We start from the raw sequence: 72,089 nt of genomic DNA, 5'->3' as shown, positions 1-72,089 counted from the left end.
AAAAGATGGATAGATATATAAACAAAAAATATATAGAGAGCCTCCACACTGATAAGAAAGGAAAATCTAACTTCCTATCCTTATATCTTTGTTTTTTTAAAAAAAATTGCAGATCGTGTATGTATCATTCTGCTCCAATAGCGTTTCACTTGAAGATTGCATGGGCTCATCCTTCAGAGCCTACAATATTCAATTTAACTAAAACTCCTTAAACTTGTAAGGCAGAGGATATAGAAGAAATTCAGAATAAAGAAATAATTTAAGTCCTTTTTCTATATTTCCTTCTCTCTTTAAACTCTTATTTTCTGAATTTTTGTTAGGGCTGACAAACAAATGAAGTTGGGTTGAATTCATGTTCGTGTTCGGGTTGATGATAACTAAATGAAAATCCTTTTACCCAACCTAACCCGCTAAAAAATCGGTTGAAAAAAATCAAACCTAATACGACCTAGTTATTAAAAATGCTACCTATATAACCCATTTAAACGTCATTATTATCATTATTTATAGAAAATTTGTTCTTTAGAAGACTAAATGTACAAATTCACTAAAAAAACCAAGGATGCTTTTTTAAAGTTTATTAATTGTTATGATTTATCGTTAGAGATTTCTGATTTTTGATCAAACATCAAATTTATCCAATACAATGTTTTCAGATAATCTATATAAAGTGAGTTAAATAAGTGAGATCAACTTCGTTATTTGTTGGAGACATCAACACTTACCATAGTCGTTTCATTAAATAAAAAATGGGGTCAGCCCGTGTAATTAAATGGGTTGAAAATCCCGACTCTAACCTCTATTTTTAGGCTAAATTTGGCTTGGGAGTTGGGTCTGCATTTGCCGGCCCTAGTCTTGGTGGGAAGGGGGTGGAATGGGGATCAATTCAATCTAACACAAAGTTTCAACCTTGCGTGATATGGACCAAATATAAATTGCTCAAGAATTATCCATGTTTTTTTTTTTGAAAATTGAGATGCCAAAGGTATGTTCTCTTCAACTTAGTTTACTTATTTTCAAAAAAAGTGAGAAAAGTTGAACTTCATAAAGTTCACAAAAGTCCAAACTACTTTAGAAAAGATAACTACAAGTTAGGAAAAAATAATAAATACTTCTGAGAAGTTCAGAAAAATTAAGAAAAGTTCATAAAGTTACAAAAAAATTAAGAGAAGCTTAGAAAAGTACAGATGAAATGAGATAGGTTGAGGAATAAGTTGAAGAGATCAGACCTAAGTCCCTCTTTTACCTTCTGAATCAAGGGTCTACAAAGACTCTATCTTTGCAACCGAGGGATAAGGTTTGACAAGCTATTTTGTTATTGTAGGGGAAAGGCTACAATTGAATCCCCATCCCCCACCATGCCCCAGGAAGGAATTTCGTTAAAAGTCATTAGGGTAGTGATATTGGACTATTGGTATGCAATGCTATGTAAAATTCTAAGAGTTCCCGTCAAGGTAAATTATACCCAATCAAGTGCAATCTACTGCAGTGTACAAGAAAATTAGTAACATCAGGTGAATGATACCTGTAAGTTGTCATTACATAGACCCCTGTCAGCATCCTCTTTTCTCCAATCAGGGGAAAATAAAGTCGTATCAGCTTGCACATGATGATTTTTCAACATATGCATATGTTCCTCCAAGGAAGGTACTTGATGTTTAAGGAATTGGTCCCCACATTTGATTGAAGCCGGAGATCGCAAAACAACAGGGTTGACAGATTCTGTATCGTCCATGGAACTGTGGGATGTACGAGATACAAAGGCACTTCCGGTGACTGGTGTAGAAACAAATTTGTTCTCTGATCTGCAAGTATCAGAAGAGTGCAAGCCTTGATTCAGGGTTGCAGCATTCAAGTTCGGGAGAAAAGGATCATCAACTTTTCTCACTCTAAAAACACCCCATAGAAATGGGAGAGAATTCCAACCTGTAAAAAGCATATTAAAATTTTGAGACAAAACGGACACGTTTCTTTAAGGAAGGTAGTACAGAAAATGGACAGTCAACAAATAACAAAGGAGTAGGGAATTTCAGTAAATTAACGAACCAAAATATATATTAAAAAAAAAAACTTACACTGTGACCTCACAGGAAGCAAGCTGGAAGGAAAAACTAGAAGCTGAAAACCACCAAAGTTGGCCTCTAGAGCTAAGTCATTGTTTCTCATGCCTTCTAGCAACATCCTGTAACTTTTTCCATAGCTGCACGAAGTGCCAGAAAGTTAAAAGAAATAACTCAAAAAAAAATCAAGGAAAGAAAGATGAGGATTCCAACATTACTAACCTCCATAAATCTTGAGCAAAGAAGTAGAGAGCAATATCTTTCTCTGTGAGGTGATTATTTTGGAACCGAAGGGGCCATGTGTGCAACCGAGGCACTTCCTTTAACCGAAGTTCGGGAGAGAACTTATGAACCAAGTCAACAACCTTGGATGACGCACGAGTTGATAAGTGTGCTTGTACCCCATAGCAGTCAGTTGGAAGTTGACCACTTTTCTCCAATTTAAACGCACCCCTAAACAAATATGTTAACACCTTATACTCAGATTCTCCAAGAGAGTGAGATTGGGGAAATAAAAACACGTCCGAGACTTCAAGATCCACAGATAAACCATGAATCACAGACAAGAGGGACAATGAAAATAAAGAAGTAAACATACTTCCAAACAGACCCAGATTCTGGAACAGCGGAAATCGCAGAAGGAACTGTATGGTCAATATCTGCAGAATCAACTATGGACTTGACTTTCACGTGTTGAAAGTCAAGCGGCAGAATCTTATACGAAGCAACTGAATGATCATTGTCATTCCTTGTGATATCGCCAAAGTCAGGTTTCTGAGTGGATAAACTCACCCCCTGATCAGTGTAAGCATTGGCAATATTGGCAGGAGAATTGATCAAGTAGCTTGTTGAATGACAGGGTGACTTTCTTTCTTCAACAGATCCAGCTACACAAATTAAAAAAGAAAAGGGGAAGAAAAAAAGAACTGTTAGATGAGCGATACAGGAAAGCCAAAAAAACATAATGTGCTAAAAAGACCACAGTTCAAAAAGTTCAAGTCGGAACATGTTAGTAGAATCTCACCGAACGTATTCACGCAGTTTTTGCCTGAATGAGCAAGGTAATCAAATGCTTTAACACTAGAAGTTCCCTTGACCTGGATGGCATTTTTGTCCTCAACATTCTTTCTAGATGACTGTGCATCATCAACAACCTTTGAAAGAACTTTGGTCCTAGGAGAGCTAACATTCACCGGACCAGAGCCAGCAAATGGTGAAACGAGTTGACAGGTCTTCTTCGATAACTTTACAGCGGATTTCCTTCCGCTTCCATATCTAACATCCTTTATAGTTGAAACAGAAAGGTGACCATTTGAGAAATCTTGAACTGAGCCAACACCAGTTAGTGACAATGATTTGGGCATCTTTTTGTCAGGCCGATCCTTTTTCAGTTCACAGTTGGAAGCATTTTTCTTGGCTGATTTTCTCTTCTTATGCATATCCTGAGTGTCTTGTACTTGCATATTTGAGTCTGAACGATCAAGTGACTTACTATTGTTAACAGATCCTGCAAAATGAAAATTTAAAAGACAGTTATTGACATTCTTGACCTAAACACTAACATGTCCACTCCACCACGTTGACAATTTACATGGGAATTTGCAAGACAACTTGCCTCTACAAGATTGTTGTTCAGGTTTGGGTGATCTATAACCTGATGAACATGCTTCCTTCATCACTTTCTTAGCAGGAAGATTAACAAAAGGAGATACCTGACAAGCCTCGTCTTTCCCCTTATCCATTTTTTTCAATGAAGAGATCTGAGTTAGACGTGTTTTCACCCCTGAACCAGGAACCAGTGACTGAACACTTCTGTCAGCAAGTCTTTTCTTTGCTTCAGGCCTCACATCTATCGCAGGCCAGTGTCTCTTCTCGGATAAACAGGAAGCTTTACTCAAAGGTTTCGTCCTCCTTTTAGCAAAATGCTGAACAGCAGAATTCATTGTTGGTGAACCGTGACTTAGTTCCTTTAAACATGATGGCTTCGAAGAATTGTCTGATGTCTGCGCCACAGCTTGCCTTTGTTTCTTTGGCTGTTGCATCAACATGCAATCTTCGCACAACCAATCACCTTCAGGAACTTTCTCCATCTTAGGGGTCATGCAATAACTAATTATATGAGCCAAAAACAAAAAGAAGGAAGCATTAGCAACCATGCTTTGCACGGACCTCAAAGTATGTTTAGTGACCAGATGCACCAGTTAAAAAAAGACTTACGTATGCTCTGCCCCATCACTGCACATGCTACAAAGAGCAAGAAATGCCTCCCGACCAACATCACCGCAAATATCACATACTCTCACCTATACCATATGGAACATGCTATGTCAATCCACACACAACTTGAATAGGAAATTCCGGAAAAGTGGAAAATAAAATAAAGAGCCTGCTGAATCAAGAAGCACTTATAAGAAGCACAAGAAACCACCTAAACGCAAGAAATGCAAGAATAAATGCATGCACACACACAGAATGGATAGAAGAGGGAAGAATCTGGAGTGGAGAGAGAAATAAGAATCAATATTTTGCAGCAACATGTATACAGCAAAAATTTAGCGAAGATTTTCTAAAAGCTCTGAGTTTAGTTAGAGCACCACATACATCTGTTTTAATATAGCCAAACAGCTAATAATACGACAAGGCAGTTCTTGTAATAACTTCTGCACATATCCCAAATGGAAAAACATGAACTACAACTTCCCCTATCTGTTAAATAATTAGGCACAGATGCAGATGCAAATCTGAAATTCAATTTGCCGTAAGACATGCTGGCTTCTTACTCTTAGACAATCTTACTCTTACTCTTAATCTGAAAATGAGAGACATGCTGGCTTCTTACTCTTACACAATCTTACTCTTACTCTTAATCTGAAAATGAGAAGCAAGAGAATTTTGCAAACTACTTTTCACATCAATCTTTCTTTCAACAGGATACTGAGATTTCACAAAATAAACAACCTTAGATTTTATGCAATAGCTTGTTATTTTCAGCATATCAGCTTCTTACCTCTACCAGGAATTTAGCTAAGTGAAAACTGAAAAGCAACAGAAATTTGCGAACTGATTTTCACAATTAATGTAGTATATTACAAAATGCTGAGACAACTAGATTTCTTCTAAACAGAAACATGACCACGTTATTATATTTTCAGGGTATCCCCTAGAGTTTCATTATGAAACAGTAGCCAAATCTCAGGTGCTCTTAGAAAGGCTTTTTCTCTATGGTCCCATAATACAAAAACACAGATAAGAAGTCACAAACATGATATGACGCTGAAAGCAGACCCAGTAATTTAATAAATCCTACGACGTTCTAGCATGCATAACTAGTAGACACAATTGAATGCAGGATTTCAGAGCAATTGGAGGAAAAAAAAAAACTCTTCTCCCCCTTCCCCCCATAAAGAAAGGAAATAAGGGACAAAAATGAAGCAACAGAGTAATACAGAACATACATCCACCAATTCATCTGATCCATTCTCATTAATTATGTTCTGGCTCGAAAGAAAAGGCTCCTGTGTTCTTGTAGCTGGTGAATTAGACTTCAAATATTGAATTTCATCAAAGCTGTTCAAGGCAACAGCTGGTGGGTTCTCATCACTTAATACAACCTCAGTCTTGGAAAAAACATGGGTTTTCTCACTAATTTCGTGATCTAGACCATCTTGCTCATCCTTTAAAGAAGTTTCAGATGAGCCTAGTCCATCGAAGACAACTGTTGGCACCAGCACTTCACTTGAGTAATTATTTGCTGTCACTAAATTCTCGCCACCTTCTTCAGATGATATTTGAGCAGCTGGGGAGATTCTAAGAGATTGACCATTTAAAGATTTCTCCAAAACCTCTGCACAAGAGCTACTAACTGAAGCTGCAGTGGATCTCACATTCTTATAATCTGCACCACTGAGATGAACACTGCTAATCGTAACTGCACCATCATCTTTGCTTATACAAGAATTCTCGTCACCTTGGCAGTCAAAAACATCATGATCCTCATGTTCTGTGGTAGACCGAGAAGTAGTTACATTATGAAGCATTGGCAGATGACCAGGTGCTTTCGTAGAGTCCAAACTCTGAAGATCTTCAGAATACGAGCTCTGGCAAGAAGTTGAAGGAATATTATTTGCTTCTCTACTGAGCAGCTGCCTGTGATTTTTTACTTTTCTTTCCGGAGATAAGTCACCAGCTGAAACTTGATTAACAGCTGACTCCTCCAGAGAGATTTTAGACAAGCCAACAGCCTGTTGTACATTTCAGAGGTGACTTTCAGAAATGGTCATTAGAAAGGCAAGAAAAGGCATATGCATTGTCTGTCCAACATTTCACTGTAACAAGGTTTGCAATAGATTATTCTTGAAAATTTTGAACAAATTTAGCTGATTTTTATCGAGAAAATAATAAGAATGAGACTAAGAGCAGTATTATTGGGTAAAAAGCAATTAAAGCAACTTCACACGTCAAGAATAATTAAAGAGGGTGATTCATCGGGTTCTAAGAATTTAAACATACAAAGTTGCACATTGTTATGGTAAAACTATGCTCGTGGAGAAGTTAACCCTCAAGGCTTGCATAAAAGAGGGGACAACACACTACTAATAAGTATATCATATCAGAAACGTATAGATATACACTACATGACGACGTATGCTTGCCCTGTGGCCCACTCCTAAGGTTCAAAATTTTAAACACCTTATAGCAACTTCTAAAAATTCAAGTAAGCTCCGTGTTCATGATCAAGCTTTAGCCTGATATCTCTTGAAAATGACACTGTGTATAAATTTCAAAGAAAAACTTTTATCCCTGCAAATTTTATTCCTTGAGCAACAGCCCGTCTACTCAGCAGCTCCGGATAATTAAGTCTGACTTTCATCCCTGTTTGGCTGGTGGAATAGCGTGTGACATCCACGAACATTGGCATGAACCATTAAAAGCCTGTGAAGTTGTATGAAATTGAAATGGTTGCAAACTGGCTCTAGAATTAAAGAGACCAGACCAAAATATCAACACAGGGTTTTCAATAGATACATTCAGCATCTCTGAAGTACATCCCTGACATTTGCAGCCATATTTGGAGCTTTTTTAATTCAAATAACTAAAAGACCTCTTCCCAGGTAAGTAACTGCCAAAAAGATTCATGAAATGCAAGCATTCCTTGAGCTTATTTCTCATAAGACCTACCAAATAAACTACTAGATGGTATCGCTAAGTTCTCTTACTCTCAAATCTAACGAAGTGTATAATTGATTAACTTCAAATTAGGTCTAATATGTTCATACAAGTTCAAATAAGAACTAACAAGTTACTAAGAAAATTGATTACAAATTCAATCTCCGCTTAATCCTCATCCCAGAAAAAGAAAAAAGGGAAGGTTGTCATCATGTACCTGGTGTAACCTAGGTAAGCACTAAGCACCCCATTTCTGAAGAAATTGCAAATACCAATATATTGTAGTAAATTGAAACGGCATAAAAAAAAAATGAAACCTTTTAGAAGGCTATTTGACGCCAAATTGTTTTCCAACACTCCACAAGTGATCATACCAATTAAAAACAAAACACCAGGTCGACGAGGCTGATATTTATTAGACATGAACACCAAAGAACAATTCTGATTAATAGCGCGATTAATCGATGATCCAGTCATCCAACTCGACTTCATCCTCTGGCCCTAAACTAATACAAAAATTTCTACAGATTAAAACAAATCAACGCGGATTACCTCTCTCAAATCACCATATTATATCTAATTCTAAAATAATTTTACCTAACACGTGCACCATCCACCATTAAATTTAATTGCCAAAGATCTTGTTACAAATTATTAGGTTGATCATATCATATAAATAATTTACAAATAAATAGGGCACTTAGATAAACAAATACATGGTCAATTAGCATAATAATCACAATTATCTTATTCGAAACCTAAGAAAGAGCAACCCCACAAAACTTAATCCCAATATTCGATCATTTTAATTAATCCCCATCATGAACAATTCAAAGTAAAACCAAATGAAATTCAGATGAACAAACAATAACTTAACAATTAACATACAAATTATTTTAAAAAAAACGCGCAATAATCTCACATTGATAAACCCTTCAGTCTTAAATTCCCAGAGAAAACCCTACTCAATTTAGCAAAAGAAAAACAACCCAGATATGTAAACTCAACCAAAAACACGAATATTCTAGAAACATGCAATAAAAATTCAATCCCAGAAATTGATTGATGAAAACAATGAAATATATAAATCAAGAGAGAAAAAAGAGGAGAAAAAGAAAAGACATTGGATTATGAAAAAACTTACCTTTGTGTTCAAAAGGGTATGACCATGATTGTACAACTCTTGGAGTGGTTTAAACTTAAAATGTTTCTTCTTCATCACACAGAGAGAAACAGAGGAAGAAGAGAGAGAAAATTAAAAAAAAAAGAGTGAGGTTTTTATATGTATATGTTTGTGTTAGTTTGTTTTCTTGTGTTTTTCCTCCAATCCAATTATACTAGGAGTGAAATTTTCTATGCTAATTTTCTCTTTCATCAGTCATCACCAACGTGTTGTTTGCTTCTTCTTCATGCATCTACAACTACACGCTCTCTCAATTAAATAATGGAAAACACAAAAGTTAAATAAAATATCCACAATTTAAACATTTTTGGAATATTTTGAATTCCAAAGCATTTGTACTTTTTTTTTATAAAAGAGTGGGGATATCAGATATCAGATATGGGGTTTCTTAATGGGATTGGTTTGGACTTTTGGGGTCCGGATTTTTTTCCTTTTGTTTGCTAGTATATTACCTTTTTTTGCTGATTTTTTTCCTTTATTATGATTTTTTTTTTTTTTGACAGGAAGAAAAATAATTTCATTGATAAGGGATAACCAAACGGCACTTACAATCAATTCCTGAAAAATCGAAAATTCCAACATAGGTATATAACACCTTAGAACTAGATACATCGCAGATTTGATAAAAAATAGCCTTAATAAAAAACTTCATCTGAAGCAATACAATCTGTGAGTTCGCCCTAATTCGGCTTAACTTCCGCTGATGCATATTCGTTTGGGTGAAAATACTCCCATGGTCTTCTAGATTCTTACTGAGAAGAGTGATTGTTAGATCTTCCTTCTTCATTAGACGAACAAAAAAAGAAATGGAACATCGTCCTATAATAAATATCATCTTAATGATGGGATATACTTATTGGAAGTAGTTAAAAAGATTTTTGGGGCTTACCACCGGTACGAATACCAGTGGAAGCCCCTACAAAGATTCACAATTGAGATCAAGAAGAAAAGTGATGAAAAAACAAAGAGAAAGAAGAAAGAATGAAGAAAAACCTTCAAAAAAGAAAAAAAAAACCTAGCGACGGAGGCTAGGAAAAACCCTTCCAAGGAGAAACCCTAGAGAGAAAACCTCTCAAGGAGAACCCTAGAGGGAATCGAAATCCCCAAATTTTAACTTCTTTATTATGATTAATTATTGTAATACTCTCTTCGTATTTATATATTTTTTTTAATCACCGTGTTCTTATCTACTTGCTACATTTGCTTTTGCACAATTTCAAAGTGTTTTTTTTTTACCATGAATATCTCTTGTTCATTCAAGTACAAAAGTATTAAACTTTAATATTATAAATCTACATGTGAAGACGAATCTTTCAAAACACCACATGACTATATTTTTACTTATAAAACTAAATTAAAATTGTCCGTCAAAGTTGACTTTCAAAAAGAAAATGTAGCAAGTAAATAAAGATCAAGAGAGTATAATTAGCTTAGCGGAAGTAATTATAAATTGTGCAATCTGTGATGGATAATCACGAAATACTAAATTGAACAGCATCACAAAAAATATTTGTTGTGACACGAAAGAGGCATAGAGAAATCAAGTCGGAACCTTTGAGAGAGCAACCACTTGAATTTGCACTTTTTCTTTCGTTTAGGTTTGTTGTATTTATTAATATCAATTTCTTTCAAAGGCTACAGCATTACTTTTAGACAAAACAACAATATACGTAGTTATGTAGAATTGTATTCTTGCAATTCTATCATATTCCTCTTGAAGATGTTTCATAATATTTGATATTTATTTAAATCTAGCCTCCCCTCTCCTTTTCTCTCTCTAAAATCCTAGCCTCCCTTACCCCTTCTTCATCAATTAGGGGGCTGCCATGAATGTTTAATGTTTTCATCCATGGTAAGCCCCTTTTTCCCTTTTATTTTCAATTTTTAGTTCATTTTCTTGTTTTGTTCAATAAATTAGTATCTCTTTATGAGATTTTCTCAAACCCTTTTATGGGGTTTTTAGTTTCTGTTATGGAAATCTCCTTCTCCCCTATGGGAGTTGTGAGTATGGTTCTTTTGTTTTTAGGTATGAGAAATTATTCTCATTGGTTGAAGTTCGAGATTCAACATGAAGAATTAGGGTTTCACAACTTCTGTAAAATTATGGAACACTATTGGAGTACGTTCATCCCAAAATTTCCGCATCTGCAGATTGTATGCCGAACCAGAGCGAATTCACATATTGTATTGCTTCAGATGAAGATTTTTATTAAGGCAAAATTAAGTCAAATCTGCGATGTTTACATTTCTAGGGTGATATGTATTTCTATTAGAATTTTATGTTTTTCAGAAATGACTTGTAAGTGCCGTTTGGCGAAATATTAATGAAATCCCTTTTCTTTCTTTCAAAAAAAAAATATTTGATATTTATTTGATAATTTTTTTGTAAGTATTAAAAAAACACTTGTGCCTTCACTTACACCACCCATTTATACCTCACGTGCACTATTATATTATTTGATCACATGGCCAATAAAAATAACTTGCACTATATCTGACCTCTTTTTCAGTTCATTGATCACTTTTCATATGTTGCATGTATTACGAAAAGGATATGGTGTTAGTAAACAAGGTATAAATTATACGGATGGTATTTGAAAACATCGAAATATACACGCCTACATTTTTTGAGGGGAACACAAAATCTAAATAATCAAACTTGTTTGTACTCCTTACATACTAACCCCTTTAAACAAGCAAAATTACAAAATTTTATCTATAGTTGCTTTGAGTTATAGTAATTGTAATTGCTCAAAACTATGAATAATGGACAATAATAACAAGTTCGATCAATTATCTAATTTTTGTTAACCTTGTACTTCTTCCGCTATTTTATATATATCTGGGATATTACATTTAGCAATATTTTATAATCGAGTATCTAGCCATGTCAGTAGTAAAATAGTGGCTCGTGATCTAAGCCAAAAAAATTGGCTACCTAGTTTGCGGGTACCCGATTTTTATGAGCCAGGTTATAGGATACCCAATTTAAATATGTCAGTTTAAAAAATGAATGAATATCAAATCCGCTATGACAGTCTGATAGTTACTGTCAAGTAAATGCCCACTGAATACAAGGATAACCAAACCTAATTCTCTCGCCGCCCCCTCATCTCATTTATTCTCCTCTTCATAGTGAGGGACTGGCATGGATGTTCTTATCCATGGTATGCCCCTTTTCCTCTTTTGTTTTCAATTTCTAGTTTATTTAAAATGCATTTTTAAAGTTTGCTTTTCTCGTTTTTTTTCCTTTTAACTTAAAACATGTTTACGATATTTCACATATAAGTCCCCCTGAGGTCTTCCCGGCCCCATCAGTACTTAGAGCTCACTCCTCATAACCCTCGCAAACCTTCAACTCCCATTTTTACGGTTTCTTATATCTAAATTCCCCTGAGGTGTCCATCTTGTCGCAGCCCTCAAACACCATTGTTGAACGAGAAGTAAAACGAAGATAAGAATTGAGAACACATGGAAGTCCGCATATAAAAGAAGAGGAGAAGAGATAGAGAAGAAAAAGCTCATTGAAAGAGATATCTCGTTGAGTCAAGGTATAACTATCTTAATTTTTCTCCTCATAAAATTTTGATTACATCTTCTACTAATCGAATTGATATGTTCAACTCAACTAGTGAATTTCTATCAATTATGATCAATTCGATTTAAATCCTACAATTCACAACCGAATGAATATAACAATGCCAAGTTATTATTATGGCGGTAGGAATTTCTGCATTTATATTTTGGTTCAAAATATTGGATAATTTTATGGTGTATGATGAAGAATAGATAGTAATTTTGAGTTTTCCATATGTTAATTCTTAAAATTCGCCTCTTCTTTTTTATCATTTTGAAACTTGATATTGCTGAAATTTGAGGGTTAGATATTTTTGTTAATTGATTCTTCTAGCATTCTTTTATTTTGAATTTTTTTTGTTCTTCTTTAACTTTCATCTTTAGTTTGGTAAAATCGAACCAAGATTAGTTAAATTCCAACTGTTTTCCAAGTCCAATTTTCAGGAATAATCGATGAGGTTGTGCGGGTTTGAGGCTAAGATAATGAAGGAGTTGGTTGCGAAAGAGGAAGTGAGAAGAGAAAGAACAGAAGGGGAACTTTGATCTTCAACCCTTCAACCTACGGAAGCCTTAGCTACATGTACTAGGGTGTAGACACAAAATCGTGTCTCCCTATTCAAGTATCCAATGATGAAACATACTACGGTGTTAAGTCGTCCAATCCAAGGACAGAGCAGTCTGACAAACCATTCAAAAACCATTTTGAAAAGTGTTACGTTAAAGTCTTATTTCAATGCCCAATTAGTTATTTTTGATAATTAATTGTATTTTGAGTCCAATCTTTTGAAAAGTCCAATTAATTGTTTAATAATAATCAATTAAAAAAAATAAAATTTTTTCAAAAGATTTTTTATATAGTTAAAATCAGATGTTATCTCGTAAAATCAGATTTTCAGAATTAAAGGATAAAAGAAAATCTTTAAAACGCGTTTTCTAAAAAGCTGGCAAAAGCGTGTTAAAAGACAGGCTAGTGTGTGTGGCGCACCATCATGTGCATGGCGCACAAGCTTGCGCTTGGCACACCTTGTTGCGTCAGGTGCAACTTTTCCTGACACATGGCATTGTGCCACACACTGTGCCATGTGCCTGGCGTACTACTCTGTGCTAAGCGCAGTTCTCGACATGAGACACAGATTTTCTTTCTTATCTTTTTCAAAACGCGTACCACATGTACACTTTCTACTTGGCATGTCGCATCATGCGCGTGACACATTAGCCTGCTTCAAACGCAGCTAGTGTGTGAGGCGCACTGTCGTTTTTCCTATAAATAGGCCTAGTTTGTATATAGATAAAAAGACGAATTTTTCACACTAAAACACTTCAAACTCGACGAATACCTTATGAACCTCTCTAGAACTACAAAATTTTCCTACAAAACTCATACTTTCAAACACAAACACATTCAAATTACATACATACATTCAGATTTTCTGGTTTCACGATTACTCGTCCGAAAGGTTGTCAATCTCGCAGACTCAAGCCACTGTATAATCCTGAGGGTCCTTAAATAAATTCCTATTTTCATATTAAAGTTACTAACCATTTTTTTCATGATGTAGATCTTTAATATAAAATCGTTCTACTGTATATTCTAAACCTTTTTCTTTCTTTTTATTTAATTTCATTCATCATTATATGCTTGCCTGATTATTATATGCATATTATATGATTGTCCTGCATTATTATTGCTTTTATCACTCACATGTTATATATTGCTAATCAAAGACCTAAAGAAATGTTCTAATATTAATCAGTTTAATTAATTTCATGAACCAACCTAGACTAATTATTTTTAGGTTGCTTAAAATATTATTTGGTTATTCTTTTGCATGAACATTGACGTAAATCGATAATTAGTAGGCCAGCAATGGGTAACATGGTTTCTGACGGTGTTGTACCCTTACCCCCGAACTCAAGTTTTTGGTTATTTTTGACAATCTATGGAGTCTAGACAGGAAAATCTATATTGGATAAGTCCTTATTTTGTCCCTACGATTTTTCCATATCCAATTAGGTTTATGAGTCTTCCTTTAAAGACTTGTTGGCGACATCAAAACATTTTCAATATAAAAACCTTTACAATGGGGTAGTCAAATCTGATATGCTTTCCTCTCGCGTAGGCGAAATAAATCCACACCTACAATTTGACGACTCCACTTGGAAGGATTTTAGGAATTGATTATTTTAAAATGAGTGGGTGAAACTCGAAAAATACTATTCATACTCTTTTTATGCATTTGTATGACATTACAGTTTTGCATATGTACACTAGGGGAAAAAAAGGAAGGGTTGCGCTTTTTCGATAAGCGCAACCCTACTAGTGAAGGGTTGCGCTTTTTTCCAAAAGTGCAGCCCTACATAACAGAAGGGATGCGCTTTTGAAGAAAAGCGCAGCCCTTCACTTAGTACGGCTGCGCTTTTGGAAAAAGCGCAGCCCTTCTTACATTCAGAAGGGTTGCGCTTTTTCTAAAAGCGCAGCCCTACTAAGTGAAAGGTTGCGCTTTTGAAGAAAAGCGCAGCCCTTCTGTTATGTAGGGCTGCGCGCGGGCTTCAAATATATTATATCACTCCTTCTCTCTCCTCACTCACGTCCCTCCTCCATTTTCCTCCTTCTCTCCTGTCCCTCCTCTCTTTCCTCCTTCTCTCCCATCCTCTCTTCTCTCTCAAAAAACTCCTATAAATGCGACAAAAAGCCTGAAATGATTTGCACTAATCATGCCGACGGAGTCCGATTGCCTATTGTGATACCTTTTCGGAAGCGGAACGGGCCAACGAGTCAAACTCACCATTATGCCGTGACGTATAGGCTTTTTAAGCCATCCGAGTTCGTTCAAGGCTCCAAATAGGCATTTTAGTATTTTCAAATTTTATTATTTCCTTGATTATGTATTAAGGTTTTGTTTTATGTATTTAAACATTATTAGGTTAATGTTTGGAGGTAGTTTTTGACTTTTCCGATCTATAATTTCTTAATCTTTGTTTTGATTAATGTTCTTGTATTTTCAGATCTATAGTTTCTTCTCTTCTGTATATTAGTTTTTGTTCCTTTTTTTTCATTTTCGTTTCGTTCTTTTTTTTTTTTTTTTGGGTTTAGTTGCATTGTAGATCTATTTTCTTCTCTTCTGTAATTTCTTCTCTTCTGGATTTGGATGGTTTACTTTAAAGTTTAATGCAAATGTTAAAATTCAGAAAATGTGAGATTAATATATGAGTAAAAAAATGTCAAAAAAATTTTTTTTTTTTTTTTGGTAGGAAGGGCTGCGCTTTTTAGGTAAAAGTGCAGCCCTTCTAAGCTTGAAGGGCTGCGCTTAACAAGCGCAGCCCTACTTAAAAAGTGAAGGGCTGCTATTGAAAGGGCTGCTGTGAAAAAGCGCAGCCCTACATGCCTTTTTCAGCGCAGCCCTTCTTCATTTTTCCACTAGTGGTATGGTTATTGTTTAAGTTACCATAAGGACAATCTACCTTGCCTCATTAGCACATGTTCTATGTGTAAGGTCACCCCCGGGGGTTTATGCTTTGTCCTTCCAAAAAGCTTCCTGAGTGATAGTGTTGGATCTTAGTTATAAGAAAACATGCCCAACCATGGCATTGTTCTTTTGTTCATGACTTGAGACTGGAGTGCGTCTTATCAAAAACATTTACTAAACATCATCATCCACGACATTTACAAAAATATTTTTCAAAAATTAACCCATCAACTTTTCCTAACAAAAGATAAAAACAAGGGGTCGCTTTCAAAAATGAATTTCGGAAATTCTAAGCCGAGTCTAAACACCTTAGCTTCATTCATCCAATCCAATCAACGCAATCCATTAGCATTCATTCTAGGCCCATATGCAGTAGAGTTCATTTTGCATTCATCCTAGGCCCATCGAATTTGAGTCCATATATTCGCTAGCATTAAAGTCGATCTTAAGCTCATACAAGTCTAGTTCATATCAAAATCTAAGTCCATTTGCATCTTTATGTAAAGTCTAGTCCAAGTCTATTTCTAATCCATTCCAATCTAAGTCTAAGTCTAGTCCAATCTAAATCTTAGGACTATTTAGGCCTAATTCATTCCCTAGGTCTAGTTTACATCATATGTAAACCCTAGTCAATCTTCGGGCTATAAAAGTTCAGTCTAAAGGACTATAAAATTCCTCTAGGTCTAATTTGCAATATATGTAAGCCCTAGTCAGTCTTTGGACTATAAAAGTTTACTCTTAGGACTATAAAATTTCCCTAGGTCTATTTTGCATTATATGTAAACCCTAGTCAGTCTTCATACTATAAAAGTTCAGTCTTAAGACTATAAAATTTTCCTATGTCTAGTTTGCATCACAAGTAAACCCTAATCAGTCTCCGCACTATAAAAGTTCAGTCTTATGATTATAAAATTTCTCTAGGTCTAGTTTGCATCACAAGTAAACCCTAATCAGTCACCGGACTATAAAAGTTCAGTTTTAGGACTATAAAATTTCTTTAGGTCTAGTTTGCATTATATGTAAACTCTACTCAGTCTATGGACTATACAAGTCAATCTTTGGACTATAAAATTTTAGTCTTAGGACTATAAAATCTCCCTAGGCCTAGTTTGCATTATATGTAAACCCTAGTTAGTCTACGGACTAGAAAAGTCAAGTCTACGAATTATAAAAGTTCATCCCCTAAGTCTAAACACCTTTACTTGTCTACCCTGCTTTGAGTCTATTCTACTTATTGTGGGTGCAAAGTCTAATCCTTCAGTTTGCTCACGTGGACCAGTCCAGTCCATTTTTGCATGTGCATTTAGTTAGGCTCATATCTCCAGCAAGGTCAAGCCCATACTAGTCCAAAAGCATATCCATCTCTAACTTCCATTTCCTATTCCCATTTCCATTCTCCCATTTCTCATCTCCATTTCTCATTTCGAAAATATCATTTCTTAAAATTTACGAGGTCCATCTGATTTCTATTCTATTCCGGATAGGCCGTGAGATTATAACTTGGGAACATCCAACAGAGAGGACACAAGGTCGACCGACTCAAAGACTTGTCAAGCGCATCCTAACCTTTTTAGATGAATCCTTTGACTCTTCTTCATCGTCATCTGAAATCGGGGACACTAATGAACAGCTCGGTGCCATTATGGCTCAACTTATACTGATGAACTCTCATCTTGAGGAACAAGACAAAGAGATTAAGGCACTGAGAGAGAAGCTAACTGAAGAAGATGAACAAGGTGACACTCCACCACCACCTCCAATCAAGTCCAACACAGATTTGAGGTTCAAAAAACTCGAGCAATTTATCCAGTCAGTTCATGCACTCGAGAATCAGGCTCATGGCCGTGACATCATTGATCCTGAACTGAGGGACAAGTTCCCTAAAAAGGTAACATTGGGTGACCTCCCAAAATTCAAGGAGGTCGAGGACCCAAATGATCATTTGAGAGATTTTCCCGTCTCTATGGCTCTCAAGGGCATGATCAATGACCTATTTGCTTATGTTTTTCCCTTTACCTTGGATGCACATCCATCAAAGTGGTTCAAATCACTAAACAAAACCAAGCTGAATGATTGAGACTATATAAGAGAAGAGTTCCACAAATAATACATATACAATACTCAGCTTTCTATTGGCTTGCATGAGCTGGAGTTAACTAAACAAATCTCCAACGAAGACTTCATCACGTTCCTTAATAGATGGAGGGAAAAAGCTGCACAAATGAGTAACATGCCATCTCAAGATAGAGGATCAAGTCAGAATGGGTTCCAAAGGTGATGATGTCGATGCCCTAACTACTGAAAAAGGAGGTTATCAAAGGCCTCAAAGAACATTCACTCCATTGGGCATGACTTTAGAAGAAGCCTTCACTAGGCTTCATGCATGAGGAGCAATACAGCCTATCGATCCCACTCCAGACCCTACACCTGAAAATAGGCACAAGAAGTAGAACCCTAATGCCTATTGCAAGTACCAGCAAGGAAATGGACACCTAACATCTGCGTGTTGGGCCTTAAGGAATACTCTGCAGGACATGATTGATAGTGGCAGACTTCCGATTACGCCGACAGCAAAAGTCAGCAACAACAACAACTCCTTAGACATCGTGTCAACAGTGTAGAGGGCTTAGTCATTTAGCTTTGGTTTTCTAGGTTGAGTCAAAGAGTCCCGTCCCTAGATCCTTAATTTCCCTTCATGTTGAGTCTATGTCATTTAGGATTTTTATTTCTAATAAGCCTTATTTCATTCATTTCCAATTAATAAAATAATCACATTTTCATTTTCATTGGCGTTCCATCATTTTATTTATGCTTCTAATTCAATAATGAAACTTAAATCACTTAATGAACTTGACTAATAATAATAATAAAAAAAAAGAGATCAGAAATTAAAAAAGAGAAAAATGAAAAGCAAAAGACGTACTTTGGATCAGAAGTTATTCTCGTCTTCTCTCCATCATCCATAAACCATTATATGCAAGTAAAGCTCCACAGATAGCCTTCAAATCTTCCAATACCCTAAACCAATAACTCGTATGCAAGAATTACTACATCAAGGTAAATCAATGTCAAGCAAAAACAAAAAAGTGAAAAAAAAAATTCAAAGTGATAAAAAAAAGATCAAAAGCAAAAACAAAATACAGAAAAGTGCAAGAAGAAAGAGCCAAAGGCAAAAAGAAATAAAAAGTCAAGTTAGCGGGCTTGCACACAGTATCTACCCCTTATTCGAATCCTTCAACCCCATCAAACCTTAACCATATAAACAAAATCGATGATCCTCCATTCGCCAAATCATTTTGACCTTCATCTAAGCCTCAAGCCTTGAACCTTTCAGCATTTCATCAACCCTAACTCCTTTTTCACGGATGTGCAAGCACGCTAAGTCAAAAATCCGAAAGGGTGGCTTAGGCAAAAGGTAGGGCACAAAAAAATGTAAAATAAAAATACAGTGGCCCATGATCTAAGCCAAAAATTTGGCTACCTAGTTTGCGGGTACCCGATTTTTACGAGCCATGTTATAGGATATCCAATTTAAATAGGAAAAATTGTCAAGAATAAGTCAACCTTTGCGTTGACCGCTTTTGACAAGTCAACCTTCATTTATTCCAGTAGCAAGTAAAGCTTGTACATGAATTAGCTTTTAACAAGTTTTTTTACTTATGACCTGAACAACCCCTACAATTTTGTTCAGTTTTAAGTTTCTCACGGAACTTTTATAAAATTCAAGCAGTGCAAATATGTTCTAGAGAACAATTTAATGAGTTCTAGAATACACACCTGTTAAAACTGAACAAAATTGTAGGGGTTGTTCAGGTCATAAGTAAAAAAACTTGTTAAAAGTTAATTCATGTACAAGCTTTACTTGCTACTGGAATAAATGAAGGTTGACTTGTTAAAAGCGGTCAACGCAAAGGTTGACTTATTCTTGACAATTTTTCCATTTAAATATGTTGTTTTAAAAAGTGAATGAAGTACTGAATCCGCTATGACGAGCTGACAGTTTGCCAAGTAAATGTCCACTGAATACTAGAATGTCCAAACCTAATTCTCTCTCACCACTCCCTCATCTCCTTTATTCTCCTCTTCATAGTGAAGGACTGACATGAATGTTCTCATCCATGGTATTCCCCTTTTCCTCTTTTGTTTTCCTCTTTGTTTTCAATTTCTAGTTTATTTTAAATACTACAAATTTCGCAAAGATAACATAACTATAATAACAGTTAAATTAACAAGTGTTATCTTTGATCTTTGTTAACACTTTTCAAGAGAGTTGTTATCTTAAGTTGGGAAAATGGTGCACACCAAAAATAGACATAACACTTCATAATTTATTTGTTATCTTTACTTGTTACAATAAACTTGATTTTCTCCCGCATAATGATAATATTGCCCAATTGTTATCTTTGTTATTATATTATTTGAAAAGAAAAACTAAAATGCATTTTAAAGGTTTCCTTTTCTCGTATTTTTTTTCTCTTCACTTAAAACATTTTTACAGTTTCTCACACCTAAGTTCCCCTGAGGTCTTCCAACCAGTACTCATAACGCACTCCTCAAAACCTTCGCAAAGCTTAAACTCCCGTTTCTACGATTTTTCATATCTAAGTTCCCTCGAGGTCTATCTTTGTCGCCGCCCTCAAACACCCGTTGTTGAATGAAAAGTAAAATCGAGAAAAGAATTGATAACACATGGAAGTCCGCATATGAAAGAAGGGGAGAAGAGATAGAGAAGAAAAAGCTCATTGAAAGATTTATTTCGTTGAGTCAAGGTATAACTATCTTAATTTTTCTTCTCATAAAATTTCGATTACATCTACTAATCGAACTGATATGCTCAATTCAACTAGTGAATTTCTATAAATTATGATTAATTCGATTTAAATCCTACAATTCGCAATCGAATGAATATGACAAAGCCAAGTTATTAAGCCAATTGGAATTACTCCATTATATTTTATATATAAAAAAATATTAGTAAAAGAGTTGACAAGAGTTAGACGTGCACTTCTTTCAGTACTGCTTCGCTTAATTTATCCCAAATTCGTCGTAAACATATGCTTTGCAATTATCCTACAATCTGCCTTCTTTCTTCATGTTTAGTATACTTAATCTTAGCCAACAACAGTCTACGTGCATTATAATCCCCGAAAATTAACCTAAACAAGCAAATAGAGACTAAGTTAGTAGAACTTGAGTAAATCATGCAAATATGCACCTAAATTCTCCAATATGAACTAGACATGCAACCTAAATGCACCTAGAAACTATGTACAACTATGACATATCACATGTGCACGCACCCGCCCGATTTCTCACTGACTTGGGCATGGAAGACAAAAGAAAAGTGCTTGCTCGAGCACAAACGTGTCCGACCCATTCTCTTGCCTCGGGCTTTGCATGCTAGATTTTCATCTTGAAGACGACGATTTTCCTGCCCGACCTCGTCTACTCTGCCCTGGGTTTTCTGTGTTTGCATGTCTGTTATGCATTACGATTTATTTTTGGGTCATTTTCATTTATAATCATGTAATTAGAGAGGAGTATAAAGACCCTTTTACCCCATTTCTACATAGGAGACAAAAATGAGAACCTTAGTTACTTTCTATTAATTTAAGAGAGCGAAAACTTGACTCAAGAGGTTTATTTGGGATGATTAAAATCAATAAAAAAAAGTGACAATATCCTTGAAATTCGAGTTTTTTAAGTAAGTTTCTTATTCCTTTCTTTCTCATTATTTTTGTGCATTTTTAGTTTATTATTCTCATATTCTAGTTTCTTTCTTCATACTTAATTTTCATGTTTAGTAGTCTAGTTTATAATAAATCTTCATCTTTTTTTTAGTTTCACTTTCATCTTTTCTAGATTTTCTTGCTTCTTTGATTTGTGTTAGTATTGTTTTGCTCTACTTTTATTTATGATATTGGTTTTTTCTAATTTAATTAATTACATTTGTATATATTCCTTGCAACTAGTAGTCAATAATTTTCTTAGTTAGGAGTGGTTTACGCCCAATCATATTTCTATCATTTTCTCATGTGTTAGAATGTACTTGGATTAATATGCTTGAAATTTGTGCATGTTAAATTCAATAATATTGATGTTGGTGATTTAGATGAAGTGATATTCATCACTCGTTAACTTTTTTTGATGTCTCTTAATAGCTTGTTTTTAGATGGATGACCTTAATAAATGATTGATTGGCATGCTTTGCTTGTTAAAACATATTGACTTGAGTTTTATATCCATTCTTAACTTGGCTTAGTTAGTTCAGGATGTGAATATCGCGGTCTTAGATTGATTCTTGAGCGCTAGTCTTTACAAGACTCGGGGATATTGTATTAACAAATTGGAGGGAGTCTTTAGCTAATTTTTCAATTTCAAGACTAAACATAAGACTCACTTTTGCAACGGAACATACCACATGTTTTTTTTTTGTTTAAATTGCAATTTACTATTTTCAACGGTAATACCTTGTTTCTTCTATTAATATTTTGTGTGTCTTCTATAAATAATGGCTCTGTTTGGCAAATAGAGTTTAGAGTTTAGCTGTTATATTTTAGAGTTTGCTGTTAGAGTTTTAACTTTTTTATTCAGTAGATTTGACTGCGGATTTGACTGTTGTTTATATAAATGTGTTTGGTAACACTTAGCTGTTTGATAAAAGCTGATAAGTATTTTATGATGTAAAATGACAATTATAACCATTGGTCTTTATTATTATTATTAGTTTATCTTTTATCTTTTATCTTTCATTCCCTTTATAACCCACCCCACCACACACCACCTATATAATATAACTAGAAATCCTTAATAAAAATTTTTTAAAAAATTATTATTACTATTTGTTAAAAACATGTTAGCATATACCTTCATTTCTACATATGTCTAAGGTAATACTCCCTTAAGTAATATCCATAGTACCACTAAATCATATTTTGATCCTTAAAAAAGTCATTACACAAACACATTTATATAACTTACACAAACAGTACATAGCATATACTTCATACGAATTTGTAGAACTAGTATAAATAGATAGATTTATGTAACAATAAGACTACTTGTAGGCCCTTAATAGTTTTTTTTTTTAAAAAAAAATAGGCCATTAATAGTTGTTACATATGTTTAAGAAGTACGTTGTCGTCTTCTACTTCTCAACAAACTAGTAGTAATGTCATCACGAACTTTTGTCATTTCATTAGTACTTAGACGTTGAGCTTCTTGCATAGAACTACCATCAACATCTCGAGATGCTTCGGGTGGAATAAAAGTGGGATCCTCATCTATGATCTTGAATGCCGGATCGGAAACTTTGCTTAATCGTATGTAATTGTGCAATGCAAATGCAGCACAGATTATCCTATTTTGATCTTGTGACGAATACTTTGGCATTTTCCCAATATTTTCCATCGTGCCTTTAAAATGTCAAATTCCCTCTCAATACAACTCCTTAAGGAAGAATGTGCACGATTGAAAATTTCTCGAGGCCCTCTTGGATTTGCACCACGAAATTCAGATTGATGATACCTTGTCTTGTGGTATGGAGTTAGATATCCTTCTCTTTCCAGATATCCTTTGTCTACCAAGTAATATTTGCCTAACATGGAAAAAGTAAGAATAATAATTAAAATGGAATAATAAAAAATCAAGATGACTAAGCAGAGTAAATATCAATTACCAAGAGGAGGTTTTGGGAAATTGAGACTTTCGTTGCCAATAGTATCAAGAAAAATTCTAGAATCGTGAGCCGATCCTTCCCAACCAGTAAGCACATAAGTAAAAAGCAAGTCAAAGTCACACGCCGCCATAATATTTAGAGTGGGTGTCCCTGTCCTTCCTCTATATCGTAATCGATCCTCCTCGGTAACTATAACATCTATATGAGTACCATAAATGGCTCCAATGCAATCCTAATATGAAATAAGCTAAGTGACATTAATATGAAATCCAATAATACATGTAAACATAGAAAAAATGATTCAAATACATACCTTGAAATGTGGCATATATCGAGCATCATCCTCAATGTATGAAGGGATTTTTGAAAACTTGGGATCTCTCGGTCTTAGTAAATCTCTTGATAGACCTTCCATGGCATCCATAACTTGTTTAAAAATGCTGCTCACAGTTTCACCAGAATGTTGAAATCGCTCTTGTGCATCTCGATTTGAGGCTCATTTACTAAGAATGTAAACAAAAATACCCACTTTCCCTAAAGTTGACATCCTACCCGAAGGAGATAATCCATGATTATTTTCTAAATCCATGCATAATTGTTGAAATGTGCATGATGTCATTCTAAACATGTTGAAACAACGTTTTTCATGACCATTTAATATTTCATGCATCCATTTTTCTCCTGTTTGCAACGATGTCATACATGGCTCCTTGTGTATGTATTTAACATAATAAAGGCTGGCATAACCTAATATAGATGCCACATAATCCCAAAATGCATTATTTCTACGCCTTTTCCGCATTCGATTTCGTATACCATGCAAAATCATACCTGCAAATACCTTAGCAAGTGTATAAATTACTATCAAGATTACTGGTAATGTAGCAAAAATAAAATACATGTTCATATTACATTCATAACTACCAAACTGTAATATAAGCACTAACCACATATTCATATTAGTAATTTTAAAAGGCTCCATATATGAACAAAATTGCAAAGCCTATGCTACTTACATGTTCCTGTCATACAAAAGCACCTAATATTACTATCCAAAAGGGGGTGCAGTAAAAAAGATAGATAACCAAACTAGATAGAACAAGTCTTAATAGTTAAAGTCGATACATTTTTCACTTATCCTTTTCATACAAATATTTTATCCACTGAAGCCTTAAGTTATCATCAGGCATGCCATTGAGTAGTATCCTCTTTTGGGGGTCTTCGATCATAGTGCAAGCAAAAAAGAATTCTGGACTTCCTGGTTTGAGATCAGGCATAGACACTAGTTTTGCCAATGAACCAGCAAGTGTATGAGAGGATTCAGCAAGCGTTTGTGCTTCAACACTCATCAATTCCATCTCCTTAGTGTTCCTCTCAGTCACAACTTTCACCATATTGCATCCAATTTTTCCATTAGGAGTCCAGCCACTCCCTTTTGACTACCAGATTCAGTCCGAAACCTCTTTGAACTCTCTGCAACATCATTCTCAAAACATCTTTTACTTCCTTTAACTACGTGTTCAATTGATTGTGGAGAAGGGGAAGGAAGTGGAGTTGAATCATTCCAAACTTCCTGCCATTCCATGTTAGTTTCGTTATGATTTAAATCACCATTGTCACTCATTACATCTTCGTTGTCAACCATTACATTACCGACATTGGTAGCATCAAGGGGTGAAGAATGGATATGTGTCATTTAAGGGATATAAACTAATTCTTTTGGGCGTTGAACATGAGTAAACTTTAGCCCCCCTTGAGCAACCGAACTTCCAAAGAGTTGTTCCATCTTGTACTCAAGTTCGGGCTCAATACCTTCACATTGAAAAGCTCTAAAATGCACATTTTCCTATAAAAAGAGATGAATGAAATTAGATAATAATCAACCTAGGTAGTTAAATTAATTTATTTTGATAATGTAAGTGATAAATTGGGTATATGTATAAGCTGACCTCAATTTTTTTCTGCCACCACTCTTCACTAGCACTTATTGTACCCTTTTAATGATCCCAACCTAACCCAGTTTCTTTCCCTTTAAGTGCTCTCCAAAGGCTCCAACGATTTCTCATCCAATCCCACTTGTTTTTCAGTTTGTTCTTGTCATATGCTAAATTAGTTTTTTTTTACTAAACTCCACTTCAAGCACTTTCCATGGCATTCTCTGTGAAATTGTTGCACCTCGTTTCCCCTTACTCCTTTCGGCATATTGGATACACAAATCACAGAATATGAGTAAAGTTTCCTTAGACCAACTAGCCCGACCCAAGTCTTTCACCGAAGTCTCACCTTCCTCATTGTCCCTCTTATTGTTTGAGGTCATCTTCTATCATTAATAAAAGAAATATTTTAAATAATTAAAATGTCTTCCTTTTTTATAGACAACAAATGCAAACAACCACAATCATAAAAACTAAGAATGATTGGTATCTAAATTAAGCAATCAATAAATTAAGATTGATTAGGTAAATAACAAATATTAGCAGACTATGGAGGGAAGTTAATATGATAAATTAGAAAGACAAATAGCAAATGGCAGCATACTAGCAGCAAATAGCAAACACAACCATTTCTTATATGAACATTTCTTATATGAACATTTAGGGGGGAAACCATTGTCATTATTGTTTGTGTTAAGCTTAAATGGTTAATGAAGCAGAATCTTACCACAAACACTGGTAACTAACCCCAATACATCCATTCTCTCTCTTCTTTTGGTGGCGTTTATTATTGGGAGAGCCAAATCAACCCTCTTCTACATTTTTTTTCTCATTCAGGAACTCAAATGTTCTTATTCCAAATGCTATTATTTTAAAAATCGCCCAATGCAACAAAGTTAAACTCACAAAAACAACTCATAATCCACCAAATTTCCTGATAATTATTCTCCCATTAAGAAAACTCATAATCCACCAAAGTGTAAATTAGACATTAATCAGATGAAAAAGTGACTATTTTGAAGATCAGTAAACAGAGAAAACCCGAAAATCAATACAAAAATAACAAATAATTAGCAAAAATTCACTAACCTCTTTGAAGATACCTCAAGAATTCACCAAGCTCTTTCAGGTCTGATAAGAGGGAAGTAAGGAGAGATAAGGGAAAATGAGGCAGTGGTATTTTTAGGGTTAAGAGTTAAGAGTGAGAAAAGAAATGAGGTGTTTTATGGGTAAATATGTCATATTGCAATGTAAATTTCAAACCTCTGTCCAAAACGTTGGGTTTTCCAGCTTTTTTGAAATTAGAGTTTTGACCCCAATACTCTATCAAATCAGCCATTTTACCAAACACCCCAAATAGAGTTTTGACCAGTCAAAAACTCTATTTGGGGTCCAAAACTCTAAAAACACCTCAAACCTCTCATTGCCAAACACAACCAATATCTTGTTTCTAATTTTTTTATACTCTACCATATCTATCATCTGATCTATAATCATTTTCCCTCTCCAAAAAAATATATCCATCTATATTATTTATAATGGATCCAAATCAAAATTTTGATCTGAATTCTCTTATGAGCTTCTTGCAAAATAATCCCCAATATTATTCTGCTTTAGGTCGGCAAAACCAAAACCAAACTTTCCAAATCCAAAATATGATTTTTCCTAGTCCAAATAATATAGGAAATATAGCTCAACAAAATTTTACCCAATTTCTCCAAACTCCAAATTACCAATATAATCCCACAAGTGATAATATGGATCAACCTCCATTTACACCCATTAGTACTGGATCTAATTCCGACAACCATGCTAAGATAATGTGGGCATGGAAGAGGTTGAAAATGTTGATGTCACTACAACCACATGAAAACCTACTCGTACTACAACACGTCGGAAAAGTCCAACAAAAGAGAAAAAAGGCGTTAGCTTGGACAATAGAAGATGAAATACTTTTTGGTGTTGCCTGGATTAATACTAATAAAGATGAAGTCAATGGCAATGCAGAAAGAGCAGATGTGTACAGAGGAAAAATTTGTGCTTTCATCAATGAAAATAGAGAAGAAGGCTAAGTTGGAAGAGAGGTTAAACCCTATGAATAACATTGGTGGTCAATTAATGCGTCTCTTATTGGAAAGTTTGCAGGTTGTTGTGCCATATATGAACAGAGGAGTGGGTTAAATGAAGTTTTGAAGATCTTAGAGGCACGTGCATTCTACTAAAGTCTTTGTCAGTCAAAGTTCCAGTACAATCATGTGTGGAGTATTTTGTGTGATGAAGATAAGTTTAATTATGAACAAAAAAACAAGTGTAAGAAACGCGACGACAATGAGTCATTGGAAAAGAGCAAATTTTCCGAATCAGGCAACTACACAGCAAGCGAAGGGTATGTTGGGGGTTCCGATGAAGTTAATGAACCAAGACCGATGGGGATCTGAAACAAGCTGCAAAGAAACTATTAGCTTCTCAAAGGAAGGGAAAAAGCATTCAAAGTGATTATAATGAAGTTATATCAATTGCAAAGAATTAGCAAGTCGTACAGCAAATTTAAAAGAGCAAGAGCTTGATAATTAACTACTTTGTACTGATGTCACCAAAATGACTTCCTTGCAAAGGAAAATTCATGAGAAAAATTCGCAAGCACTTGCAAACAAATATGGATGGACTTTTGATGATTAGGGTGATTTAAGCTAGCATAAATATTTGAATGTTCTCATTAACATTCGTTTATGTTATACTAGTTTGTTGTAACTATGTTCAAGTTAAGTGATTTTATATCAACTATATTTAAGTTAAGTGTTTTTTATTTCAATTATGTTTAAGCTAAGTGTTTTTATTTCATGAACTTCATCTACATTTAATATTAATGGTTATTCGTAGTTTTGTCTATTATTGATTTGGTTTATTTACATTAATAATTATTAGTAACACTAGAAACAATAATAAAAGGTTAAATAATAATAATAATAATAATAATAATAATAATAATAATAATAATAATAATAATAATAATAATAAGGGAAAATTCCTCAGGTACCCCTGAAGTTTGGCGTAATTCCCAAATTACCCCCCACATTTGGGGAATTCCTCAGATACCCCTGAGGTTTGTGTTTGTGCTCAAGATACCCTTACTATGGATGGAAACCTAACGCCGTTAGGTTTTCCTCTCCTTCTCCACCCATCATCCTCCATTGATGAACATGGAAGCTTTCTCTCTCCTCCCAACCCACTCTAAAGCCCTAACCACCCAACCCCCCCCCCCCCTTTCCCCACCCCTCCCCCACCCCCGCAGCCCCCCACCCCTGCCAGCCGCATCCCCCCACTCCCTGCCAGCCGCAGCCCCCATTTTTGCAATCTCTCTCTCCTCTGTTTTTCCCAAATCGTAAATCTCTGTCTAAAGAAGATTGATTTCGCCACTGCTCATTAACCAAACTGAACTGGCATCGATTTTGAATGGGTGGGGAAGGGGTGGGGTCGATTTCGACAGGGTTCTAGGCGTCGATTTGGACGGGGTGGGGTGGGGTGGGGGAAGGGTGGGGTTCTCGCGACGGGGTAAGGGAGGGGGGCAGGCTGCGAGGGGTGGTGGAGGGGGCTGCTGGGGTGGTGGGAGGGTGGGGGAAGGGGGCTGCGGGGGTAGGGGAAGGGGAGGTGGTGGGGGTGGGGGAAGGAGAGGAAAACCTAACGGCGTTAGGTTTCCATCCATAGTAAAGGTATCTTGAGCACAAACACAAACCTCAGGGGTATCTGAGGAATTCCCCAAATGTGGGGGGTAATTTGGGAATTACGCCAAACCTCAGGGGTACCTGAGGAATTTTCCCTCTAATAATAATAATAATAATAATAATAATAATAATGATACTAATAATAATAATAATAATAATAATAATAATAATAATAATAATAATAATAATAATAATAATAATAATAATAATAATAATAATAATAATAATAATAATGGTGAACTGATTGCACCTATAATAATGAGTTTTGAACTCCATGTCCATATCGATGCATTACTTGTTACTTTATATTGATTGTTGCATAGCTCTAGTCTACTCACCTCTTTCTTTTCAGTAACTTTGTTAGCTATTACTACACTATGTTTTGAATTAGTGCACTATCTTATGTGAATTATTGTACCAAAGATCAGTACATTGTTGAACTAGTTATTGAATTATGTGAATCAAGTGCAATGAATTATGTTTCACCAGCTCTATATATTTATCCCACTGAAGAGCTTAAATTCTCAAGCACAAACACCTACAAAAGTCTCCAACACTTTAAAAAAACGAGAATGTCAAACTGCAACCCCCTTACCATATTTATTGATTTGTTGTATATTCGAATATGTGATTCATACATAGGAGGTGACACTTAGGGATGAAAAATGGGCGGGACGGGTGTGGAGGATGGAACCTCCACCCTCGCACCCGTATAAAATTTCCATCGCCATCCTCGACCTACCACCCATTGCGGGGGGGGGGGGGGGGGGGGCTCCAAACCCATCCCCACCCCCACCAAGTACATATTGAAAGTCATCCCCACCTCGCCCCACCACCCGCATGGGTACTCGCACCCGCGTTGTACCCACTTCATCCCCATCCCCCTACTCGCATTGGTACCCGCACCCATTTTGTACCTGCGTCATACTCACACATATATATTTTGTAAGATAAAATATTAATAATATAAGTATATAAATAAACATAACATCCCTAAATGGTATAACAAAACATCCACACTCGCTTCACCATTGCGGTACGATTTTGATCCCCATCCCTACCAAACCTAGAACCATTCCACCCCACTTGGGCAAGGATGGGATAAGTCTCCTACTTGACCCGCTACACTGCCATCCCTAATGACACTTCCCTGGATGCGTAGATACTATCCTAAATGATGTCATTCAAGATACACCACCTTCAAATAATAGAAAAATAATAAAAAAGTGATGTTACACGGAAAGAAAACGTGAAGAAAAAGGCACGAGCGCATATGAAATGATTATTTCTCAAGCAACCCAATATACAACGCATGGCAGAAGGTTCAAGATGAGAAAAGAGTTATTCCTTCACATCATCAATGCTTTCAAAAATCATTCTGATTATTTTATACAAAAAGTTAATGCCATTGGCAAGCTCTCTCATTCCACTTCAAAAATGTGTTGCTGCCATTCAATTGTTCGCTTATGGAGTGGCTGGTGACATTGAAGATGAATATGTGTACATTGGTAGAAATATACATTGATACCACGCTTAAAGAAATTATGTGAGTGTGTCATCGAGATATTTGAACCTGAATACTTGAGAAGGCCAATTGTGGATGACATCCAACGTTTGCTTCAAATAGGGGAAGCTCGCGAATTCCCAATTATTCTAGGTAGCATTGATTGTATGCATTGGCAATAGGATAAATTTCCTACAGCATGGCAAGGTCAATATACTGGAGCTCATCAAGGTGTACCAACTATATATGGTATTGGAAGCTGTTGCTTCTTCTAATTTATGGATTTGGCATGCATAATTTAGTGTTGTAGGTTCTAACAATGACATTAATATACTAGATCGATCCCCGATATTCGATGAGTTACTTGAAGGTCGAGGCCCCATAAATCGAATACACTATAAATGGAAACATGTATAATCTAGGATATTTTGCAGATGGTATTTATCCTGATTCCTGAGTGGCCAGTTTTCGTCAAATCCATCCCTCGAGTGAATATGCTATCCGAGAAAAGGAAATTATTTTCTCAATATCAAGGAGGTGCAAGGAATGATATAGAACGGGCATTTTTGGTGCTCCAAAAGAGATGGGATTGTTTGCAACCTGGTACGTTTATGGAATATAAGTGAATTGGAGATATCATGAAAGCATGTATAATATTGTATAACATGATTATTGAGGATGAAAAAGATTATAATGGAATCACTCCTACTGTTGAATATACGGTATCAAGAAGCAAAATTAAAGTCTGCAACTTTGCACTGGTCTGCTTAGAAATTGATTCATCTGTTTCACAATAAGTGAAAAACTTTCCTTATTTGGAATAATCGCAATGAGTGAAACCAAGCTCCAAATGGTAAAATAAAAAAAGTTCACTCTCATTACAAATATACCACCAAAAGGTAAAAAAAAAAAGGGACCACAACTTCAATACTTCTTCACTCTACTTTATTTTGGTCCCAAGCAACTTTCTCTCTCTAAATTCCTTGGTAACTCCCCACTTTCTCTATGTTTCACTTATTGTAAAACGGAGGAATTATTATACAAATCGAAGCAGATACTTTGAAAATTATACGCGAATTCATAACCAAACTCAATGTCACCAATTGCAATATATTTGGTCACGTTTTACCTTGATGAGACCCCGATCCTTAAGGTTCAACCTTTACTTACATTTAATTAGTTTAGGTGGGTAGTTATGTGTAATCTCCCGTATTTAAGTAATACTAATTGTCGGATTAATTATAAATATTTCAAACTAACAAAAACAAGATTTATAGATATTAAAATGCATAATAAGCTATTTTAAGTTTCCTTTATTTAATCTAACTTGTGGACAATAGAACAATTATATACTTAAGCAAAACTAGAAATTACAAAAATGCCCCTATGAGTCTAACTCTAGCCCATCTTCTTCCTTCCTCCATTTTCTTTCCATTTTCTTTCTCTGGCAAATTTTTTTGAAGTGTTCACACATGAAATCAAACACTTCAATTCAATACTACAACGCTCATGTCAGAAATCTTCTCCATTAGTCAATAAAGTTGCTACAATATCTCATAAAATCCGGGAAGAAGCCCCCAAACTTTGAATTCTCAACCTTCTTCCATTAATGTATCTTGACCCCAAATTCATATTTTTCACATGATAAACTGATCAACAATAGGAGCATAGTTTCCCATAAATTTCTATAAATACCGGTTGATAATTCCATTGAACCACAAGCAAAAATCAGAACTTTGTTAACCAAAAATTCCACAAAATAAACTCACTGCTTTGTTTCCTCCTCTGTTTTGGGCGAGCTCCACCGCAACACCACCACCTGCTGCGTCTTCGTGTACCACGATAGTCACGCAGCAGCCAGCCTCCTAGCCACCAAACACTTCCGCCGACCACCATCGACCCACCCTCACGCACTCCCCCTTCTTCTTTCGCTACACCCACTCGCAGCACTATTCTCTCTCTTCTCGACCCACCTATGCCGACGCGCCTCCACCGGAACCAACTCCATCTTCACTCCGACGAATCCGACGAACCACCCTCAAGCTCACTGCCGCATCCTCCCTCTCCGGCGACACGCAGCTGCTCCTCTTTCCCCTTTTTTTTTGCCGCAAGGTATATGGAACATACCTTCTGTTTCCTTTTTATTCCTTTCTTTTTTATCTTCTGTTTGTATGAGTTATAGTATGTAGGCTCATTTAATAATTGAACTTGATTAGTGATTTTGGCCTAATGTACCTAACCATATTTTACTAAAAACAATTCACGTAAGTTTATAAATGTGATACTATACCTATTGACTACCCATTAATATTATTGGAATATTTACATAAAATTACAACTAGTTACTAGTTTACTACAATGTTAAATGTAAAATCAAGTAATATGACTTAGCTTAATTAATTGGCAAGTTGGATGAAACAAGTTTAGCAAATATAATACTAAGTAGTCTTATCCTTTATTTTATTAAGTTCATATTATTAACCTTAATTTATTAATATTTAAAAATGACAAGTTTTATTTTATAAAAGCTAATGTAATAATAATTATTATTTAAGTGATAAGATGGCACTTATAAAGTTTACTAAATAAACGAATATACATAGTCCAACTATTAATATGGTTAACGAGTCAACCTTATAACTATAATGATGACAAATGAGGGAAGTTACAATATTAATCGTCTCGTTATCAATTATTGGTTAGATTAGGGAAAAAGGGATATTACAAGCCTCCCCCGGCAATCAAAGTTACTAAGCAGGATTATTTGAGGTAACGTCTACTGCTAACACCCGCATTCCCTTTCTAAATATCTGTTTTATGTTGATATTTATAATGTTTATGTTAAATGTATGCTTTTATGGATTGCGGGATATGAAATACTTTTTATAAACATGATATTTCATGACGTTACGTAATTTATGATGAATTGCGAAAGATTAAAGAATATGATTTCCATGATGATTGTGAAGTATAATGTATAAATAAAAAGAAATGGAACATGATAAACAAAAGTGAAAGATGGTTCTTGGCAGTACGATGTTATGTTGGTCGTGCACGTACCGTTCTATTCTATGGCGGAAACGCCACCTTCTGGTTAGGGGCAATTGTCCCTGGTGGCACCGCACTATGCATGGCTTTGTGCCACCTTCTGGTTAGGGACGATGTCCCTGCTGGTGGCTATTGCCCTATGATTATGATGATGATGATGATGATGGGAGACGTCCCTGTATGTTATACTCGCCAAGTTACCAATAAGATAATTATGATGATGATTATGATATGAAGATAATAATGAATTTATGTTTACATAAAATGTTTATGAAAATTTTTTACTCTATTCTCTCTCCTCCCTGTTTGCAACTAAAATGAATTGAAATGAATTTACGATGTTAGAGTAGTATGTTACGGGCCTCGGCTCATGACGTTTTGCTTTTCTGTTTTAGGTAATGACGGGGATGACGGAATGGCGTAGCAGTGAGGAATAATTACTACTTAAATTATGCAGACTCTTATTAATATGTATTCTAAGCTTGAGAACATTAGTTTATGAACCTTAATTATGTTTCACCTAGTTATTTACGCATTTCTAAGTTAGTTATGAAGTTTAATATTTATAAAGTTACGTTCTTTAACGAACTTATGTTGCCTTGTATTTTCCAAAAGGAAAGTACGGCAGTAACGCACCGACTAAGTTAAGTCTTCCGCTGCTAAGTAAGAGCTAATTAATAAATTAACGATGCTTAGGAGTCGGGGCGTTACATTATGTTAGTTGTTTGAATTAGAAAAGTAATAACGACCTAATCTTTTTCCTTTCTGAGCAACTCATACGAGCCTACAACAACAATATACTTGTAAATTAGTTTTGAAACCAAAGTAAAATGAAGAATTATCAGCATTTTACAACTAAGGGGGCGTTTGGTTGCAACGGGGTAAAGGGAATGGAATCAAGAAAAGGAGAGGAGAGGAAAGGAAAAGAAAACCCTTAGATTTAGAGTGGTGTTTGGTTAAGACAATGTCAATTCTCTTGCTTCCTCCTTTTACTCTTCTTCCACCCTAGCACCACCACTCCTCCCTCTGTTACTATTCCCCAAGCCACCTCTCCCTACCCTAATAACACCACCTCGTCGGCTGCTCTTCCCCTTCCCGTGACGGTTCTCCCCTCCCCTGCGCCGTCACGTTGTCCCCCTCCCCTCCCTGCACCGTCGAGTTCTCCCCCTCCCCTGCGCGTCACGTTGTTCCCCCTCCCCTGCATGTCGCGGTCTCTCCCTCCCTCCCCCTACACTGCGCGATCTCTCCCTCCCTCCCCCTGCGCCGTCGCAGTCTCCCCCTCCCCTCCCCTACAGCACCGCGTTCTCTCCCTCCCCTCCCCCGTGTCGTTTAGGTTTTTGATGGTTGGGGTGTTTCTGGCGGATGGCGGTTGGGTGGTCAGGTGGTCAGGTGGTGGTGGTTGGGTGGTCAGGTGGTGGAGGGGACAGGTTGCGGTGGTAAGGTGCATAGGTGGTGGTGGTTGGGTGGTCAGGTGTGGTTGAATGGTTGGGTCAATGGGTGGTTGGGTGGTCAAAGAGAAGGTCAATAATAAGTCAAAGAAAGGGTAAGTGAAATCCTTGGGGAGGTAGGGGAATGAAAATAGAGGACTTTGGGGGTAAGGAGAGGGTAAAGGGTTTCATTGATTTAAGCAAACAAACAACAAGTAAGAGAATCAAGTCTTTTGATTCCCTTACCCTTTCCACAATACCCCAACCAAACGCCCCCTAAATAGTTTAACATAACTTTATCTATATTCATTAGAACATATTTATACATAATTGGTAACCTACACATCCCACCATCAACTAATAATATGTTGTATATTGAGTAATGAGTAGCACATACGAAAATGTAGCTATGGATATTATTATGCTAATCAACATTTCATAATATGCAACCATTATCTCCACATGGCAAACACTCATAGGCTTTTACAGATATCCCCCAAAAAGGAAATTCCTCGGCACCAAAACTAACACATCCATTAGAAGAAAAAAAAACCACGGCACAGAGCCACAGACCCATTAACACTTTCTGTCATCCATCCTCATTTCTCAACCACTATTTCTAAATCCATAAAACCATTAAACTATACAAGTAGCCATTATTCATGTTCACAAAAAAAATCCCTTTCTAATATTTTATTACATCTTTCCGCAAATAAATTAATCAACAACTATGCCTAGTAACGAGCACAACTTCACCCTCTTCTTCTGATTATACAAATAGTTATAAAAAAAGACTTCTTTTTTTCTTTTAATGGAGTCACTTCCATTGATATACAGAGCTTCACACCCACCAACGACGTCGTTTAAGGCCTTTAATAATGGGTCCCTTTGCTTTGACTTTCTGGTACCAAAGTCAACCCTTAGGAGTAAGAAATTCAGGTATGGTGGAGGTATTGTGAGGGCTTCAATGGAGCCCAATAGGAGGGGAGAGATGATTGATGGAGTTGGAAGATCAGACGGTGGAGGAAGAGGGTACACTGGATCAGCTATGGAAGTTACCACATTTAATCAAAGCTTTGGGGATGCTCATGCTGCTGCCTCTGCTGACTTTCCTGTTTGGGATAAGATTGGGGCTGTTGTCAGACTTAGCTATGGAATTGGTAATCATTTCTTTTCTTTTTCTTTTTTGTTTTTCTAGAGAATTATTTGTTTTCTTTTTTTGGGGTTATTGCTATCTAATAATTATTGATTGGTGGTGTTTTGTATTGATAAGATAAGATTATGTCCGGCTAATTAGCTTAAAAAGGTTTTTGGGTTATAATTGCTTGATTAAATTGGAGTCTATTTATTTGTTGTTATGTGTAGTTGTGTACCAATGTATTTATGTAGCACGAAAACTGCAAATTAGATGGTAGCCACGAGTCTACCATCTAAATGGTGCGCACCATTCAACACAATGAACAAAATAACATTCTCAATAACAAACTAAGCAAAAGAAAAAAAAAACAACACAGGAGACTCAATAAACATCTAAATCAGCAATGAACAACAAGAAAAAAAAAATTAAACATAAGAGGAAATATCTTATGAACAACCAATAAACCTAATAACCACTACGGTACCAACCAAACAAAGATAAATGTTAACAAAGGAGAATCGTGAAGATCGATGTTAATTGACAACAGTTGATGTACATTAGTTTTACATGTTCATTGAAAAACAATTGATGTACATTAGTTTCACACGTTTTATGTTTTTTGGGTTGCATTTTGGCCCGTGTATACCATTAGAATGGTAGACACGAGTCCACTATCTACCAATTGCATGAGAACGGCTGGGGTATGGGTTTTAAACTCGTGTCCTAATCCATTTAGGGGCTTCATTAGCACGGAAATGGTTGGGGTCTCAGAAATGGAAAGGTTTTTAAAACGATGAAACCTCATTGTTTATGCCAATTTCGTACCAAGTACGCAAAAGGAAAAGGGAACCAACAACGAGATCTTTACACTATGGCAATCAACATTAACGGATAAATTAAATATGTAAAGGAAATAAAATAATAAAAAGACAATTGAATTGTTGACGCGGAAAACCCAAATGTTGGGAAAAACCGCGGGTGATGCTCTTGATCACCAATCCACTAATATGCCGACGGCGTCAATACAAGGGTAGAATACAATATCAAGCTTTCTTGTGCCACTATGGAAGATATTAGAGTAGAGAATGAAGAACATGAATGTGTGCGTGGAGAGAGAAGTAGTAGAAAAGAAACTAGGGTTACATTGAACTACATATATATATAGGTGGGATATCCTTCAAAGATGCTTCCAAACTCCCTTGAAGATAGGTAGTGCCTTGATTATCTCTAACTTCCTCCTTATTTTCCTTCAACAGTTATACCCAAAGTCAATGCCAATCCCATGATTCTTGCTAACTGATATTTAATTCCTTCTTTGCTAATATGAAATTTTCCGGGCCCAACAATTGCCCCTAATTGATGACACTTGCTCAACCGTCTTGGGAAGTGGCATCAATTACACTATTCCCTTAATCTTCTCCTTCAAATGGCTTCAAGTTTGTTCATTTCGGACGCCGACGTCGTTATCAGAGAACACTATGTCGTCTGCCGCCGTCACCGGTGATGTGATGACTATTGTCGTCGTCATCCTTGATGACGCCAAAATCGTCAAGGGGACGTCAGACGGCGTCATGGACATCAGACGGCGTCAGGACGCCAGATGACGACGTCCATAAACTCCTGGCTGTTTTTAGAACTCTTGACGACCTGCTTCCTAACGGCGTCACTGCCGCTGCTGAGACGGCGACAACTGTTGAATATGCCCCTGTTGCAGAAGACAAAGATGCCATGGAGATAAATTAATTTTCAGCGTTAGTTTTTGTGTGTAAAAGTCGTTGCATATGTTTACCGTGTGTATTCCAAATGTATGTTTGTAAGTATGTATGTGCGTATGTATACGACTTTTCCATCGTGACTAGAGGTTTAGTTTTAAAACTAAACGTTGTCATCCAGGATATGTCGTCAAGTGTAGGGCCCTTATTTGTATGAATGTGTGTACGTATGTGTGTAGGTACCTTTGATGTTTGAAACCACTTGCAGTGTTAATTGTTAAGAAGGGCTAATTTGCCTCTTCTAATTAATTGGTGTGGTGTTTTGTATGTTGTTGTGATGACTTCTTAAGGTGTGTGTCCCTTTTTGTATAGAAGTCACGTTGTATTCACCTGAACGCCGTCGAACCTTGATGCCCCAGCTTAAAACTGTCGCCGTCATAATAAGGGTCGGCGTCAATTGTGATGACGTCGTCGACGCCGACGATGGCGTATTGAGTGATGATGGCGTCATTGACGCTGATGATGGCGTCAGGTGAATGTGAACATTGTGGTGTTCGATTGTGTCAAAGTTGATTGTCAACTAATCCTCGTCCCCATACCTGTCTTCATACAACAAAGGTGAGATGTCGTTGGCTTCCCCCAACGGTCCTACGACGCTCAAGTTAGTATAATATAAAGAAATAACGCTTAAAATATGAAGGAAATATAATATGTTGAGAATAAAATGAAATGAAATAACTCAACTTGTTGGTTACTTACATGTAGTGGCGTCCCTTTTGTTCTCAACATAATACGATTAAAAGTAATAGAGTTTTAGATGGACGACGTTCCAACTTCAGGGAACGTGCTTACCTCCTTGAGATATGAAATAATTAACGACGTCCACTTGCCAGACGCCGTCGCAATTGTTGACGTCGACGTCACTTTTTGGACGACGTCCAGTTGCCAGACGCCGTCGCAATTGTGGACGTCGACATCACTTTTTGGGCGACGTCTAGTTAGGATCGTTTTTGCCAATCGTTGGCTTGATGAGTCTGACGGACGCTATAAACTTGTTGTGGACGATCATAAGGCTTTGGACGCACCAAACTTTCTTCGTTTGGCGTCGACTTCCTGCTGTCGACGTCATAGAATTCCTTTCTTGACTGCATGTCTTCCTCCAATCGGATCTGGGCCGAGGCTTTGGCTTGAGCATCCTCGAACGTTGGACAGGATACTTGTAAGCTCTTTGTACAAATCTGAGTCTTCATCCAGTCCCGTCGAAAGCTTCAATCGCCGTCTTAACGTCGCAATTTGGAATGACACCTTTTCCCTGTTAAACCTGTGAACAAATCTTTCAAGGATTCATCAGATTTTTGCACGATTCTATGTAAGTCACTAGCCTGTTTTTCCATCTTACGACTACTAGCAAACTGTAAATTAAAAATATTAATCAATTGAGCAAAGGAAGAGATAGTGCCGTTGCCAAGGTGGATGAACCACTGCAGGGCTGGTCCAGTCAACGTCGATCCGAATCCTTTACACATGCATGCCTCGCGCATGCTACGAGGAATTGAGATGGTCATCATCAGTTGTTTGTATTGGGCGACGTGGTCATTTGGATCTGTAGTGCCGTCGTACATCTTCATGGTTGGGACGGAGAACCGCTTTGGAACCTCGACCATGGCAATAAAATCAGCAAAAGGTGAGTCCGCATAGCTGTCTGGCGTCGCTTTCTCCATAGGACGAGGGACGCCGGGGATTTGGCGATCATGTCTTCTAGTCGCTGAAGACGCTGCTCGATGTCGGCGTCACGCCGATGACGGTCATGCCGATGACGGCGTCTATCGATGACGGCGTCATGCTCGATGACGGTCGTCTATGTTGCGGCGCTTAGAGCCTTTGGACTTTTGAGCAGATTTCAGGCTTTGATTCTCCATACAGGACGCGACATAACTTTCTTTCAATATCGCCATCTCTGCCTTGACGCGGTTGAGCTCATCAATGACCTCTTGGGTGGTGACCCATTGTCCTGCCATTGAAAACACGAAAGGATGGAAAAGTACGGAAAACTTACCTAGATAAGATGAAACGAAAAAACGTAATTGCCAAAGGATGTATAGAGATCTTGCTGTGGCCCCACGGTGGGCGCCAAATTGTTTATGCCAATTTCGTACCAAGTACGCAAAAGGAAAAGGGAACCAACAACGAGATCTTTACACTATGACAATCAACATTAACGGATAAATTAAATATGTAAAGGGAATAAAATAATAAAAAGACAAATGAATTGTTGACGCGGAAAACCCAAATGTTGGGAAAAACCGCGGGTGATGCTCTTGATCACCAATCCACTAATATGCCGACGGCGTCAATACAAGGGTAGAATATAATATCAAGCTTTCTTGTGCCACTATGGAAAATATTAGAGTAGAGAATGAAGAACATGAATGTGTGCGTGGAGAGAAGTAGTAGAAGAGAAACTAGGGTTACATTGAACTACATATATATATAGGTGGGATATCCTTCAAAGATGCTTCCAAACTCCCTTGAAGATAGGTAGTGCCTTGATTATCTCTAACTTCCTCCTTATTTTCCTCCAACAGTTATACCCAAAGTCAATGCCAATCCCATGATTCTTGCTAACTGATATTTAATTCCTTTTTTGCTAATATGAAATTTTCCGGGCCCAACACTCATGTCACGAGCGTTTCCATGCTTCATAGATGTGTGTATGTGTACTCATGTGTATGAGATTGTATAGTTAAGAGAAAGAATTGGCAGAATTTAGAAAATGAATTTGAGGGAATCATGGAGTTTCTATATTAGGTATAATTAGAAATTTATCGGTAGCTGTTGGAAAATTTAGGTATGGTAGGCTTTAATAATGTATTCCATTGCCAAAACTATAAAAGCAAAGATGATAACTTCATAAAAGCTTTACTAGAACAAGGTTGGATTGAGGTGAAAAAAGAAAGTTTCTTTTGCTTATCATCCTTAAATTGTCACTTTCCTGTTCTGTTTTTTTTGGGTGGGGGGGACTTGGTTTCTTTTCTCGTAATTGCTTTTGGGGTGTGTGCAAATGAAATGGATATGAAAAGAAGCAAAAAGAGGAGTATTTGGGGAATGAGTATCACAAATGACAATGTGATTGATGCCTTCTTTTATTTGATTTCTTGATTTAATTTGTAATAATCCATGGATGTTTAACTTAATTTAGTTCCCTCTATGTTACTTTGACTCGTCAACCAGTGTTCAAATTGGGCATGTTCACGCTATTCCACGAAAACTTTGTGTGTCGTTGATCTATATAAAGTGTCAAGTAAACATTCCATGTTGCATCTTCGATTGCCCAACATGGATACTTAAAGTGGAATGATGAGTAAAGTGATATTATGAATAAGCTTTAAACACTTCTTATATTAAAAGAAAAAGACCATGAATCTGTCATGTTTGAAACGTATGACATGTACTTTCTGCCCTTTTATACCCATGATCTTATTTTCCTATTGTTAGTAGGTGTTAATTGATTAACTTCTTTAACTTGAGTGCATTCTCCATCAAATAATGTGACAGAAAGAGTGTTTTAATGTACTGCTAACGTTATGTTATTTTGCTGAAATTAGGCATATATGGCGCTATGGCTCTAGCTGGGAGGTTCATATGCTCACTATCCGGAATAGATAGTTCTGGAGGTTTCCAACTGTCGTTTGATGCCATTATTCAAGGACTTGGATATGCAACCCCTCCTATCATGGCTCTCCTCTTTATACTAGATGTATGTTTTATGATTTTCCCTAGGAGCCGAGTCATATGTTTTACTCCATATATTTGGAATTGTGGACACTGACTTAAAATATCTCTCTTGTCATGGTGGCTTTTTCTTTCTTAATACTTCTTTTCACTTAATGCGCTGTATTAACTGAATGCAGGATGAGGTTGTAAAGGTGTCACCCCATGCTCGTGCGATAAGGGATGTGGAGGACGAGGAGCTTCGTAGCTTTTTCTATGGAATGTCACCGTGGCAGGTAAATAGTTTAGAGCCTTGAAGAACTTGATTGCTAAGGGATACCATGTGTGATGTGATTAGCTGTTGAAGGTCTGATTGAATTGAATTATTTTTTCCAATTTTGCAGTTTATACTCATTGTTGCTGCAAGCTCAGTAGGAGAGGAACTCTTCTATCGAGCTGCTGTCCAGGTTAGTAGACGTATTCAATCATTTGGAAAATTTCCCATTAGCTGATGGAAAATTTCATAAATTATTTTCCTTTTTTATGATTTTGCCACTTGTGATAGTCGAAAAAGTTGTATATAGTACTGGACATTGTCTTCTGAAGTCTCTTTGGAGTGCTCCAAAAAGGGATCTTGTAAAGTTTAAAAACACTGTTTCCAATTGTATATAAAAAGACTATCTATGATGACTGTTGCTTTGTTATGTATTCATACTTGGTTACATCTTATAAGATAACAGACCATACATATTTCTTGAACTTGAAAGATGCCTTAGATGATGTCCCTCAGATGAACGACCTAAAATGCAACTGTAGATCAAAATCTATTCGCCAAGTGATTTTTATTTTCTATTTTTCTGGTGGCACTATAGGGTGCTCTTGCTGATATATTTCTGAGGAGCAGCGATTTGGTAACTGATGCTAGGGGAATGGCGGCTCTGGTAATCAACCTCTCCTCCTGGCCTATGCTGTTATAGCTAGAATGTCCTCTTTTGACTCATTATCTCACTTTACACTGAAAATTCAATATATAGGCTGGTGTGCTGCCTCCATTTGTACCATTTGCCCAAGCATTTGCAGCAGTCATTACAGCTGGTCTTACAGGTTCTCTATATTATATAGCTGCATCACCGAAAGGTATATATCTGCAGCCCTTATAACGTTGTTTGAGAGAGTAGCATCGTTTGAGTTTATCATTTCATAACAATCGTAAAGTTGTGTCGTTTTATTTCAGATCCTACATATGTTGTAGCCCCTGTTCTACAATCTCGCTCTGGCCGTGAGGAATTGAAGAAGCTTTTTGCAGGTTGGTTTTGTTCCCAAATCCTGAATTTGACTTCTGAGGCCATGTTCTGTAAAATCAGTTTAACTAATAAAAATCAATTTTACTTGGTAATGCATATGAGAATACTATTATAGGATCACAAAATATTCACTTTTACTTTTAGTTAGAACCAGTTTCGATTTTTAGTCGGTGAAAATTAGGTGAAGAGAACAAGTCCATGGATTCAGCAGTGAGCCAGTGAATATAAGTATCTCATATTCGTGCATTTTGCAGCTTGGTATGAGCGGAGGCAAATGAAAAGAATATACTCACCCCTTCTAGAAGGAATTTTGGGGCTGTACCTTGGATTTGAGTGGATCCAGGTATATGTGCTTCCTTTCTTTCAAGTGTTTGACATAATTAGGATTTTGCCATGATAAATATGTAACTATAACTTTTCCTCTTGTTTTTCACTTCAGACAAGTAACGTCCTTGCACCTATCATCACGCATGGAATATACTCTGCGGTTGTTCTAGGGCATGGCTTGTGGAAGATTCACGATCACCAGCGCAGGTTACGTCAGAGAATCCAGCAGCTAAAATCAGAAAGGAATAGCAGGGCCAACACTTTTTGAAAGATCTCGTTTGTTGTCTTAACAGAACTGTAAATTACAGTTATATAGACAGTGTAGATTCTCAATATTCTAAATCACAGGCAATGTAGTTGTATAGAGTGTATATATATACTATTAAACTACACGTTAGACAATGTATATGATTGTAGTAGAACTGAAGTAGATGAAGTACAACTACAGAAGGTTTGGTTTGTAATATTACAACTTCCATTGGCAGGTGCCAGTTAGTATTCTTTTTCTTACTATATCTAAAAATGGGATTGGACTGACAGCCCACCGCTAGAACTTGCTTCTTCTCCCTGTTAGGAGTGTGATTTCTGTCAAGAATCTACAAGAACACTCGCCCCAGCATGCATGCCAGGGGACTTTGGCACACCTGCTGACACAATTCGAAGCATTTTTTTTTTTTTTGGAAGGGAATAGTAAGATTGTCATTAATAAATCGCTATACGGCCTCTAGAACATCAATTTGAAATGTGAAATTCTTCATCTAATTTACTAATATAAATGCTTCGGAACTGTTAGTGAATTGAAATCTGGCCATCAAATTGATATTCTTGATCTTCAACCAATAAGTATGTTTCCCACATCTTTGAAATTTCAAAGCTAATCAAAAAATCAAGATTCTCATGGCGAAAGTAGATAGAACCATCATAATAATGGAGACAACTCTCACAACAGAAGGGAGAAACAACCATCACAATAAGAGGGAGAATTAATAAATATAAACTATAAACTAATAAAACTAACAATTAATCGAAGAAAAGAACAAATTTTAGGGCTTTCCATCGGTATAACAACCGACATAAGCTCCTACAACTACAAGAACACTAATGGAGGCTAGGTTTGAGAAGATAAGCTAGGGTTTGGGAGAGAGAGGGAGATATACGTCATGCCTTTTGAAGCACTTTTTAGTGTTTCTGAAAATCTAAATCTTCCTAGCTACACTTATAAAGAATACTGCTTCCTTCTAAACGTGAACAAGTGAATAAAACTCATATTGTGATGAAGCAATGTGCTCAAACTTGTTCACGATTCATTTCTACTATTTAGTGGTGTTTATTTCTCCGTTGTAAAAAAAAAAAAAAAAAAAAAAAAAAAAAAAAAAAAAAAAACCATCTTGCTTTTTTGCTAAATAGACCGAAAATTCTAAAATGCTTGACGTATAGAAGTCTTGATAAAGCTCCATGAGTCATAACTACTCTACATTACGCACTTTCTGGTCCCTCAGGATGATGCAACATAAGGTTCAATGAGGTAGATGTGCTACTTGGGATTTAGAATTTAAGTTTGTCTTTTCACGTGAAAAAATCAACTGCTAAGTTAGGGTGGCTAAGCCGTTCTGTGCAATTTATATCCATATTATTGCCTCATCTGTCCACCGAGATCGATAGAATCAAGTATCAACTGAACCATTCAGAACCTTTTTTGTTCAGTAACCCGTGAATCAAAAATCTTGCCGAATTAGGATTCTGGCAAGACCTGTAGTATTGACTAAACATACTCATACTTGGGATTCATCACAATTCTACGACATACAGCAAACAGAAAACAGCAAACAGCAAACAGCAAACAGCAAACAGCAAACAGCAAACAGCAAACAGCAAACAGGAGACACTACCTGATTGAAGTCAACCACACATAAAAATCAGCTTATTATTGAGACTGATAATTGTTATTCAACAGTTGTGACTGGTATATCTGTGTCTCGTGCATTGATAAAAAGAAAAAAAAGGCTAGATGAAGAGCTCACACCAAGTGGATTTACCAAAATGGCCAATCTTCACAAATTCGGTGGTGAATGGTTCTTCAAATCGCCTACTCTAATAAAAAAAACATAAAAGGTGTAAGGCAATCATGATTTGCTGAGAGGTCAATCTTCTAATTGTGCAATAATGCTAGCAAAAATTTGGTAGCCTTGGCACATGTCTGAGAGAAGGCAGTACTCATTTCTGGCATGGTATGTTGCCATTAGACCTGGAAGGCAAAGATATGTTATTAGACATTCAGAGTTTGACACACATTCGTAGCGAAACTCTCCAAAAGTCATTCATAAATATATATTGGTAGCAAGTGAACATCAAGCCTGATATCAACCAATACATGAAGGCTAAGGCGAGCAAGTGAAACTTAGCAGTTAGCGACTGGGAGAGGAAAGGTAGTAAGGTACTGTTTGGCCATCAATTACCATTGTTATATCTTCTAACATATGGTACTTGTTACTCCCTATGTCCCAAATAAATGCAACAGTTTAACTGACACACTTGCCAATCCACAACTTTAACCATTAATATTTCTAATTAATTATTCATAACAATTATGTAAAGTTTATGTTAAAAATATACATTGAGATATCTGAAAAATGTCTTATACACTAACATTTGTTATTAACTTGATATATACTTCTTTCATTCTCTTTCTATTACGACAATAGGTTTTGGCACGGTTTTTAAGTAAAAAGGTGGGTAGTTTAGCATAAAAGCACCCCTTTAATTAACTAAAGTGGGAGAGAGAAATAAATCCTAAATAAAGTAAAAACAACTTTATGAGGCAAAGTGAGTAATTGATGATGGTATTAGTAAGATAAAGTAAGGACAATATTGTCAACTAAAGTTGCTTCTTTTTACCGAAAGTGGGATTGTTGCAATAGATATGAAACTACCCAAAGTGGTAATTGTTGCAATAGAAAAAGAACAGTGTAACTACTAGAAAAGAAATCGTCAAAGTGATGCATGTAATAGTGCAAAAGTCAAACTATTGCATATATTTTGGGGTGGAGGGAGTAGGTTAGATGTAAAGGAGTTGCAATTTATGGAAAGTTCCATTTCGGAGAAAGTTAAACATGCCATAGGAACTTACGTACCTAGGGACTATCTAAACAACTTTATCCAATGTGTAGCCAGTAGAATATTGATTTTTGTTTTCAAAACTTGTATATAATGGGTGTATTGAGTATATGGTAGTCAACCCAAATTATTAAAAGATTACCGTTATACAAAGTTGAATTTTGGTTTGAAGTTTGTATACATTACACCCAATGTACACAAAATCTACTATTTTATTTTTGTCATCCAAACAACTTCACTATCACCCACTTCCTAGGACGTAGTTTTTCTTGTGTATTTGTGTGTCAACCTCAAACACCTAGAATTCTTCCGAATGTACATGCATGGCTCTAACATTTGCAGCTAAAAGCAGAAGACCACTATCATGTCTTTGTTTAAGAAATTGAGTAATTCACAGCATAAATAGACATTTGTGCATATGTAAGCTCAATGGAAAAAGAATTACCGTAGCCTGCTGTTTGAACATCAAATCCATCATCCTGAGACAACATTGTCGGTATCAATGTATGATGATAGAACAAAATAATAATAAAAAATGTTACTTTTCAAAAGCTGAGGATTATGGTAATAAGATATATGATAATCTCACCTGTAGATCACGAATCAGTGGCAAACTTCCCGTGATTGAGTAGGGTTTAACATGACCAACAACTTCTTCAGTAGCTTTGCATAATACGTGAAAGCCACGAGAATTGAGATCACAAGCCACACCATTGTTGGCCTCATCAAAAGTTATTACAAGTCTGGTAAGACAGCATATGTTACCACAAACATAAGGGAAAGCTGTTTTACCATAAATTATAATGAAGAGGTACAAACCTTCCTCTTATATTTTCATCGGGCAGCACATAATTTGAAACTGGTCCTCTAGTATCTAGCTTCTCAATGTTAGAATTCATGTCATCAACATACTCTTGTAGCTTTTTCATGCAGTCAGTTACGCTGCAAGAGAACAGACAAACATAAAGACATTATCAGATACTAATCCACCCAACAATAAAGCATAGGGATAAAAGACATGAAACAAATACAACATGGAATGAAATTTAGCTTGAAGATTGAGCTAATAAATAAAAGGGATATTCCATTTGGTACCATTGAATTTTTGGCTTTTCCATTTGGTACCACTGTTATTTTAAAATTCTACATGATACCACTCTAATTTAATATTAATCTTTATCATACCATTTTTTAAGTAAAATGTTAGTTAATGGTTGAATAAGAATACGATTTTGTTTGGGTTTGCATGTTTCTATTTGCAGTTGAAAAAATTTAATAAATTAGTATTTTATGGTGTCTTTTTAACCCTTAAAGCTCTAATTTTCAGTCAAAATTTTCATAAAAATGATCATAATATATATTCTATGTCTTTTATTGTCAAATATGACCTCAACTTTGACCTTAACGACTAAAACGATTACTAAGATCTTAAAGTAAATTAAAACATGTAAATCGAAGTAAAACTCTAGCCTATTCCAACTTAAATTAACACTTTACTTAGTTGAATGCTACCATAGAGAATAAAATCAAATTATAGTGGTACCATGTAGAATATCTGAAAAATAGTGGTACCAGATGGAAAAGCCAAAAGTACAATGGTACCAAATGGAATATCCCTAAATAACACATAGCATGAGTATGGTTTTTCTTACTCATAGAAGGGAGTTAGCCTGCAAGGATAAAAAGGCTTAATGAGAAAGTTTTGTATAAGTCTTTCAAAGAAGAAAAAAGGGACTTGCCAAAAAAAAAAGAGAAGAAAAAACCACATAATCAGAACTGATTAAATAGTATACCTGACATCACCTGAAATCGTACACTCACCAGGGATCTGGTTGATACCCCCTCCTGGATCTGAAACATCAAGAATTAGCAAGAAAGCCAAGCATCCATAACACATCAACAAGTACATTGATCTGTTTTGAAATAAATTTTGCTATTTCAAGATGCCAGTACTTACAAGTCCACTGAGTTGGCTTCATAGTTGATGGGGTTGCAAATCCATAGACTTCCTCTTGGGGATGTGGAGGGAAATCTTTGTAAAATCGTAACTGGATCTCCTTAAGTGCTTCCATTGTCATTTCCATAGCATTTATTCCCTGCATATTCAATATGCAAGAAACATTTACTTTTGGTTGGGGAGGGTAGTTGAGAAGTCAGGGTGCGTTCTGTTCAACTTAAAAAATTAAGTTTCAGGTCCAATAAGTTTAGATAAGTTGCAATAAGGTCTAATAAGTGCAATAAGTTCCAATAAGGTCTAATAAGGTCCAATAAGTTCCAATCAGGTGCAATAAGTTCCAATCAGGTGCAATAAGTTCCAATCAGGTCTAATAAGGTCCAAGAAGTTCCAATCAGATCTAATAAGGTCCAAATAGTCAATGTTTAATAAACATTTATATTATTGTCCACTATTTTGTTATTCATAATTTCATATCACTATTAGCGGATTATGCTATTATTAGAATTTTAATTAAAATACCACAATGATTATATAGTATTATACTTGTATTAGTGTCTATTATTTTATTATTTATTTGTATTATGTCTATTTTTTATTATTTATTTGTATTATGTCTATTATTTTATTATTCATATTACTATTAGCTGATTATGTTATTATTAATTTTTTATTAAAGTACCACAATGTATAGTATTATACTTGTATTATTGTCTATTATTTGATTATTCATATTGCTATCGAATAATATTATAATCATGGTCAAATAATTAAGGTTAACAATAATAATAATAATAATAATAATGATTACAATATTTTGCAATTCGCTCGTCTTTAAATAACTAGAGATAACATGTTTTCGTTACTAATAACTATGAAAGATATAAATGTTATCAATTGATTGCTTCATTATCATCACTGGAGTATCTTTCTTCATCGGAGTATCTTTCTTCATCTTCGATAATTAATAATCATTATTTTTTAAAGGACGAATTATAATAATTATTATTCCATAAAAAAATTTGAGGGATAGTATTTACGTTAGTGGTAATATTTATGTTATTCATGGTCAATGTTTTTGTCTAATAAGGTCAAATACGTTTCAATCAGGTTCAATAAGGTCTAATAAGTTTCAATCAGGTCCAATAAGGTCTAATAAGTTTCAATCAGGGTCAATAAGTTCCAATAAGGTCAATCAGGTTCAATCAGGTCCAATAAGTTCCAATCAGGTTCAATCAGATCCAATAAGTTGAATCAGGTCCAATCAGGTCCAATCAGGTTTAATAAGTTCCAATAAGTTCAATTCAGGTTCAATAAGTTCAGTTCAGATAAGTTCCAATAAGTTCAGGTCCAATAAGTTGAATAGAACGCACCCTCAATCTATTCTTGTAGAACAAGTACGACTATGTTAAACAACTAGCAATAGTCCATTGGACATTACACTAAGATGCTTTCTTTCTCTTTAAGCTAACTAGGACGGAGTTTTCATGATATTGGAAAATCACTATGCTTGCACAAACAGCCTCTTATCTGAACTATGCTACAGCGGACTCTGTACCTATCTCAGTATCAGCTAAAAATTACCTTGCAGCCAATTCACTTGCTTGGTATAGGTCTTACCTCAAAATGACGGTGATCAAGCTTGTGAGTACTTTCACTTAAGTGGTCCTTGCAAATGTTTAGAAAATTTCATTTCGAATAAGAGTAGATAACTTTTTATCACCATCATTTATTCAAGATATTACTCTTTATTATAACGATCATAAAAGTATTATATCTAACGAGATTTAATTATGTTCTGCTGTATATTTTTTACTTATACCTCGATTTCTCAAGAGGGTTTTTACTAAGATATTATTTTTGAAAGGGAAAAATTTGGAGTGTTACAGATTGGTACCAAATATATGAATATTCCTACTAAAGAACATATAGTAATCCTGAATAAATACCCCTTACAAGATTGAAGCTATAAGCATAACTAGGAGCTTGACTTTAGAAACCGTAACCTGTCCTAAAAATCTTAATACTATAATCATAAAGACTTCGTCCTTTCATAAAAACTAGAACTTCAAGAAACAATCATGATGAAAATTTTAGTGTAGTTTCGTAAGGAAAATCTTGTGTCATGGTTCATTATGCTTGACCGGCCTCAACCATCTATGTTCTTCATAAAAATGCATTAACATCATTACCACTTTGAAATGTGATATTGATGAGTGAGAATTTAGTCTCACTCATGTGCATATTTTGGCAAGTTTTCCATGACAATTTTGAATTCAAATGCGCTTTTTCCCTTTAATTTCCTTATTTTCATCCTCTAGCGATGCATGCTAGGTAGATGGAATTTCATGGTTCCTTCCCCCTCTCCTTTGATCACTAACACTATTGTTTAGTGTGGTTTTATTAGAGAGAAAAGAGCAAACGGGAAAGGAGTGGGCGCTCCTCCAAGCTCTTTAACATGGTAGAATGAGGCAGGGGCTTGGAGCGAGGAGGGAGCTACCGAGGAGCTGGAGCTCCTAGCATGGGGAACAAGGCAGCGGGTGCTCTCAAGGAAAAAGGAGTGGGCGCTCCTTTAGCTGGCACAAGGATGCAGAAAGTTGGAGCTACCAAGGAGCCCCCATTCAGCAAGCGCTCCTTGGGCACATTTGACAAGGAGCGAGCGCTCCCCGTTACCAAAGAGCGGGCGCTCCTTATTTGCTGGGCAGCCACCCTGTTGGCGGTAGGGATGAAGCGACCCGGGGGCTTTCCATGAGCACTCGCTCCATCGCCTTACTTTGTTAGGAGCGGGCGCTCCTAATTAACAAGGAGCGAGCGCTTCTTGTTATTTTCTCGACATTTCTTCTTTAAACGGTGTTTTTAGCCCTGTTTTTGTAATAATATAAATACTTTTTTCACTTAATGACGAATTAACTTTTATTCCAGTAAATCATTTGTAGAGAGTTTTTAGCTTAATCTAGTAGGAGAAAGTGAAGTTCTAGAGAGAGAAAGTAGATTTTCATGGTTTGGTAGCTTGGATTATGACAAAAATGGTGGTTTTTATGCAAGATCTTCATTTCTTCTTCATGGTTTAAGTAATATCTCCTCTTCTCTCTACTTTTTATACTTTTATCTTTTTACTTATTTAAATTTTGTTTAATTAGTTTAATCCATGTTTAGATTTTAGTTTTTTTTTAACTTAATCTTGTGTTAGATCTTGTGTTGATTGTTTAGTTGTTCATGTTTGATTTGTTTTTTTTCCTTCTATTAGTATTAGTATGATGAATATGATGAGTAGTGAGTAGTTAATTAGTTGGGGTTAGGGTGAAAACCCACCATGATTGATTTGGGGGTTTGAATAAGAAGTTAGGGGCTTGATTGGGCATCTTAATTGATCAATAGCATGATTATTATCTACTTGCATTCTAGTTGGTTACTTGGATGTTTGTTGATTGATGCCTTAGTCAAAATGAGAGAGGAGACTAAGGTTGATGTTTATGCTATTTTCTTGCTTAATTGCTCATGAGAGTGAGATTTGAGTGAGGGTTTTTGTAAATTGGCATTGTACTTATCCACTGGGTTGCGTATTTGAGGGCCATAAGAGTGGCTTAGTTATGTGACTTAGATAGTTTTATGCACCCTTGAGAGAGGGCTTAGAACTAGTTAAAAGCCAATAACCTCAATTACTTGCTTGATTCTCTCCTCTATATTTCGCGCTTCTTATTTCCTAAATCATGATTGGATGGTGTTTATCCCCTTCTCGGGATGGTGTTTATCCCCTTCTCCTAATATTTTTATCAATCAATTTCTTGTCTAATCAATTAGCGTCTTCTTAAGATCTTAATTAATTAGTTAATTTAGTTCTTTGTTTAGCAAACCAAACATCTTCCTAAATCTTCGACTTAGCTTGCAACAATTAGCAACATTAGTGTTCTTCTTGCTATTCCCTGCGGACTTCGACCCTTACTTATCACTTTACATAGTTAACTGATTTAATTAGGTTTTGTTTGACTTTAGGAGATTAATAACGACCTAATTTTCCCTTTGTCAGATATTAAGTCGTACCGAAATTTTAAGACAGTAATACATGTTTGGAGATAGACTTTCATTACCATGGATAATAACGAGGATTTAGGTTATACGAGATGAAATTTCCATACAAAGACTCTAAGAGGAATGAAAATAAGGATAGTGACATCAGATGGCGAGGAATTACCCCTAAGCGAGTGTTTTATATATGTGTCGACATTTCGAATGAATGAAAATATCGATGAAGGTGAGCCATGTAATTAGGTTGCTCAAATGAGAGTAGAAACTATAACATTGTACAACCAAATCCTACATGTAAAATCCCTTATGATTGTTTTAAAAGGGATTTAGCAAACTACTCATTCCAACAAGATGCATATTTGTTTTAAGAAGCTTATTTCTTTAGTTACTCCGAACTAAAGCACGCTTGGTTGTGAGTAGTCTTGGGATGGGTTACCTCCTACTTGTGTTGGTTATTGAGGACAGTTGTTGGCCCTGGATGCGCATTGGTGACGATATACTCTACTCCTTATGGGTTGGGTGTTACAATACCTCTAAGATTAAAGGGTTTTTTTTTCGGGATACCCACTACTAGTAATTAGTTATTACGTAGGTTAATGGATGTCACATATATATGTATATTGATATGAATTTATGGAAACACCTTAAGGGATAGAATTCGAAATGAAGCTACTCAGAGAATGATTGGGGAAGATAAGATGAAGGGGAATTCATTGCATAAGTCTGGGCATGAGCTACATTGACCAGAAGATGCACCAACAAGGAAAGAGGAGAGTATAATTGTGCAAATTCCAGTAGAAGCCTAAGGAGACCAAAGATAACTTGGATGGAGGGAATTAGAATGATATGACAAAATGGGTTTGGAGGAGCATATACCAATTTGTAGAAGTGAATAAAGGAATCTTTGCCAGCCATAAAAAATATAAGTTCTGATTTCTGCAACCCACTGCGTCTCTTGGAAATTAAGCTTTTATATTGTCATTTCAGTACTAATAGTATATATTATGAAGATAATATGAGTCTCTTCCATAATAATGTGCCATCCAATGACTAGTCCATATTATTATGAGACTATGAGCATTAGTTGACGACTCATTACTTAGGAGTTAGGTCAAATAAACCAAACAAATATAGCTAACATATTAGACCAATATTAAGCCTATAACATTTGCTGGGCAATAATCTATTCCTTGGTCTACTTTGATCCTAGGCTCATAGCATAATCAATGGTAACATTTGTCTGATAAGAGGTTTAAGAAAAGTACCTTGTGTGCAAGGCCACTGTGAAAAAGTTTTCCATAACCCTGTAATTTCCATGGTATCACGCCTCCAGTACCAATGCAAGGCTGCTTATCTGCTGTGTCTATCCAGAACCTGAAGAAGAAATAAAGAGCATATATGTCAGTCCTTGAATATATAAAAACTTCATTAATAAGTTTTACAATATAACAATAGAGGACACATACAGAGGACCATCCTTCAACTTATCAAGCAATCCGTCCTTTCCAAGAGCATCAACACCAATGCCAGTTATCGCGGAGTTCTCCTCATTTGCTATGAAGACAGCAACCACAGTCGACTTCAATTTTGGCTTTGTCTCCCCTAGTTTCTTCATTAATTCAGCGATCAAGGCAACATGTCCCAGACAGTCTGTAGTCCCTCGGCCCCTAAGTTTATCACCATCGATGCTCAGTGAGAAAGGATCAAAGTCCTACAAATCATTCCATTAAAGAAAAAGGATAAAGCCCATGTGTAATAAGGAAAACTCAAATAATGATGCCTACGAGAAACTGTATATGAAAATTTCATATAGTGGATGACATGGAATACACAGAAGAACATTGCATTGCAGCCAGCAAATGAGAAAGAGAGCTTGATGTGCCCAAAGTCTCCCACCTAACTCAAGTCAAGAGACGCTTGATGTGTGCCTTTATACCACAAAAGTTGGACACAAGCTGATTTGATTATCCAAGTTAATAAACATATCAAACCAGTGGAGAAGGCAAAAGGAAAAACTTTTATAAATCCTTTAAAACCTCAGGTTGAGAATCTAGGCACCACTAGACTTGACAATTATGAACAAAACACACAATAATAAAATCATCATGAAGCTCCCAGCAGGGGTGGGTCAGATGTATGCAGCCTAAAGAGGTTCTTTTAGCCTTGATCTATAGTACCAAAGAGGTTGTATCATTATGAAATGGACAAGTCACTATAGATCCAATCAGAAGTAAATGAAGTTCAGAAAAATATGATCAAGTGCATTGAAGACAAAATGAAAGAAACCCATCAGGGTCTTTAAACATATGAAATGGTCAATAACTCTAAGCAATGTTATTCTAACAAAGTGTATCAATTCATGACATATAAAGTTCAGCTAATATTGTAGCATGTATCCGACCCAAAAACACAAATATTCAATTCAAGAAATTAACATCAAACACCACACAAAGAAACATCAAGCAACACCATAGAATAAATCAGCCAAAAAAAATATCCCAAAAAAGTAAAATAATATAAAGCTTCCAACTATAATATAAAGCTTCCAACTTTACACAAATCCAACAAAATCAGAGAACAATATTACAATAACCATCCAATTCAACCCAAAATGTAAAACCCACAAATAAATCTACCACAATCACAGCCAGAAAAATTAGACAAACAAAGTTAATCATCAAGTAACACCCTAATTCAGCACAAAAACAAAACCCCAGAAAGAAAAAAGTTCCAAACTTCACAAAAAAAAAAAAAAAAAAAAAAAAATTAACAAAAGTTAAGAGAAGAAAATAATACCCAATCAGTAGGATTAGCGGTAACTACATCCATATGACAACCCACAAAGGAGAGAACTTTTCCGGGTTGAGTACCCGGATACTCAACAATGAGGTTTCCCCTCTTTGGATAGTAAGTAGCATGGTTGATGATGAGTGGCCCACCTCCAGTAGTGGTGGAGAGAGGAGAGAGAATTTCAAGCAAGTGATTCACAACCCTGTCTTCTTCTGGAATCAGTTCAGGTGGGTTGTTCTGTAAATACTTGGATTCTCCGATGAGTTTGGTTAAGAGATCAACGAATGATTCTTTGTTTAGTTCTCCAATTATTTGCTTTATTTCTGATGATGCCATTGAAGAGTTCAAGAGAGAAAACAGGTTTCAAGATTGGTTATTAAACTTCTCGTTATATACCCCAGAATTGGTTCTCAGTTCTGAGTCACTACTCAAAATGATTAAGGAGGGGCATTAGATACTTGTACTTATGTTTTTTTTTGTTTTTGTTTTTTTTATAAAGAACAATTAGATAATTGTAGTTAGGGAGTGTTTGGTTCATATGATTTTAGTATTAGGTATGTGTTTAGAATAAACAAAATTCATACCTAGTGTTTGTTTAATAAGGGTCTGTTCTCCCCAGCTTATTTTCAGTTCAGTTCAGTTCAGTTCAGTTCAGTTCAATTCAGTTCAGATCAGTTCAGTTCAGTTCAACTCTTGACAATACTTTTACTCTCACATATCACTATTCATTTCAGTTCAGTTCAATTCAGTTCAGTTCAATTCAGTTCAGTTCAGTTCAGATCAGTTCAGTTCAGTTCAGTTCAGTTCAATTCAACTCAGTTCAGTTCAACTGTTTTATGCCGAAGAGAACAGGCCCTAAGGGCATGTTCTCCCCAGCTTATTTCCAGTTCAGTTCAGCTCCAATCAGTTCAGTTCAGTTCAGCTCCAATCAGTTCAGTTCGGTTCAGTTCAGCCCCAATCAGTTCAGTTCAGCTCCATTCTTTTATAACCATTTTGTTAAATATTATTATTATGTTGGTATAATTTATTTTAATAATTACTCTTATTATTATTATCATTATTATTATTATTATTTAAATATATATCATTACTATTAAGTATTATTATTATTATTATTGTTGTTGTTGTTGTTGTTGTTGTTGTTGTTGTTGTTGTTTCTATATATTATTTTCGGTTTTTTCACCAAGTACCCCCGAGTTTTCAAAAAATTCACTTGGTACCCTCCAAGTTTTCAAAATTCACAGGGTACCCCTAAGTTTCAAACTAATACACGGGGTACCCTTAAATGCCCTTAATGACTAACGGCGTTAAGCGCCGTTAGTCATTAACCCCATTAAACCCTAATTAGGCCTAATTAACCTAACCCTAACCCCTAATTTCAAACCCTAACCCTAACCCCACTACCACCAACCCGCACCCCCACCACCCATGGCAGCCCCCCACCCCTGACAGCCCCCCCACCACCCCGTGGCAGCCCCTCCCCTCCACCGTCGCCATTCCCGTCGAATTACCCACCCCCTGCCCCGTCCCCACCCCCGTCGAATTACCCACCCTCCCCCTTCCCCGTCGCCACCCCCCTCCCCCACCGTCGAAAAATGCACTCCATTTCCTTCGCTCTCTTCTCGACACAAGCCGCCGACCAACAAGTCGCCCACCACCTCTTCAGCGCCCCCTCAAACTGCTCGGCGTCAGCGTCACTTGTGTTTCATCCCTAAAATCGAGTGGGTGGGGGAACTGTTGGGCGCCGCGGTGGGGGGAGGGGGTGCGGAATTCTTCGGGGGTTGGGGGAGGGGGTGGCGACGGGGTTGGGGGTGGCGACGGGAAAGGGGAAGGAGGGCTGCGGAATTCTCGGAAGGGGCCTGCTAGGTTGGGGGGTTGCGGTGGTTGCGGGGAGTGGGGGAGGCAGGGTGAGGGGCTGCGGTGGGGGCGGGGGGTTGCAGTGGTGGTTGTGGCTGCAGGGGGTGGGGTGGGTGGAGGGGAGGGGGTGGTGGTTGGGTGGTAGTGGGGTTAGGGTTTGAAATTAGGGGTTAGAGTTAGGTTAATTAGGCCTAATTAGGGTTTAGTTAGGTTAATTAGGCCTAATTAGGGTTTAATGAGGTTAATGACTAACGACGCTTAACGCCGTTAGTCATTAAGGGCATATAAGGGTGCCCCGTGTATTAGTTTGAAACTTAGGGGTACCCTGTGAATTTTGAAAACTTGGAGGGTACCAGGTGAATTTTTTGAAAACTCGGGGGTACTTGGTGAAAAAACCGTATTATTTTGTTTATTACAGTTTTCCTCATTATTATTACTATTATTATTAGGAGGAACATGGTTTAGGTTAAAGCACAAATAAACCCACTTTTTTTTAGCCCATAAACCAATCAAATCGCGTCAAGACAGTTTATGATATAATTTTCGCGGTCCAACCCAATCATTATTTTTAGTACTAAATATTTTTATATTATTAAATCTAATTATTAAAATAGTAATATTAATTTACTTTTTAGATATTATTGTTATTATATATCATCATCAAGTATTAATATATTAATACAAATAATATAAAATAATTATTAATTATCATTATTATCATTAATTATTATTATTATTATTAATTTATGATTATTAATATTATTTATTTATACGGGTTTTTCACCATATACCCCTGACAATTTTTTTTTGCACCGTATACCCTTTCAACTTTTGAAATTCACCATATAACCCTTACTTTTCGAAAAATACATTGATTTACCCTTAATGACTAACGACGTTAAACTCCGTTAGTCATTAAGCCTTAAACCCCCCTCTAATCCTAATTAACTAACCTAAATCTAACCTTAACCCCTAATCTAATATCCTAACACTAACCCTAACCCTAAACACCCCTCCCCCACCCTAACCCTAAGTAAACCCTAACTCTCTCACTAACCTAGCCCAGCCCAGCCCAGCCCCCACCTACCCCCAAACCCACCACCCCCAAAACCCAACCCAAACCTATCCCCACCAAAAAAACCCCAACAACCACGGCAGCCCCACCAGTCCCCTACAACCACCGCAACCCCCATCCTCCCTCCCCCACCCCCCGGCCTCGCCAGCCCCCAACCCCCAACCTCGCAGCCCAACAGCCTTCCACCGCCCCACCCCCGCGCCCCCCTCTTTGATTTTCTCCCCCAATCCAACCGTCCTTCCCCCACTGATTTTCTCTCCCACCCCTTCGATTTTCGCCCCCAACACTCCTTCCCCCACTAATTTTCGCAACGGTGTTGATGATGATAATGAATCTGGATTTTGTTTCAAAAAGTATTGAAAATCTAGGTTTAGGGTCGAAATTTTTCGAAAATCTGGGTTTAGGGTCGAAATTTTTCGAAAATCTGGGTTGTGTTTCGTTATTCAACCGGTGGAAGGGGAGGGTATTACGGTATTGCAGAGGGTGTGGTGGGAGCTGCGGGGGAAGGGGGAGGGAGGGGGGACTGCGGGGCAGGGAATGGGGGTGGTGATGTAGTGGGGGGAAGGGTAAGGGATGGGGGTGCGCAAATCCGGTGGGGTGGGGGGTCAGGTGACTGCAAAGGGGGAGGGAATGGGGGTGGTGGTGCAGTTGGGGGAAGGGTAAAGGATGGAGGTGCGCAAATCCGATGGGGGTGGGGGTCAGGTGGTGGTGGGTCATGGGTCAGGTGGTGGTGCACTAGTGCTGGTTAGGGTTGGGGGGTGGTGGGCTGTGGGCTAAGGATGGGGGTGGGTAGGGGTTAGTGGGTTTTTAGGGTTAGATTTTTTGGTTAATTAGGTTTAGAATTTAGGTAGTTAATTAGGATTAGGAGAGGATTATGGCCCAATGACTAATGGAAGTCTAACACCGTTAGTCAAAAGGGTAAGTTGATGTATTTTTCGAAAAGGGAGGGGTATATGGTGAATTTCAAAAGTTGAAAGGGTATACGGTGCAAAAAAAAATTTGTCAGGGGTATATGGTGAAAAAACCGTTATTTATAACTATCATTTAAAAATATCCAAAATACTATTATTATTATTCATTATTATTACTTATCATTATAATTATTATTTAATATTCATATTATTATTGTTAAAAATATTTTATATATATATATATATATATATATATATATATATTACATTCAATTTAATTCAATTTAATTTAATTTAATTCAATTCAATTCAATTCAGTTCAGTTCAGCTCCAATAAGTTCAATTCAGCTCCAATAAGTTCATTTCAGTTTAGTTCAGCTCCAATAAGTTCAGTTCAGCTGTTTTATGCCGAAGAGAACAGGCTCTAATTTGACTATAGCTAGTAATATATGAACGCGATGCGTGCGACAGTATATTATTATGGGTAATGTTATATGTAACCCTTAGGGGTATATGTAAGCATTAAATACATTTATTAAAATGAAAATAATAATTTAAGAATTCAAGACAAAATTTCACATCATTTGAGGTAATAAATGCTTAATTTAATTTATTTATTTCTATTTTTAGCACCTTATATGTAGCCGTAAGGGCTATGTATATCATTTTCCTACTATTATTAAAAGTAACATAAAAAAGTGTTAAAAAACTAACTTAAGAGTGTAAAATTTATGGTGAATATTTGATGAATTTTAATGATTTTTTATTTACATTGCTAGTGTAAAGAGTAATGTTTTATATAAAGGACTAAGTCAAGGTAGGATTTGTTATCGTGTATTTAGAAGAATATTCAACAACTCTCCTTTTAAACAATGATCTAAGTTATGTTATTTATTTATTTCAAAATACATATATATATTTTATATGCGTATTTTATGAGTAGTAGTTAATTTTAATTTCTCTTGATAATAGAGGTTTTTACTTTTTAGGCATACTATGGTGAGTAGTGCTTCAATAAATAAAAAACTATAAATTGATATTATCTGATGATGTATGTTTATATCTTTAATTATTCATAATCCCAACTGATTGTGCTCCCCAAAAAATTTAAAAAATGAATATTCTGTAATTACATTTTTTTTAATGCATGTTATTTGAATTGTTATTGCAACTGAGAGTTTAGATAATAAAAATCTTGTGAATCTTTGTTTTTATAATTATTGTTTGAAAATTGATTTAGTCAACAATTTATATATTCAATTATGAGTTTCCTCTTTATACACATTTTTATGTATTTCTTTTTGGTAATGTAAACTTTCTTTACTACCCATATATAATTTGTAAATAAGGAAAGAATTTAGAAATTCTTTTCTTAATTAGTTTTTGTGAGATTAAGGGTACATATGTATTTTCAAGAGGGGACACCATAGTTCCCCCCTTGGCTTATATAATAGAAATATATTTAGGGTCTGTTCTCCCTAGCTTATTTCCACTTCAGCTCAGTTCAGTTCAGCCCAGCTCAGTTCAGTTCAGTTCAGCTTAGCTCCATTCTTTTATAATCATTTTTGTTAAATATTATTATTATGTTGGTCTAATTTATCTTACTAATTATTATTATTATTATTATTATTATTATTATTATTATTATTATTATTATTATTATTATTATTTATTTTTATATCATTATTATTAAGTATTATTATTATTATTATTTCTATATATTATTTTGTTTATTATAGCTTTACTCATTATTATTATTACGATTATTATTAGGAGGAATATGGTTTAGGTCAAAAGCATAAATAAAGTCATTTTTTTAGCCCATAAACCAATTAAATCGCGTCAAAACGGGTTATGATGCAATTTTGCGCGGTCCGACCCAATTATTATTTTTATTACTAAATATTATTATATTATTAAATCTAATTATTAAAATAGTAATATTAATTTACTTCTTAGATATTATTGTTATTATATAATCATCATTAAGTATTAATTATCATCATCAAGTATTAATATTAATACAAATAATATAAAATAATTATTATTAATTGTCATTATTATCATTAATTATGATTATTACTATTAATAATTTATGATTATTATTATTATTATTATTATTTATAACTATCATTTAAAAATATCCAAAAAAATACTATTATTAATTATTCATTATTATTACTTATCATTATAATAATTATTTAATATTCATATTATTATTATTTAAATATTAATTATATATTTATTACATTCAATCTAATTCAATTCAGTTTAATTTAATTCAATTCAATTCAGTTCATTTCAGTTCAGTTTAACTCAGCTCAGTTCAATTTCTCCACAAGGCACTCAGGAATCTTAAAGTCATCTATTGCTGCCCCACCCTGTCATTAAGTTTAATATTCTCCTTCTCTAATTCACCTTCTTCAAGTTCAGTGTCACTTTCATCAAAGTTTGTAGATGATATTATGGATCTTTGGTACACTCAACATCTGTCTCATAGCCATCTAACAACTTACTCCGGTTCAGTGGGCTATCAGGTTGTCATTATACCATACATGGTAATCAGAGGGTGTTGTAGTTGGTTCAGGTTGTGTACTAGTTTTAGTTTGTGTACTAGATTCAGGTTGGTGTGTAGTTGGAGGTTATTGTTGTTCAGGGAGATGGGTTGACAGAGTAGGGGAAGGTGTAGTCAAAGAAGTAAATGAGGGAGTGTGTAGAGGAATAAATGGAGGATCAGTGGGTGCAGCTGAACATCCATTACTTGGTGGAGGTTGTAACTATTGTGAGGTGGATAGATATTCTACTGAACTTTTTCCTTTGTTGATGTTTTCCACCTTTTTTGGGTCAGTTTTTCCAGCAAATTTATGTGGGCCATATTTAGGCCTCCTAGGAGTCAATTTAGTTAGCCTAATATTTTGGGTTATTATGGGGCCAGATTGTGTTCCAACACTACTAGAATCGGGCTGGATTATGTCTTTAGAGGTCATCCCACTAGGTTGTGATCCACACTCTAACAACAGAACAACTTTAGGAACATTAACTACATGGACCACATAGCAGTCAATACATCTACTTCTCAGTACAAGTTCAATCATCACCCTCACTTCATCATCAAATTTAACCCTTTTCAAACCTTCCTCAAAAGAACTACTACCAGGTACAAGGTAGTATTTCATCCACCTTTGAGTACTTTCCACACTTCTGTGCTAATTCCTTAAAATAAAACTAACACAACTCAGCTGCGTCTACAAGGAATATTCTTGCTTCACCCCCACCATATACTATATTACTCCTAATCTATTCCACGCCAAATAATTACAGTAATGATAGAGTCATCAATAACTGTTTTTTTCATGGTACCTAATGTAATGCAAGGACATATTATCAACAAAAGTCTAATAAACAACAACAACACAAACAGGATCACCAATTTACAGGAACTATAAACCAATTTAAACCAAATTTAGTAAATTAAAAACGGAAAGGAAAAAACCAAAATTCAGCAACAAAGATGAAAATTTACCTCTCACACAAGCTAAGGTTGCAGAATTTTCCCCCAAAGATAAAAAAAAATTGTGTCTTGATGATAAATGCCCAAACTTGGTTGAGAAGATGAAGTGCTAGTACACTAAAATGCAGATGATAGAGAAAGGCGAAGACTGATTTTCGAAAAAATCGCATTAATGGGGTTAATGGGGGTGGGTCAAGCAATTGGAGGGAAAAGGGTTCTTTTACCGAAACAGTAGGTCACAAGCTAAAGTGGGGTATTTTTGGCAGACCTCCCCAATATTTGGGAGTTTTCAAAAATGATCCATAGTTGGGGGTATTAAAAGCGGACGGCGCAAAGTTGAGGATATTCTCATCCTTTATTTTTAAGTAATCAAAAGTAACCTTGGCAATAGCATAGGGAGTACAATTTTTTTTTTTTTTGACATCAGAAAAACTTGCATTAATAAAAACCGAATTACAACTTAAAGAGCATACTAACCAAACATAAGGAAATCATCATGAACAAGATTAGTGACTAAAACAGGGGGGTTGGGGCATAACATTTCTTCCTACAAGGATAGCAGACGTCCTCATGATCAGTGAAGCAGGATGGACTTCTCTTGGCTCCAATACGCATCCTGCAAAACAAAGGGTTAGAAAATGAGGGACTTCGACGCTTTACCATAGTATGTTGTCTGTTGATTCTGGAGTGTAAACGAGAGGAGATTTTCATCTTGCTGGTAGACTGATTGTTAACTTGTGAAGTAGACTTCGCCGGCGAGCAAAAGGAGGTGCTGGGAGGTACTAACAAAGAGACGCAAGACGACTTTTGAGAATCCATACTTGTAGCCTCGACATCGGGTCCTAAAATTGGAGTTTGTTTACACTGCTCATACCCTTCAACAGGGGAGTGTCTCATCTCCATGGGTGTATGGTGATCTATAGTCGTGCTGCTATCCATCCTTTGTGATGGATTTAAAGTTCGGATGCTGATCATTTGGGTTTGGGAAGAGTAGAGGTAATGCAAAGTTCTCCCTGCTGACATCACCCTGTACATTGAGGGGGTGATATGCAAATAGGTATCCTGCGCTTTCCGATTTGAAAATCGAAAATTGCACCCTGTAGATTTTGTTTTTTTCCTAGAAGTAGACTCCGGGACTGAATTAGTATCTTTAAGGTTGTGATCTGTTCCAACAACATTCATTTTCACCTTCTCCGAGAAGGTTTGGTTCTCCTCCACTTTGATAGTGGTGGTACCTTGGTAGGAGTTCCGTTCTCCTACCTTTCTTCTTTTCTCCTCCTTGCCAAGGATTGAAGAGTTACTCAACACTTCATCCTCACCGACTATTCTAGTAGTAGTATTATACAAAATTTGAAGACAGTCCTAACAATGACGATACTTCATTAAATTTTTGTTGAAATTCTCCATTATTTGTTGAAATTCTCCATTATTTGGGTGGAGTTTAAGGGCTTGGATGAGGTCTACTAACGCTATGTCCGGTTGGCTAAGTTCCAAAGCTGCAACAGCTCTCCTAAAATAAGCTTTGGCATTGGTAGCATCATACATTAAAACAAGAGAGCACAACTCACCCACTTTCTGAAAATCCTTCTCCTTGATAAAACACGCAGCCAAGTTCAGATTGATAGATAAAGCTAGGCTTAAAAACACAGACTTTTCCTCCTCATTAGTAACATCCGCAAAAAACAAGAACTTGATGGCTTGAAAATAGTGTGCACTGGCTAACTTAATGTCATTGTTTCTATAAAAGAAACTACCCTCATTTTTCAAACTTCGAGCATACTCGAAAATACCAAAAGGATTAACAAGATATTCAATCCTCTGAATCCAACTAGTTGAAGAATAATCATGCTCGTCAAAGTGATAAAGGCACAGTTCCCCTTTTAATTCGTCTATACTATTCATGATATCTAAGATCACAAAAGAACTATGAAGACTAAGAAGATAAAACCACTAGTAGATAAAGTGGCCAACACGTCTGAAATCAGTCGAAGCTAGGTTGAAAAGCTATAACTAGTGAAATTGAAACTAGGAAAATAGGAAAGCTTAAACGAAAACCTCACAGTAATTGTTCAGATCGGTAACAGAGGAGCGAAATTCCTGACATCAGGTGGTGGTTGTGAGTCGCCGGCTCCCAGAAAAACAGAAGTCGATGGTTGCCGTCGTTGTGGCGTACGACTTCGATTGCGAACCGTCTTCGCGACTCCTGAAAACCCCCTGTTTCAACGCCGACACTATGGCTACTGTGGGGAAACGGCGCGGACACAAAATAGGAAAACGGACTGAAAAAGAGTAAAAGCGAAGAAAAAACCACAAGAGAACTCGCCGGAGACCCGCCGAAAACTTGCGCGGCGCCGGATCTCCGGCGACCTCTAGGGTTTGGAGGGTTGTGGGTGTTGTTTTTTAGAGAGAAGGCAGAGAAGTTATATCCTAGAGAGAGAAGTTAGGTGGTGTTAATTTAATTTTTTTAACCTAATATAGGGAGTACAATTGATGAATGATTGTTTAATTATTTATCTTATGAAAGATTTTTTTTTAAATGTATCTCTTGATACTATAATAAACCTGGCAAAAATGAAACATTGACGTGAAGAATTGTAGTTTCCTTTTATTAAACTAATTGAAAGTTGCAGTTGGATTTGTGTAACTTTTGGAATGTACTAGATTATGTGAATTTTATCATTCGATTCTATAACAATACTGTGCTACCTTTCATTAAAATGAAAAACAATAATATTGTTGCAATAATAACAAAAAATAAAAAACAATAATAATATTAATAATACAAAAATAATTATAATATTAATATTAGTAACAATAATAATAGTAATAAAAACAAAAATAATAATTAAAATATTAAGATGAACTGAACCGAGCTAAATAGAACATATATGAACTGAAAGAAGCCCCAAAAAATTGAACCTAAAATGTTGTAGTGTGGTTATCAAATGTAATTTTGTTAAAAGAGTAGATGTAATAGTATAATAGAAGTTGTTGATGATAAAGAGAGAAAGTTGAACAATGGTGTTTGTCTTATAAGAGACTGTCTATTTTTAAATTAAAACTAGGCAATGGTAAATTCAATATTAAGAAGAGAATTAATCCAAGAATGAGTAGGATAATTTCTTTTGGTAACTAGTTTAATACGATTGGTGACTAGGTCTACTTTTATACTAAAATTAGACCGTCTCTTTTAATAATTTTTGTGAACAATGAACATTTTTTTATTTAATAAAAATCGGGTGTGGGCATAAAAAATGTAAAAAACTAATAATAATGAGATTTCACTAAATAGAACTATAAAAGTGTCACTAATTTAATATAAACAAAAAATAAAAGTATTCAATTTATTCTGGGAGACAGGAACAATTCGTTTTGCAACAACCATTTGGAACTGGAGGGCAGGTAATGGGTAGCAGTAGCACCGTTTGTAGCAGATCTCATGCAGGAAGAAGAGACGTGTCCAAGTCCAACCATAGAAAAGTAATTGATGATTACTCCCAATGCAAAGTTGAAATGGAATAATGAGATGAACATTACATTTTAACGATCTCGTCCACTTACAACTTCGCCATTTATTTCCGCAATATCCCTTAGCTTGTGCATTTAGATGTAAACTTTGCCGTTCGATGACAAGTTTGAAATTCAGGGATGGACCATTGTGTTTGGAATTCGGTGATGGACCATTATGAATTTATGATTTATGCCATAAAAAGAAATTATAGGTGGTCAGGCATGTTTCTTAGAAATTATTGATTTATGATTTTTGCCATTCTTCATTGTCTCAATTGACTTGTTACATTTGCTAAATATTCATACTTTTAGTATATGTATGCACATATTACTTGCTGTTTATATCCTTACTTTTTGTCTTCATTGTATAAAAAGACAACTACTTTATACTTAATTGCTCTACTATTTAATGGTTCCCACATATTTCCTTGACAAATGTAGCAAATAAAAAAAAGATGAAATGAGTAAAAAAAAACCTTCATACATCAAGAAAGAGGGAAAAAGGGTATGATATACCTCTAATAATAATAGTACTAGCTACTAGTATAATACAATTCCATGATTAGAATTGATCATGAGATTAACCACAATAAAGAATTTCAATTATTTGTCCGAATATGAACAAAATTAGGTGGATTGACAGCCTGATTAACTCTATTTTTACCTTCTGACTTGCGTGGATTCGAGTCACGTTAACATTACTAGTGTGCATAGGGTAAAAACACGTATCATTTATGAACAATCAACTATATCATGCATAAACCCACTATATTATGTAGAAGCTCACTAAATCATTCAGAAACATAATATATCGCGCATAAACTACATCATTTCTAAACAATTCACTATATCATGAAAAAACCCACTATATTCTTCAGAAAACATACTATAGCAAGAACAAACTACATCATTTCTGAACAATCTACTATATCATGCAAAATCTCACTATATCATTCAGACACCCACTATATCATGTTAAAGCATGTGTCACGACATATACTATACAACCTACATTTTTCAGCATGTTAAAACATTAAAAAACATTAAATTTTCACTATATTGCATATAATTTCACTATATTTTCCATTAAGAAAATCCACTATATTATATATAAGTTTATTATAACTCATTCAATATATGAAATTAATATCAATTATCAACTTGGTGTACACTAAGTTATTGTGTACTGAGTCCATTTAATTAAGGTTTTTTTAACTCCTGTTAATGATCGGATAAATCACTATATGTCCACTTTATATGAAAGAATTTCTTCAACCATTTTATTATACTAAATGAAAGTCAAAATAAATTATGACACTTTTAGATATATATACAACCATTGCCAAATATCCTTGATATATATCAAATGGTGCGGGCATGTGTGCCCATTTGTTTCTTAGAAATATTGACGTTGTCGATCCTAAGTAGGGTTTGCAAGTGCTATAAAATGTCTTAAGTTTCGAGTATCCTGGAATAATTCTAATTTTGAAGGATAGTTTCTTAAATGAGTCCTCAATGTACGTACCTTAGTTGACCAGCTAAATTTGTTTTAAAGGAATAAATAATCTCTCCCCTCACTCTCTCTATATCCAGCCCAACCACCCGAAAAGAAGTAAACTGAGATTAAAATAAATAAGCAAAGGGTCTACAAAATTCTGAATTTAGTGTTAAGTGACTCTCTGCCAATTTAGCACTTCACTCTAGATTACTGACATGTTAAGAAAGATACCCAGAGCCTAAAGTCAGGTTCATTCCAAATTAATCAAAGTTGAGACTTTTTAAACAAACGGATTAATGGTTAAGATCGATAATATCAATATATCAATTTTTTAAAATAAATTAGCAGGTTCAACATCTATACAAACATATTAAAAGACGTGCATAAACAAAAAACTGTACCAATTGTATAGTATAAGGGTTTGATCCCAATACCTCAAGTATATATACCAAAGTCTTAACCACTAGACTAAGTTGTATTTAGTATTATTATCATAAAGTATTATATTAATAGATGAAATTTTTTCTTACTAACGAGTTTATAGTTTATACATGTATAACTCGTTTTCTCCCTTGTATATCCCTCTCAAACACATCATCTATTAATAAAATGACCGTATTGAAAATGTAAACAATACTCAATATTCAATAATAATTAGTTAACACTATTAGATTGAAAATAGATTTTAGTTAGTTGATGCTAAGTGTTAGCTTTATACAGGGTTGTATAATTAGATGCTCATTCTATATCACTTGAATATAAAAATGAACCTTGTTGGTTCGGTATGACCTAGTTTGAAATTATTTTGTGTGTTCTTATTGGAGGCTCAGTGACGTCATTGACCTCTTGGCCTGCATGCATTTGCGAAAGTATAATATGATTATAAACTATCACGTCATGGCTGTCAGGATGTACACTTGGTTTAGACTTTAGAGTTTAGACAAAAACGAATCACAGTAAAAGATATCCGACGAACACTAAATGTACTACATCTCGATGTATTGGTGAGTTAGATATTTTCATGAGTTGCTCTTACACAAGATCATCTGGTTCATACTACCTCTGTTTTCTTTTAGTTGCAACGATTTGACATAAAGTAAAGAAGGAAAATGTCTAATCATTGCAATTAAAAAAAACAGAGGTAGTATTAAAGATCTATTTTTCCTAGTTTATTTTCAGTTCAGTTTAATTACAATTAATTTAATTTAGTTGCAATTAGTTAAGTTCAATTCAGTTCCTAATTTATTTCTCGAATATAAAACAATGATAATTATTATTATTATTATTATTATTATTATTATTATTATTACAATTATGATTATTTTATCATTAATTTAATTATTGTTATTATTATTATTATTATTATTATTATCAATATATTATTGCTATTATTACTCCCTCTGTTTTTTTATATATTGACTTTGGACACTATTCATCCAATACCATTAATTGTTACTTATACATAAGAAAAATATAGTCACGTGGGATCTTGTTTGATTTGTACCGATATTCACTTTCCAAATATATATGTTTTATAATTTTTATGTTTATACAATTAGAAATATTATGAGTCAAAATTATGCCTCGACAAATGTGAAAAGTCAAATGTTACATCTAAAAATACGGAAGGATTATTATTATTATTATTAATTTTATTATGGTTATTATTATTATTGTTATTGTTATTATTATTGTTGTTGTTGTTGTTACTATTGTTTTTACTGTATATTATTATTATTATTATTATTATTATTATTATTATTATTATTATATTGCTAATTGTTAGTTTGCTAATTTTTTTCTATATGATTTAGCTAATTAATTATATTGAAAATATAATTCAAGCCTAAGAAATACACATTTCAATATTATTTGTGGACCAAAGTCACTCATATAACATAGTTATCCTTTTTTCTTCATATAATAACCTTTTAAAATCTTAAGTTTTTTTTTTTTTTTTTTGACAAGACTTTTAAAATCTTAAGTTACACTAATCTATGTAGCATAGTGAGTACTGTTTTTATGATATAGTGACCAATTCTTACATTATTAGTTTATCATGATTAAATTTTCATTTTATAACATAGTAATATTTTTTCAAATAATCACCCTTTCAATCTACACCTACACCTCTTTTATATATATATATATAAAAGAGGTGTTGGTGTAGCCGTGTAGATTGAAAGGGTGATTATTTGACAATTAACTTGTTATAATAGGTTGATTACCTGCTGAGTCTAATAGAAGATACATGAGGTCATACTTGGATTCTGCACAGTATAATCAAAAGTTAAGATCTTTAAAAGACAATGGTCGATAATTAAGCCCCATAACGAAAATTTTTCCCTTATTTAATGGTTAAAACTTAAAAGTGTGCATACGAGTCGTCCATTATTTACTCTACGGACCTTCTTGCTCTATATCAACAAAAACAACTGTATTTGTGCATGGAGACAAATGCCATTGCAGAAAAATACAGATGAAGTGATTCAACCGTTGATAAACCAAATGATGCCCACGGATATAAGTCTATAGATATGACAGCAAACAAATGGCACACAATTTCTGCTAACAGTGCAAAGAGCTCTTTCAGAAAATCAGGAAGAAAGAAAATGACAGTGCATGTAAAACATTTTTCGTCTCTTTAAATATCAAGAAACCAGTGTTCCTTTAAAAAACAGATAAAACAAGAAACCAGTGCAAGAGTTATATGGTCACTCAAACACATGCATGTTGATTTTTGATGTCTCCTACACACTTTGATTTTCGCTGTTTTTATCATAATCTACCTCTTGTTACTCTGTAGTCTCTTTGTCCGACCTGGTCATATTGATTTATTGACAGTATAATTGAATTTACATTGTGTCAATTGAATTTGGATAAAGATAATAATTGGTTACCTAACTAGGCAACTAGAGAAATTAGCATGCCTGAAGTCTAAGCTCCAAACTAGTTTTTGTATCATATCAGATTATATACAAAAAAAAACTAATATGAATTACGCAGGGATATGTAATTGATTAGTGCGGAACAACAATCAACCAGAGAAGTTTGGCAAGAAGACAAAATAGGATTCACGTAGTTCTGTCAATATGATCTAATCGACAGATGGGGGATTTCAAAAGCTTTTCTTGACTTTTCTAGAATAGACAAGAGGAATATACAACGACTGTTTCTAAAATGTTAATTTGATGATCACGAATGATTCTTTTATAAGATAAGGAATCCCAAGGTAGAAATCCTAAATTACTCCCATGAAAATAATTTCAATAGAAATCAAAAGCAAAATAGGTAAAGTCAAAAGAATCATTAACAGAAACGAAAACAGATTTGGACGAAAATAGCCCCTACTTAGATTTGGACGAAAATATATATCCCCTACCCGTTGAAGCCCATACTACAATTTCTTGCTTTTTATTCGGACTTCATTACTTGCCTGACCATCCAACATGTTTGCCCAAGCACTTCTCCAATTACAATCAACAATTCTCCACCTTAACTTGAAATTCATGAAACAGAATAGCATGGAGCAATAACTCATGAAAAATAACTTATGTTGAATTAACCTCCACCTCAGATAATATACTACCATATGCCTATTAATTTCAGACAACACAATATGAAACTTCTTTAACTTGTTTAACTAGTGATGAGGCGTTGCTAAACATAAAATTTGTTGGTCTAGTCCACAAGTGGTTTCCATCAATATGACCTACTATAGTTCACAAGTAGAGACTTCGAGATCTTTACTCAATCATAAGTGGAGGAAACAAGAGAATTTCATAAAGAGTATTTCTAAAAGGCTTAATTTGTTGACACGGAATTCATAAAAACCCTAGATAACTCCCTCATGAACAACTTCAATAGTCTTCACAAGCAAAATAGGAAAGCCAAGTAAATCCATTATTGATCCAGTATAGTCACCAACAAAATTCAGTTGGTTAATTGAAAAATAATATAATAAATTATACTTTCACTTTTTTGTTATCTTTCTTAAGGACATCTATGTTTGAGTAAATAAAGTGATTTGGGGTAGATAGTGGATGGCTGACGGTTTATTGTTTTTCTTTGGCTTATTGGAAGATGTTTTTTCACTGAATGAAATATCTTCCTGAACGTCTATTTGTTGCCCCAAACTACTTAAAATCGTCCCAACTACCATCTGAATATACCATTATGCCCTTAGCTCCTTTTTACCATTTTACTTTACTTTAGCATTTGAAATTTTTGCTTCATTTCAAATCTTTATTCCAATTTACAATTCTCTCTAAACTCACGACCACCCATCGCAACCTCCAACCTACCTCCATCACCCAACGCCATCACCCAACGCCATCACCACCGACAAGAATGTCGTCTTCAGGCAAAAAAGGTGATTTTTTTAACTGTAAACATATGCCTAACGTTTGGCCAAACGTTGGAACCATGGATACAACGTCCTGACCAGACGTTATATCCATGGGGCAAACATTTGGCCAGAATGGTTGCCCCATGGAAATAACGTCCAGGCCAGACGTTGTATCCATGGTTACAACGTTCTGGCCAAACGTTAGCCCCATGGATACAACGTCCTGGCCAGATGTTGTATCCATAGTTCCAACGTTTTGGCCAAACGTACGACCATGGATACATTTTTGTTTTACATATGCTTTCATTTTATTTTATAAATTTATTTTATATTATATGTGAAATTAAATTCAATTAGGTACTAAATATTTAAAAATAAAATAAGATTAAAATTTGGTTAAATTAATGTGTGAATATTGTGTTTTTTTTGTGTAATTGATGATGATTTGTTTTTTCTGGAGCTTGTTGATGATGCGATTAATTATTACCCCTATTTCGACAATAACCCTGAATTTGAAACTCGTGATGCTGCTACCGAG

General features: G+C 35.5%; 5 protein-coding genes and 1 long non-coding RNA gene across 8 annotated transcripts in view; 1 reads left to right on the top strand and 5 right to left on the bottom strand.

Moving 5' to 3' along the window:
- LOC104892920 (uncharacterized) overlaps positions 1-8,665 on the bottom strand; it is a 10,484-nt gene extending 1,819 nt beyond the window's left edge. The window contains exons 1-9 of one of the 2 annotated variants that reach the window (XM_019249530.3): positions 8,371-8,665; positions 5,516-6,301; positions 4,278-4,363; positions 3,715-4,169; positions 3,085-3,567; positions 2,659-2,947; positions 2,283-2,513; positions 2,076-2,200; positions 1,526-1,926 (exon numbers count right to left, since the gene is read on the bottom strand). In XM_019249530.3, the coding sequence (XP_019105075.2) occupies positions 1,526-1,926; positions 2,076-2,200; positions 2,283-2,513; positions 2,659-2,947; positions 3,085-3,567; positions 3,715-4,169; positions 4,278-4,363; positions 5,516-6,301; positions 8,371-8,445 (2,931 nt within the window). In that variant the 5' untranslated portion in view covers positions 8,446-8,665. Of the gene's footprint in view, positions 1-1,525; positions 1,927-2,075; positions 2,201-2,282; positions 2,514-2,658; positions 2,948-3,084; positions 3,568-3,675; positions 4,170-4,277; positions 4,364-5,515; positions 6,302-8,370 lie in introns of both variants that reach the window. The other variant, XM_010678944.4, reaches the window with a different exon arrangement.
- Positions 8,666-22,537: 13,872 nt separating this feature from the next.
- LOC130591684 (uncharacterized) lies at positions 22,538-23,362 on the bottom strand. Its single transcript, XM_057395355.1, has 2 exons — positions 23,131-23,362; positions 22,538-23,049 (listed from the first exon to the last, which is right to left on the bottom strand). The coding sequence occupies exons 1-2, from the start codon at positions 23,258-23,260 to the stop codon at positions 22,808-22,810; spliced, it is 372 nt and encodes a 123-aa protein (XP_057251338.1). The 5' UTR covers positions 23,261-23,362; the 3' UTR covers positions 22,538-22,807.
- Positions 23,363-24,193: 831 nt separating this feature from the next.
- LOC125497340 (uncharacterized) lies at positions 24,194-26,020 on the bottom strand. Its single transcript, XR_007273970.1, has 2 exons — positions 25,080-26,020; positions 24,194-24,976 (listed from the first exon to the last, which is right to left on the bottom strand). It is a non-coding gene; the product is annotated as an uncharacterized LOC125497340 (long non-coding RNA).
- A 9,297-nt stretch (positions 26,021-35,317) lies between these two features.
- LOC104892921 (uncharacterized) lies at positions 35,318-43,470 on the top strand. The gene is made up of 9 exons (XM_010678945.4): positions 35,318-35,925; positions 41,221-41,372; positions 41,527-41,622; positions 41,731-41,793; positions 42,199-42,267; positions 42,361-42,463; positions 42,561-42,632; positions 42,885-42,973; positions 43,070-43,470. The coding sequence occupies exons 1-9, from the start codon at positions 35,577-35,579 to the stop codon at positions 43,223-43,225; spliced, it is 1,149 nt and encodes a 382-aa protein (XP_010677247.2). The 5' UTR covers positions 35,318-35,576; the 3' UTR covers positions 43,226-43,470.
- A 1,380-nt stretch (positions 43,471-44,850) lies between these two features.
- LOC104892923 (acetylornithine deacetylase) lies at positions 44,851-55,236 on the bottom strand. Of its 2 annotated transcripts, none has more exons than XM_010678946.4 (10): positions 54,848-55,233; positions 53,518-53,762; positions 53,317-53,425; positions 48,029-48,167; positions 47,865-47,922; positions 47,724-47,741; positions 46,891-47,013; positions 46,661-46,814; positions 46,517-46,550; positions 44,851-45,202 (listed from the first exon to the last, which is right to left on the bottom strand). In XM_010678946.4, exons 1-10 carry the CDS (start codon positions 55,175-55,177, stop codon positions 45,099-45,101), a joined length of 1,314 nt encoding a protein of 437 aa, XP_010677248.2. In that variant the 5' UTR covers positions 55,178-55,233; the 3' UTR covers positions 44,851-45,098. The 2 variants fall into 2 exon arrangements, with proteins under 2 accessions (XP_010677248.2, XP_048500771.1); XM_048644814.2 differs by lacking the exon at positions 44,851-45,202 and adding an exon at positions 46,129-46,413 and having other exon boundaries at positions 54,848-55,236.
- An 8,321-nt stretch (positions 55,237-63,557) lies between these two features.
- LOC130591348 (peptidyl-prolyl cis-trans isomerase FKBP62-like) lies at positions 63,558-71,526 on the bottom strand. Its single transcript, XM_057394631.1, has 3 exons — positions 71,508-71,526; positions 69,432-69,473; positions 63,558-64,102 (listed from the first exon to the last, which is right to left on the bottom strand). Exons 1-3 carry the CDS (start codon positions 71,524-71,526, stop codon positions 63,558-63,560), a joined length of 606 nt encoding a protein of 201 aa, XP_057250614.1.
- Positions 71,527-72,089: the final 563 nt, after the last annotated feature.

Source organism: Beta vulgaris, chromosome 5, assembly GCF_026745355.1.
Source record: "Beta vulgaris subsp. vulgaris cultivar EL10 chromosome 5, EL10.2, whole genome shotgun sequence".
NCBI classification, from domain to species: Eukaryota; Viridiplantae; Streptophyta; class Magnoliopsida; order Caryophyllales; family Amaranthaceae; genus Beta; species Beta vulgaris.
The sequence above is the reverse complement of the archived record's forward strand: the minus strand, read 5'-3'. Positions and strand labels throughout refer to the sequence as shown.

Bases quoted from the DNA above. Each gene is read 5' to 3' on its own strand.
- LOC130591684 (XM_057395355.1), bottom strand. From the start codon at position 23,260: ATGGCGGCGTGTGACTTTGACTTGCTTTTTACTTATGTGCTTACTGGT. The intron at 23,050-23,130 runs GTAATTGATATT...TTTCCATGTTAG, and splicing joins TTTCCCAAAACCTCCTCTTG to GCAAATATTACTTGGTAGAC.
- LOC104892921 (XM_010678945.4), top strand. From the start codon at position 35,577: ATGGAGTCACTTCCATTGATATACAGAGCTTCACACCCACCAACGACG. The intron at 41,373-41,526 runs GTATGTTTTATG...AACTGAATGCAG, and splicing joins CTCTCCTCTTTATACTAGAT to GATGAGGTTGTAAAGGTGTC. The intron at 42,268-42,360 runs GTAATCAACCTC...TTCAATATATAG, and splicing joins CTAGGGGAATGGCGGCTCTG to GCTGGTGTGCTGCCTCCATT.
- LOC104892923 (XM_010678946.4), bottom strand. From the start codon at position 55,177: ATGGCATCATCAGAAATAAAGCAAATAATTGGAGAACTAAACAAAGAA. The intron at 53,426-53,517 runs GTATGTGTCCTC...TTTCTTCTTCAG, and splicing joins AAGTTGAAGGATGGTCCTCT to GTTCTGGATAGACACAGCAG. The intron at 48,168-53,316 runs GTACTTTTCTTA...TTGAATATGCAG, and splicing joins ACAGTGGCCTTGCACACAAG to GGAATAAATGCTATGGAAAT.
- LOC130591348 (XM_057394631.1), bottom strand. The intron at 64,103-69,431 runs GTAATCAACCTA...TTGTGATCTTAG, and splicing joins TCTTCTATTAGACTCAGCAG to ATATCATGAATAGTATAGAC.